The sequence below is a fragment of the Culex quinquefasciatus genome, chromosome 1, assembly GCF_015732765.1.
Source record: "Culex quinquefasciatus strain JHB chromosome 1, VPISU_Cqui_1.0_pri_paternal, whole genome shotgun sequence".
Taxonomy (NCBI): domain Eukaryota; kingdom Metazoa; phylum Arthropoda; class Insecta; order Diptera; family Culicidae; genus Culex; species Culex quinquefasciatus.
In genome coordinates this window covers 128112029-128184117 of record NC_051861.1, presented here as the reverse complement: position 1 = coordinate 128184117, position 72089 = coordinate 128112029, and the positions used below count along the sequence as shown (strand labels likewise).

General features: G+C 34.3%; 3 protein-coding genes and 1 pseudogene across 3 annotated transcripts; 3 read left to right on the top strand and 1 right to left on the bottom strand.

The window, feature by feature from the left end:
* Positions 1 to 5109: 5109 nt before the first annotated feature.
* LOC6053287 (octopamine receptor Oamb) lies at positions 5110 to 7108 on the top strand. The gene has a single exon (XM_038249643.1). The coding sequence runs from the start codon at positions 5460 to 5462 to the stop codon at positions 6426 to 6428; it is 969 nt and encodes a 322-aa protein (XP_038105571.1). The 5' UTR covers positions 5110 to 5459; the 3' UTR covers positions 6429 to 7108.
* Positions 7109 to 28947: 21839 nt separating this feature from the next.
* Positions 28948 to 45213, top strand: LOC6051865 (facilitated trehalose transporter Tret1). Its single transcript, XM_038248236.1, has 4 exons — positions 28948 to 29503; positions 36636 to 36915; positions 37019 to 37194; positions 44016 to 45213. The coding sequence occupies exons 1-4, from the start codon at positions 29362 to 29364 to the stop codon at positions 44948 to 44950; spliced, it is 1533 nt and encodes a 510-aa protein (XP_038104164.1). The 5' UTR covers positions 28948 to 29361; the 3' UTR covers positions 44951 to 45213.
* A 10639-nt stretch (positions 45214 to 55852) lies between these two features.
* On the bottom strand, positions 55853 to 56898 carry LOC119771214 (annotated as a pseudogene).
* Positions 56899 to 63746: 6848 nt separating this feature from the next.
* LOC6051864 (fibrinogen-like protein A) lies at positions 63747 to 69647 on the top strand. Its single transcript, XM_038267007.1, has 4 exons — positions 63747 to 63917; positions 63983 to 64183; positions 68799 to 69326; positions 69386 to 69647. The coding sequence occupies exons 1-4, from the start codon at positions 63793 to 63795 to the stop codon at positions 69489 to 69491; spliced, it is 960 nt and encodes a 319-aa protein (XP_038122935.1). The 5' UTR covers positions 63747 to 63792; the 3' UTR covers positions 69492 to 69647.
* Positions 69648 to 72089: the final 2442 nt, after the last annotated feature.

Genomic DNA, 72089 nt, shown 5'->3' with positions numbered 1-72089 from the left:
AAAATTATCAGAAAATGGTGCAAAACTTTACACCAATAAAAATCACTAACAGAAAATGTGTCTATTTTATATATTTCAAACTGACTGATTCTAAACAACTTGTACAAGGAATTTTGTAAAAATAAAGAATTGGACGGTCATTGCCTTACTGGACTCGATCAATATAAAAAAAATAAATTAAAGCAAAATAAACTTATCATAATAATTCTTTGTTTTATTTTTGCTATTAATATTTATTCTAAAGTATTAATTGAAGAAAACGCTATTAATTAATTATTATTATTACTAGGTCCAGTAAAAATGTATATTTAACCCAAAAATGAGAAACTCCTCGTCACAGTGTCCTGATGAAAACAATGATCGAGCTCGAGCTGTCACAGTCCCGCGAAATATGTTGGCTGACATATCGGGCGGTCAGTCAAAAAAACCAGCTAGAAGTCGCCTGACAGAAAACTTTAGCTAGAAAGAGATAGCAAATCTGAAGCAAACAAACCCGCAGCTACCATGAAAACATCGTTTGAATATGTTGGTAAATTTCTGACTAGAAAGCCTTATTATTGACTGAGTAAATTTGAAAAAAAAAAGATCTTTCAAAATATTTTGTACCTTCACATCATACGGGAGGAGGCAAAAAGTAGATTTTTTTTACAGCCAGGGAATTCCCAACCAAGTCAATCGCGTATGAGCGATAAGCTAAAGTTGTTCGTGGATTGCCCTGGACCGTTTGCTTTTCAAAGAACGTGTTCGAACTGCGGTTGCATGTTCAAGTATTTATGGTAAATTGTCAAAAACGTCAGCTAACAATGACAGCTTCTTCTTGAAACAAGTGCTGTATTTCATGAAGGACTTGGAATATCATGAGGTTGAATGTTACTGTTTTCATAGAAAATTTAATAATTTAAAATGTTGCTTTTTCCAACGAACAAAAATCCGGCTGAATTTTCCCAAAAAAGCTCAATTTTCACTTTCCTGATAATCCGATTTTCATGCAATTGTTTGACAGTTGGTAAATTTGCTGTTCTCAAATTGAATGACAGATGATACCAAGTTTGCGTAACAATGTAACAATTTTCCATCGAGATTCCCGTTCTGACATAACGGTGTCGTCACAAAGTGCAAAAAAATCAAATTGATGGTTTGAATTATTTTTTTCCAACGAATAAAAATCACTCACGTTAACTTTCAATTTCCACCTGCCCGTTCTCACGCGCTGAACGATCTCCGTTTGACATGAATAAAAGATGACATCCGGTGCTCCAAATTGATGACATTTCCCTCCCCCCAGAAACGTGGCCAATTTCTGCTTGCGAGCGATTTTTCGATAGTTTCAATATTTCTGAAGAAAAAAGAAAAAAATCGTAGCAACCCGCGCAACTGTCACAACCAGCGTGTGTTTACACCGTGCGTGACATGTACAAGAACCATGAATAAATCAACAACCTACTGCTGCGGTGTTGTTGTTGTTGTTGTTGCTGTTGCGACAAGCAGCATCCTCTGTAAACATTGTGCTGGCTTAACGGGGCAGGGCCTACTTTGGAAATATTGAACTTTTTTTTCGCTCTTCGACCATCTTGGAAAAAGAAGTACTGTGCAAAGAAAGTGGAGGAAAAAAATCAATCTCCAAATCTGTACCACGAGCGGGCTCGTCCAGCCACCCCACCGCCAAGCCTACTTATTTATTCAGGACTCGATTACAAATTTGATGACTTTGGGCCACTTGCTTCTTATCTGTTTTCTTTTTTATCAGTCACTCCTTGAATGGTCCTCGAAATCGGCAAATTTCGGTTTGTTTTATTCAAAGGGATCATCTGGTCAATGTCAAGACGCAAAACTGGCAACATTTCTGTCAAATTGACTGTTTGCCTGAAACGTCAAAATACAATTTTGTCAACATCAAAGGTACTTTACCCTAGACTTTACCTGATTTTGATGATATCTGAGTTATTTTCAATAAATTGTGTTGCCAATGGAGCACTTCCATTCGAGCAGTTTTTGCTTTTTTCTACAATGTATTTCTTGTGGAGCGAACTGTCAAAAACTGCTCGACTGCGGGTGCTTCATTTCTCAACCAAATAAATTTGTCAAAAAATGAACGATAGTCCCTTTCTGAATCAAACCTGCCAGCAATTTTGATTACACCAGCTCGATATGAATAAATCTGGGAGGAACCTCCCCAGCTTTTTTTTGCTTCTTTTTTGCTTTGTTTGTCGTTGTTGTTGCTGTTGTTGTTCTTGGCTAAAATATGAATCAATAAGTGAAAATTTGCTTACAAAACGCACGTCGCAACCATGGAGGGAGGGGGAAGCAAATTGAAAATGAATGGACCATTCGTTATCTTTTGCCCCCCCCTCGAAGATAAACAATGCTGACAGAAGCGCGGAAAAAATATCACTGCAAGTTGCGTGGTAAAAGGTGGAACAATGAATTCTTTTGTGTTGGATTGTTTTTTGGTGAGATTGCTCTTAGGTATAGTACAGTCTAGACTCCATTATTCGAAAATTCGTTCAAGCGAAGTTTTGCATAGAATTTTTGAACTGTATTTTCTTCATTTTTTTATTTTTTATTTGATTTCTGCGATACCATCTTTCAGTAAAATTTGAGTAATTGATTGCCTGTTAGAATATAACAAAAGCATTTTCTCAATATTTTATAAATGCCATTTTTGATTTCAAAATACTTACGCAAAACCAAAAATAACAATTTAACAATTTAACAATTTAACAATTTAACAATTTAACAATTTAACAATTTAACAATTTAACAATTTAACAATTTAACAATTTAACAATTTAACAATTTAACAATTTAACAATTTAACAATTTAACAATTTAACAATTTAACAGTTTAACAGTTTAACAGTTTAACAGTTTAACAGTTTAACAGTTTAACAGTTTAACAGTTTAACAGTTTAACAGTTTAACAGTTTAACAGTTTAACAGTTTAACAGTTTAACAGTTTAACAGTTTAACAGTTTAACAGTTTAACAGTTTAACAGTTTAACAGTTTAACAGTTTAACAGTTTAACAGTTTAACAGTTTAACAATTTAACAGTTTAACAGTTTAACAGTTTAACAATTTAACATTTTAACAGTTTAACAGTTTAACAGTTTAACAGTTTAACAGTTTAACAGTTTAACAGTTTAACAATTTAACAATTTAACAATTTAACAATTTAACAATTTAACAATTTAACAATTTAACAATTTAACAATTTAACAATTTAACAATTTAACAATTTAACAATTTAACAATTTAACAATTTAACAATTTAACAATTTAACAATTTAACAATTTAACAATTTAACAATTTAACAATTTAGACAATTTTCATATGAAAAGTGACAAGAATACAATGAGTTTTTTCGGTTTTTATTAGAGGTGGGCAAAAAGAGAGCAAGCCGCCCAATGAGCCGGTTCATTAAAGAGAGCGAACGAATCATGGCTCAAAAAAAAGAACCGTGGTTCTTTGTTAAACTCCGCTCTTTAAAAGAATCATTCCAAGATGGAATAATTTTTAAACTTGTTATAATTGAAATAAAGCCGTTCAAAAGAGCGGCTCTTTTTAATGAGCGAACGAAAATGAGCGGCTCCTAAAAAAGAGCGGTTTTGCCCACCTCTAGGTTTTTATTGAAAATCTCAGCATTGAAATCGAATTTTGGGGATCTGTGAAGGTCAAAAGGTGCGACTAGTTGGCACGACAGCTACGATTTGTCTGTCAGGATAAGAATTCGGTCTAGTTTTCATCCAATTGGGTACTAAAGACCTATGTAAATTTTTATGTACAGCGGTTAAAAATACGACAAAAAACCATTTCTGATTCTCTTTTTTTTTCATTTTAATGCCAAATAAAACAATTGACAAGACAACATTTTTTCGATGGATTAACTATGCTCCCCTTGGAACAAGCTGTCAAGTAGGACCTTTTCTGTCAAGACGGGCCGTGAAGTAAATTTTTCAAAATTGAATTAAAAATCCATTTTAAATCCTTTGCGGTTGTTCAAATGGTCATTGTACTCGGAAAAATAAGCTTTATCGTTGTGCGCAATGATATCACAAATTTAAGCTTGATTTTAGGTCCCAATTTGTGGATTTTCACTATTTTACACAAGTGTTTCAAGAAATCAAACTCTGGAGTTTTTTTTGAAAAGGTCCAATAAACCAAATTTCCAGTTTTTGCTTTTTGGGTGAAACCGCCTTGAGTCAGGGGTATCAAAAAACACCCAAAAAGCAAAAACTGAAAAATTGGTTTATTGGACCTTTTCAAAAAAAAAAAAAAAAACTCCAGAACTGTTCCAAGGAAATGCATAGCTGGAAAAATAATAAGGCTTTCTAGGCCCAGTGAAAACAATATAATTTAACCCAAAAATTACGAACTTCTCGTCACAGTGTCCTGATGCAAACAATAGAGTTATCTACGTGCGCATGTATTGCGTGTACGTACACGAAAAAGATTGAGGTTAAATTTTGTCCGGCCAGCAAAATCAAATGGTGCGCTAGTGTGTGTACGCGAAACGTCATAAAGCTCTCATAGAGCTGTCACAGCCCTGCGAAGTATGTTGGCTGACATATCGGGCGGTCAGTCAAAAAAAAACCAGCTATAAGTCGCCTGACAAACAAGTTTTGCTATAAAGAGATAGGAAACCTGATGCAAACAATCGTTCAGCTGTAATAAGGCTTTCTAGTCAGAAATTTACCAACACATTCAAAGTATGTTTACATTACAGCTGGACGATTGTTAGCATCAGGTTTCCTATCTCTTTCTAGCAAAAGTTTTTTTGTCAGGCGACTTCTAGCTGGTTTTTTCTACTGACCGCCCGATATGTCATCCAACATACTTCGCAGGGCTGTGACAGCTCGAGCTCGATCATTGTTTGCATCAGGACACTGTGACGAGAAGTTCATCACTTTTGAGTTAAATTATATTTTTTTCACTGGGCCTAGGAAGCCTTATGTAAACATACTTTGATTGAATGTATTGGTAAATTTCTGACTAGAAAGCCTTATTAAAGTCTATAGAGGTTTCTACGTGCGCATGTATTGCGTGTTCGTACACAAAAAAGATTGAGGTTAAATTTTGTCCGGCCAGCAAAATCAGATGGTGCGCTAGTGTGCGTACGCGAAACGTCATAAAGCTCTATTGTTTGTGTTCACATTTCTGGAGCAACATTTGAAATGGGCGAATAAGCATTTTGACAGTTGGAACTATTTTGCAATTTCTGAGACTACACAGATTACTTTAGCTGGCCTTTCCAGCTCCCTTTCAACACAGCTGTCAAAATGCTTGCGCGACCTTTTAAAATGTTGCTCCAAAATTTTGTGTTGATTCGACTGAGGGTGTGGCAGTGTTGCCAAACGCGTTTCTATTTCAGAAACCTCCATTTTAAAATCCAAATCTAACATTTTTCCCTTTTTCGTTTCCCCTCTTCCCGCTGCTCTCTCATTTCTTCCCCTCGCAGGCATGGGCACCCGCTTCGACGACAACCGGCTCACGCTGCGCATTCACCGGGGCCGCGGTTCCACTGCCAGCGCCCACGGCCCCAACCCGGTTCCGGCGTCCGTAACGGCGGCGGCCGCCGCCTCCTCCTCTCACCTGCACGAGTCCCCGCACAGCAACGGAAGCACGCACAGCACCACCACCAGCATCGGAAGTGCCTCGCCGGAGCGGCTGTCCCGGTACTCGACCCGCTGCAAGAACCACGAGAAGATCAAGATTTCCGTGTCGTACCCGTCGACGGAGAACTTGGCGACTGGGGGTGGTGGGAGTGGGGTCGGGGAGGGGAGCAAGCTGCTGTACGCGGTCCACTACTCGTCGAACGGGGGGAAGGAGCACACGGCGTCGCAGATCTTCCGGAGGTCGTCGAAGGACAAGCGAGGGGGGAAGGGGAAGCAGGGCGATCAGGGTCAGCAGAAGGAGTACTTGACGGTGGACGGGAGGGAGCGGAGTTTGCTTTCGCCGAGGTCGAGCAAACGGATGGGCAAGCGGAACATTAAGGCGCAGGTCAAGCGGTTCCGGATGGAGACGAAGGCGGCCAAAACGCTCGCCATCATCGTGGGCCTGTTCATCCTGTGTTGGTTGCCCTTCTTCACGATGTACCTGGTCCGGCCGTTCTGCGAAGACTGCATCAACGAAACGCTCTTTTCGATCCTGTTCTGGCTCGGCTATTGCAACTCGGCGATCAACCCGATGATCTACGCGCTCTTCTCCAAGGACTTCCGGTTCGCGTTCAAGCGGCTCATCTGTCGGTTCTTCTGCTCGGCAGAACCGATCGCGCGACCCGCCAGCCGTCGCGGCTCCGACATGTCCCAGATTCGCGGACATCACGGAAGTCGCGCCCCGAGCATCTCCCCCTCCGCCGCGGCCCAGTCCCTCGGCGAGGACAGCGATCCGATGATGACGCTGGCCGGCGATCTGTCCGACAGCAGATGACGCCGCTCGTACGGGCCGAGCATCAGTTCCAACTCTAGTCCCGGCGCGGGCTGCCGGAAGAATAGCAGTATTAGTACGGGTACCGGAACCACTTCCGGTGGGGGTGGAGGAGGGGGACGCGTTCCGGTGTACGACATTTGCCATCCGCTGGTGATGGAGGGGCCAGGGTTTGGGGCGTACGGGAGTACCGGGGGAAAGCAGCAGGAGGACAACAGAGGGGGTGGTGGTGGTGGCCGGAAGGACAGCTTTGCCGACGGGGGGATTGGGGGGACGGGGTTGGTGGCGCGGACGAACATGTGATCGTTCTGGAGCAGGAGATTGCTGCATTTTTGTGATCGGTCGTGATGTGGTGGAAGGTTTCGTTGAAAGGTGAGATTCGATCAATTTACGGGACTAGGGATTTGGCAACACTTTAGTTCAACAATTTTGACATATCTGTACACTCTTATTTAAAACGACCAAATTGTATAAATTTCAAGCAAAACCAAACCAATGTATGATATTTTTTAATTGAAAAAAATATTCAAATTTTCATCATTCAAACGAAGTAAAATTTGGCATGCTTTTCACTTTATTTGATTTTTTAAATATAAAAATGTTCGCAAATTACCGTATTATTCGAAAATACTCACATTTTCAAAACATGCTATATGTGTATCAAACGAAGTCACCCCGTTTTACGGTACTCAAAAATCATTTTTTGCAATTTCGTCGTGAAACTACTCACTTTTCCTGTCATTCTTGAACGACGAAATAGCCTACTTTTCTGTACCAAAAATAACATAATCGAATAGCAACACTTTTCAAAATAAATGCTGAAAAGTTCTACTTTTCAGCACTCAAATGGGTGCTGAAAAGTTGAACTTTTCAGCACTTGTTTCGAAAAGTAACACTTTTCAACATTTTTTTTTATTTAAACGATTTATTGACAAAATACATGAAAATTTGACTTAAAATTTCACTCAGTGTGTGTTTTTTGGAATTGCAAAAAATGTTGTATGGAACTCGTTGCAAAACTTGATTTCTTCAGCACTCGTCGTATTTATCCAACTCGGTGAACCTCGTTGGATAAATGTACGACTCGTGCTGAAAAAATCCTCTTTTTGCAACATGTTGCATAAAATACTATTTTAGTTTGTGAAGTATTATTTCTAGTAAATTTTCTTTTGACTTTGCCTTAAATTTTGAAAAAAAAGCAAATATTTTAATACATTTGAGCATAAAATTGCTTTGGCTTTCCTTGAAATACAGTCCAGACTCGATTATCCGAAGGCCTTGGCAAAATTTTATTTCGGATAGACGAATCACGAAAAAAAAATCCGTTATCTTAATTTTTTATTAATTTGATTTTTATGAAAGATTGAAAAAATGCATTTTTTCTATTTTAAAGACAATCAGCCATTTCAATATGACTTAAATGGGGTCGTAGAACTTGAATTTGATGTTTAACGTAAGAAATTAAAAAAACACGAAGAATCGTGATTTGATTATTCGAAGTCCCATGCAAACCTTCGGATACTCGAACTTCGAATAATCGAGTCTGGACTGTAATCGATTCATGAACAAAAAAAAGTTCTATATTTCGAGTTCTGCGATCCCTTTTTCTTCGAATTTGTATAGTTGATTGCCTAGTAAATTATTAGGTACATTTTTTTCAATTCTTCGTCAGCGCCATTTTTGCCGCCATCTTGGTTTTGAAAATGCCTTATCACTCAAAAACAGTTTGGGGGTCATGCTGAAGCTCGATCATAAAAAAATAAGACAACCACAATTTTTGTTTTGTGATTCGATTATCCGAAGAATTGATTTTCCGGATATTCGAGTCTAGACTGTACAGTCATGCCTCGGTTTAGCACCGCATATGGGGGGTGGGGGACATTGGCTAAAATCCTATGGAAAAACATTCAAACTTTATTAAATTATAGTGTTTTAGAATCGGGATGATGTTAGCTATCCATTGCAATGATAATAACATGAAAATTTTCGTAAAAATACGTATTTTCCTTGTATTTTGAAAATGCAGTTTTTTATGCAAAACAAGCCCTCAAAATTATTGTTACTGCAATAAGGGTGTCAAATGATCGGGATTTTTCATACAATTCGATTTTTTTTAATACTCTGAAATTTTTCACAAAACTACATATTTTTGGAAAAAATACTCAAAATTTCAGTTTTTTACAATCTGAGTATCAAATGATCGGGATTTTTTCATACATTTCAAAAGTAAAACCTGTATTTATAAATAAAAAGATCAAAATGTTCAGAAAACTACGTATTTTCGAAAAAAAATGCTTTAAAAATCAGTTTTTGAAGTATTAGTGAAAAATGATTGGGATTTTATCATACATCTCGTTTCTTCAAAAATACGTAGTTTTATGATTTTTTTTAGTATTTTCAAAGAAAAAAAATGATTATTTTTGAACTGTATATGAAATCCCCATAATTTGATAACCAACCATCTTTCGAAATGTATGAAAAAATTCCGATCATTTTATACTAATATTTCAAAAACTGAGTTTTTATTGTATTTCTTTTTTCGAAAATATGTAGTTTTTTAATTTTGCTTTCACGAATATAGGTTTTACTTTTGAAATGTTTGAAAACATCCCGACCAATTGATACTCTTATTGTGAAAAACTGAAATTGTGAGTATTTTTTCGAAAATACGTAGTTTTGTGAATGTTTTTAGAGTATTGAAAAAAGGTGTTATTGCTTTCGAAATGTAAAAGAAATCCCGATAATTTGATACCCATATTGTGAAAAACTGAAATTTTGAGTATTTTTCCGAAACACGTTGTTTTTTGAAAAATTTCAGAATTAAAAAAAATAGTTTCTACATTCTAAATGTATGAAAAAATCCTAACCATTTGATACCCATATTTGGGAAAACTGAAATTTTCAGTACCTTTTTTTCAAAAATTACGTAGTTTTGTGAAAATTTTGAGTTTATTTCTATTTATTTTTTTGTTATTACTGATAATTTGACCCATATTGCAACAACAATAATTTTGAGTATTTTTTCAAGAAACATTGCATTTTCAAAATACAGGAAAAAAACGTATTTTTGTGAAAATTTTCATGTAATTATAACTGAATTGGATACCTCAAAATATCCTGATTCCAAAATACTATAGAGCAATTCTCTCAGATTTCGGTCGGAAACTTTTTTGGTGCCTTCGGTATGCTCAAAGAAGCCATTTTGCATCATTAGTTTGTCCATATAATTTTCCATACAAATTTGGCAGCTGGCCATACAAAAATGATGCATGAAAATTCAAAAATCTGTATCTATTGAAGGAATTTTTTGATCGATTTGGTGTCTTCGGCAAAGTTGTAGGTATGGATAAAAATGATGCACGGTAAAAAAAAAATTTGGTGATTTTTAATTTAACTTTTTGTTACTAAAACTTGATTTGCAAAAAAAAACTATTTTTATTTTTTTTTTATTTTTGATATGTTTTAGAGGACATCAAATGCCAACTTTTCCAAACAACACACAATTTTCTAATGTCGATATCTCAGCAACTATAGGTCCGATTTTCAATGTTAAAATATGAAACATTCGTGGAATTTCCCGATCTTTTCGAAAAAAAATATTTTCAAATTTTTTAAACCAAGACTAACATTTCAAAAGGGCCAAACATTTAATATTACGCCTTTAAAAAAAATATATATAAAACATATAAATAAAATTTACCTGCAACTTTGCCGAAGACACCAAATCGATCAAAAAAGATACAGATTTTTGAATTTTCATACATCATTTTTGTATGGCCAGCTGCCAAATTTGTGTGGAAAATTATATGGACAAACTAATGATCCAAAATGGCTTCTTTGGGTATACCGAAGGCACCAAAAAAGTTTCAGTCGGATTAAAAAATACAAAAAATTAAATTTAAGAAAAAATACCGATTTCGTAGAGAATTGCTCTATAATTTAAAAAAGTTTGGAAAATTTTTCATAGGATTATAGTCAATGTCTTCCATATAGTCCAAATCTCGTAAGCTAAGTGCTTCAATTAAGCACTGTGCTGTGCTTAATCGGGGCATCTGAATGAATCAAAACCGGAGCATGACTGTAACTTTTTTTAATAATAATTTTTTTATTTAATTAAGTTTTATGAAAAATTCTCTCCTACATTGATTTAGGCAAAATAATTATCAATTCAACAAATTTAAGAATTTACTTTTATTCATCTTTATCTTCATTCTGAGTGGCATTTATTGAGCGTGCTTTCAAATGTCACTTGTCATCAACACGTTAATTCAAGCCTACTTTGATTCAAAAAAAGAAAAAAAAAAACTCATTTATTCAATTTATTTGTTTCCACTTCAGAATAAAATCGATTCTCACCCCAAAATAGCTCCACCTTCAAAACAACGCACACCCAAGAAGCAAAACGGCAAACTTTCTCCCACTCCAAACCCAAAAGGCGCCAACAAAAAAAGAGAAACAAAACCCAGTCAATAACACCCCCAAAGAGCTCCACAAAACAAATGTCACAGCTCCCTTCCCATCTTGCTCTGTATAAATAAGGTCGCAAGGAACGTATTATTTATAACGTGTAATAAGGTTGGGTGAGAAAGCGAAGAAAGGAAACAGGAAAAGAAAGGACGAAGGCAAAAATCAATACGGGTAATATTTTGTATGAAAACACACAAACACAAAGTTAGACACAACAAGAAGAGCAAATATTTCTCACACAAAAATATACTCACTAGTGGAGAATTTAAAAAGAGAAGGTTGGAAGAAGCAAAAAATACTCGTGTTTATAGCAAAATGTAAACTATTTAGGGCAAATAAAACAATATAAATATATGAAAAACAATTGACACAAGTGAAACCAACCAAGAAGAACACACATTTAGCAGCAACAACTAGATAACAAACATAAAAAAGGATATTTATTTTACACGTTAAACGGAGAAGACCGAACTTTTGAAAAGCGGGACAGCTGCAGAGAAGTGCATTCCGGAAGTGGAGCCCCGCACAAAAAGTTGGACCATTTTCCATGCCTCGAAAGGACCTTTGCACCGTCAAAGCGGCCTTTATTACTAGTTTATTTTTCTATATTTTTATTTTTTGCTACGCAAAGATTTTTCCCCTCCCTCACCGAGTCATTGTGGTGAGTGGTGTTTGGTTTCCCGTTGATAACAATTCTAGACGCGATGGGGAAGAGGAAAAAAAGCTCCCTCGCAAAAAAAAGGGGAAAGTTGTGCTCGAGACCTGATATCCTACTTAATGATGAAAATTGCGAAAGTTTTGACGGCGGAAATGATTGAGTCGTAAACTTCGTCCCCCACCACCGACAATGAAATAAACTGTTGATTTGTGGGGGAAATTTGGGGCGAAATAAGGTGTGAATTTATTGCTACTTTTTTCTGAGGAAGAAAAACTGGCAACACTGACGTGGTTTGACGTTTTACACACTCAGCTGATGTTGGTCTCATTTGATGTTTTTTTTAAATCAAAATTTGAGTAAAAAAACTTTTGAAGCTTTTTTTCAAACGGCAAAGCTGGCAACATTGCTTCCACTTGACGTTTTACACCACAAACTGGTTATTGTGGTCATTTCAAAATAAATAAATTCAATTTGAGTACGCGTTGAAATGCGTTAATCTAGGAGCATTTCTCCACGAAACCGGTCGAATAACATAAAAATTTATTTGGATAAAACTTTTTAGGGGGGCTTCCCAATAACAAAAAAAAGCCATTTAGAATCATTGATTCGTCAAGTCTCCATACAATTTGGCGGGTTGGTCATACAAAAATGACGTGTAAAGTTTTGATAATCTGTATCTTAGAAAGGAATTTTCTGATCGATTTGGTGCCTTCAACAAAGTTGTAGATGGTGTAATGGGTAGTTCAGAATAAAATTATACATTTTTTGATAAATATTCATTTTTTATTAGGTTTTTTTTTATTCTTGATTTTTTTTGGGAGAGTTGCCAACTTTTTCGCCAAAGAGAAGTATGGACAAAATTTTTTTTTTTTTTCAATAAAACCGTTCAAAAAAATAAAATCAATTTTGGTGTTCTTTTCGAGTTTGCATTATGAAATTAAAATTTAGAAATTACAAATTTAGTGTTTTCAGTTCGATCAATTTTATTTCTCGATTTTTGATGTCTTAAAATAAATCTTGAAGATAACTTTCTCAGCTTGAAAAAGCTTTCATAAATGAAACTTATTTTTAGGAACCGAAAATGTGATAATTTGCCTAAAATTAACCTTCCGATTTTTCTTGACAAATAAAAATATGAAGTAATTTTTGATTGCCAAATTGATTTTTCTTCTCAAGTTGATTTTTATTCTTTTTGATGATATATTTTTTACATTTTTGAAGAAGCATGGATTTCTAAAATCATCATATCTCTGTGAAGAATTTTTTTTTCTGTGAAAAATGTTATCAAAAAATGTTGTATTTAAGCTTTTACCGTTTTGTTAGGAATTGTTTTCATCACCTACAACTTTGCTCAAGACACCATATATATCAGAAAGTTCCATCACGTAGAATAGATTTTCAAAAAAAAAATATACATATATATATATTATGGAGATTTGTTTGGAATAACCAATCACGAAAAATGGCTTCTTTGGTCTTAGAATAGCCCCCCCCCCCCACCCACTTAAAAGAAAGAATTTGAGCTAAACAAAAAAACTATTTGAGCAATTCCAGCTCAAATCAGGAATTTTTCTGGTACTTTTGTACACTCAAAATCAGAAGTACCCTTTATCTGTCATCCCAAAGAAAAAAAACTCTTTTTGAGGGTTACTTCCATCCTTTTTCCAAGTTTACCGGTAGTAACCCTTTGCAAAAGGGTGACGACGGGTGAACTTGAAAAAAAGGGTGGAAGTAACCCTCAAAAAGGGTTTTTTTTCTTTGGGATGACAGATAAAGGGTAGATAAAACCCTTTTTGAAGGGTACTTCTGATTTTGAGTGTACCCGACCCTCTCCGATTTCAATGAATCTTTGTAGACATGTTATCCTAGGCCTATATAAGCCATTTTTGTGCATTTGGAGCAAATAGTACTCGAGAATAACATTTGAGAAGGGCGTAAAGTATTTAAATATTTTTGTATTCTGTAATTTAAAAATAACTGTATCTCGAAGCCGTTGCATCGTATCAAAAAAAGGTCAAAGACAAACTTGTAGGAAATTGGACGGGCTTTCTGAAAAAATACACTGAAACAAAAATACACGCCACATCTATGAGATTTTTTGATTTTTAAGTCTAAAACTTAAATTTGAAAGTGATGTCACGATTTTTTTTCGCTCAAAATGTTTGAGGAAATAGCCTAAAATGTTACTAAAAGACTGACGAAAAATGCAGGATGGTATGTCTCTCCTAAAAAAATACAAAAATCATTTACTAAAACTGTTTTTTTGAAAAGTGGTCTAAACGTCAAAATTTTCAAAAACCGGTAGTGGGAATCAATTTTCCAGATAATTTTACATAAAAGTCTCCGTATCGACCATTGTCCTATGTCCAATCCTTGGGAAGATACAGCGGTTTTAAAAATAAAAATGTTGAAAAACGGGATTTTTTGTGGTTTTTGGCATTTTCTATATGACAGACTTGGTTTTTCAGTCTCGTAAATATTTTTAACGGAAAGCTCGTCCAATTTCCCATAAGTTTACCTTTGACAGCATTTCAATTGGATGTAAGGGCTTACAGATATAAGCTTAATTACATTGCTTATTAATGAAAATAGAATATTTTTTTCAGTGTGGTAGAAACCAGGATAGTAAATTTGATTACGTAAATATAAAAACGATATAAATCAAAAAGCTGTCAAAGGCAAACTTATGGGAAATTGGACGAGCTTTCCGGTAAAAATATTTACGAGACTGAAAAAACCAAGTCTGTCATATAGAAAATGCCAAAAATCCCGTTTTTTCAAAAAAAATATTTTTAAAACCGCTGTATCTTCCCAAGGATTGGACATAGGACAATGGTCAATATGAAGACTTTTATGTAAAATTATCTGGGGAATCGATTCCCACTACCGGTTTTAAAAAATTTTGACGTTTAGGCCACTTTTCAAAAAAAAAAACAGTTTTAGTTAATGATTTTTGTATTTTTTTTAGGAGAGACATACCATCCTGCATTTTTCGTCAGTCTTTTGGTAACATCTTGGGGTATTTCCTCAAAAAATTTGAGCGAAAAAAAAATCGTGACATCTTGAAGGTTTAACTTTTAAACTTAAACATTGAAAAATGTCATAAAAGTGGCGTGTATTTTTATCAGAAAGCCCGTCCAATTTCCTACAAGTTTGTCTTTGACTACTTTTTGATACGATGCAACGGCTTCGAGATACAGTAATCTTTAAATTGCAAAATACTAAAATATTTAAATACCTCAAATGTTATTCTCGAGTACTATTGGCTCCATATACACAAAAATGACTTATATAGGCCTAGGATAACATGTCTACAAAGTTTCATTGAAATCGGAGAGGGTCGGGTACAAAAGTACCAGAAAAATTCGTGATTTTAGCTGAAATTGCTCATTTATAAAAAAATTTCATTAAAATTTTCTATTTTTTGGAGAACTCACCTTCAAACTTGCTTAAAGGGTTCAAAGCATAATTTCCAGTTGTCAAAAAATTGTTAGCCCCAAAGCCAGATATTGTATAAAAAATTTCCAAGAAAAAAATAAAAAAACTAATAATTTTTTGACAAATTTCCTCGCATTTGTTCGCATGCCAAACTGGCTCGAGAAGCTATTCTTAAACGAAAATATTTTTACAGAAAATTAAATTCAGCTAAATTTTTTTTTTGCCCATTGTTTGACATGCTCAACAACTCAACATAAAAAAAATCAGGTGAAATTTGCACGAAAATTGGTAAAATTGTCACTTTTCTAAAAACCTTTATGGGTCATTCAAGGTCAACTGAGTACACTTTTGGACTCGACCTTTACCGATTTTGACCAAACTTGGAGGGAACGATCATCTATCGATAGTTATCAAAAATCCCAAGTTTGGAGCTGATTGGACCATCCCTCTATTTTTGGCACCGCCCTTTTTTTTGACGATTTTCAAAAAAAAACTTTTTTTTCTTTTAATCATAACTTTGCCACTTTTTGAGCAAAAGACATACTAAAGGTTGCATTTTATACAAAATTGTCCAAGGAATCCGATAAAAATAAAACGTTAACCCTTGTTTTGACCAGTTCTTACATTTTTATTTGTTTTATTTTGTCACCATCGTGTTCCCCGGACAGTTTTACATAAAAATTAATGTAAACCTCAAACTAAAACGAACTATTGGCGGGATACAGCGATTTTACTGAAAAACGTTTGATTTTGCGCAGCACTCTCCTATCTCTCCTATGAATTCAAATCCGAAATAAGTTTCTCACTTATAAAAACCGAACTATGCGGGATTCATCCCTTTTTGTTGAAGAGTACCCCATGTGCTTCCGAGTGCTGCGCAAAATCAAACTAAAACCGCTGTATCTCGCCAATAATTCATTTTAGTTTGAGGTTTACATTGATTTTTATGTAAAATTTTCCGGGGAACACGATGGTGACAAAATGAAACAAATAAAAATGTAAGGAATTTTTCAAAAGTGAATTTTAATACTTGAAACGTATATTATTAAGGGGCATTTAAGTGTTAAAATTTTATTTTTAACAAATTCCTTTGACAATTTTCTATAAAATGCAATTTGTAGTTTGTTATGATTAAAAGAAAAAAACAGTTTTTTTTGAAAATCGTCAAAAAAGAGGGCGGTGCCAAAAATAGAGGGATGGTCCAATCAGCACCAAACTAAGAATTCCTCTTAGCAATCGATAGGTGAACGTTCCCTCCAAGTTTGGTCCAAATCGGTGAAGGTCGAGTCCAAAAGTGTACTCAGTTGACCTGGAATGACCCGTATATTAAATCGGGTTCACTATTTTTTGACAACTGAAAACTCCACCTTACCCTATCTAATTTAGGTGCCTTGCATGGAATTCGGTTTTTGACGTTTACACGTCAAAATGATTTTGGACACTACAAAAAAATATTTAGCAAATCAAATATTTAAAAATTTGAAATAAAAAGTTGAGTAATAACAGGCTTTTGTAATTTCAACAGTTTTTAAAATATAATTGGAATTCAAATTAACTATTAATGAAATGTACAACAAACTTTGATCACCTTGAAAGTTATTCAAACCAGATTTGGGCAAAAATTAACTGATCAGAAATTTTTCAAACCAAAAAGGAAAACTGAATTTGGTCAATGTTCAAAATTTGTTTGAGTAAAAAGAAAATTATTTGACTTTTCACAATAAACTTAGTTTGTCCACTTGATGATTTTTCCAAATTTAATTGGGGTAAAATGCACCACAACAAATGTTTAAATTTTGAAGTTTTCACCATACACCGAATTTGGTTACTTAGTTTTTTTAACAAATTTGACAAAAAAGACAGTAATTTGATGCTTCACACGTTAAGCTGATTTTGATTACTTAAAAAATGGGTAAAATGCAAAAAATAAAGCCTTAAAATTTATGTTTGCACAGTCCACTGATTTGAGTCACCTCAAATATTTTTGCTAAATACAATTTGAGTAATTAAAGTAAAATGCAGATCATTAAAATGTAAAACACATCGCACAAAAATAAACTTAACAGCAATGTTGGCAACACTGCATCAGTTTGACGTTTCACACGATTAAAACGGATTCATCTTTTTTTTAAGTTTTTTTTTTGTTTCAATCTTAATTGAGTAGAAAAAACAAATCGTTTCCATGCAAATTTTATTGAAAGCAATACTTTGCTGTCAATCGAACAAAAAAAAGCTTTCATAACAAAAAACCAAGTCCTTTTTTGCACTCAAAAGTGTGCGAAACCAAGTGTCCAATAATTAAAAATGCAGGCGATAATTGGCCAGCTAGAGAAATCTCACAAAAAAAGGCACTTCCACACCCAGCCTACTGCTTTCCGCTTTGTCGGAGCTGACGTATTTTTTTTTGCTTGCGCCCAGCACGTATGCAACATGTGGTGAAACCATTCGAGCTCGAAAAAAAAAACGAGCAACGTTTGCTTTGATGGCTTTTGATTAGGGTCCTTTCGGGAAGCGCATGGAAATTCAAACTATTCTCTCAATGTTTACTCCCTTTTCCTCTCTTTCTCGATTTTCGCTCTAGTTGTCACTCTCTCTCTCTCAAAACTAGCTTATTATGTTGTTCTTCCAGCGAAAAAAAAGACGTTTTTGCCCAAATTTGCGGCAAAAGGATAAGCAAAACCAAAATGTGATGTTAATTCCTATCGAGAACCAGTTAAAAATATTTGTAAAACTATTGATTAAGTTCCAACGCGTTTCGCACTTCTCGGTGTACAAATCTTTAGAACTAAACGAAAGTATAAGCAAACAGAGCAGTCACTCATGTACTAAAATAAAAGGCTAGAATCTATTAAAGTTAGGGTAAGCCGAGCTGTCAGTTATTTATTGTTGACACTTTTAGATGATTTCATATTTATTAAACGCCAGTGAGATGTATATTATCGTAAAAGGATGCCATAATCATGAAAAACGTTAATTTAGAGAAAATAAAAGCTTTATTATTGCAAAATTGGATCAAACTCAACCGCGCGCTTCAGGCAAAACCATCATTTCTCAAAATGAAACGAATAGTGAGTGTTGTATAGCAAAAACATAAGTAAACAATACCAAAAAAGTAAGTAAATAATCACAAAATCAAACCAGATTATAACGTTATATATTTTAAAAAACATGTACAATGCAGAGAATAATACAGCAAAATGAAATAAGATTAAAAAATCCCCCCTCTTGTCTTTTCATTGCTTCCCACTTCGAAAAACTCCAATCACGTGGAATCATTCTCGAAAAATCACGTTTTTTGACAGGAACGGTTTCGTAAACAAAGTTCGACCAATCCGGGCAGGCCGCGCCGGATCGTACGATCGTTTCTTATCGGCGCAAGCCCCCGCTCCCGAAACAAAAAAACTTCGTTTTTACGCACCGCTTACTACGATTGCTGATGCTTACTTTGTTTGACAGCTGCGTTTGAGTTATTTAGCGTGCGCTTCAGGTGGAAAAGAAAGGTTATCTGGCGGAAGATGGGGCGCTTGGAAACAAAGGTAAGTGAGAATTTTGACAGCTGTCAATGTACACCTGGAAAGAACCTTCACTCAGATTAGCAAAACGTTCTTCTAGAAATTACAACTCATTAATGCCACGCACTATCTGCGGCAAAACAGCCTGAGTCACGGCTAATAATAAACCCCTTTTGTTGGTTGAGTGCAGTTCAATCCAGATTACGGACCAACGGCTGTCAAGCAAACCTGCCCGTTGTTTACTTTGAAGGCAGTAAACAGTAAACAGAACGGCGAAGGGTTAGCAAGCCATGATCACCGCTCCAGCCATTCAAGGCCTACGCCGATTGATATTCATTGAAAAATCGAACCCTCTGCTTATCATGAATCAAACATTACCCAACCCATCGTTCGATCCTAGCTTGCTTGCAAGTACATAATCATAAAAATTTACATGCAATGTTTATATTTGCCTCTCATCGGAATGACAGACCCACCCTAACCGCAAAAAGTTGACGTGATAACCAGTGTTGCCACATGCTCGTCTGTATCAGAGGGTCCAAAATTCTGTCTTATCTGCACCAGGCATAGAGTTATCTACGTGCGCATGTATTGCGTGTACGTACACGAAAAAGATTGAGGTTAAATTTTGTACCCGCCAGCAAAACAAATGGGGTGCTAGTGTGCGTGAGCTCGGGCTTAGATAACTCTATGGCGAATATCTGTACCATTATCTGTACGGTATAATTTTTTCCAAAAAACTTGTTTTTAAAATGCATTTCGAACAATCTTATGACAACACGATATGCTGATATGCAACTCGGAAGGAACACAAAACTCCATATAAAAAAACGCCCAAGAAACGGTCAAGGAAAGGGTCATGAAAAGATTTTCCTTACGTGTTACGCAACTGAAAAGTAACAGAAACTGAAAGTGGTGTATGATGTTTCTTCGCGCGATGTTTGTTTGTAAAATGTTTTGATTAAAAAAATTAAATATTCAGAATTTGTTTATTTTACTGCAACTGAAAGTTATAAATGTATCAATAATTTTATAATTAATATAATAATATTGAAAATTGCGAATTGCCTTATGATTCCGAATCTCAAAACGCAGAATCTTGAAATTATAAGGACGGATTTTGTATTTTGCTTGAAAAGAAGTAAACCAAACAGAAAAACCATGAACACACAGATTCAAAAATACAAATATTAAAATTACCATTTCTGGATTTTTTTAAAGGTCCAATGAATCAAGTTTTCAGTTTTTGCTTTTTGGGTGTTTTTAATACCCCTGGAAAACTGATAATTTGGTTTAATGGACCTTTTCAAATAAAACTCCAGATTTTAAAATTGAGAAATAAAAAAATCTTAGATTTAAAAAATATAAAAAGTAAATGGCATACAAAACAAAAAAACAAATTAAAAGCTTTAAAATTTTAATAATTCAAAATTATTCAAATTAAAAAAAAATAATTTAATAATTCAAAAATTCAAAATCCTTCAAATTCAAAATTATAATCCAAAAATATGAAATTCTGAAATAAAAATCTAAAATTTAAAAGATTACCCAGATTTGAAATTAAAAAAAAAATCAAAGAATTTAGAAATTTAAGAATTTAAGAATTGAAGAACTGAAGGATTGAAGAATTTAAAATTTAAGAATTTAAATTTAAGAATTTAAGAATTTAAGAATTTAAGAATTTAAGAATTTAAGAATTTAAGAATTTAAGAATTTAAAATTTAAGAATTTAAGAATTTAAATTTAAGAATTTAAGAATTTAAAATTTAAGAATTTAAGAATTTAAATTTAAGAATTTAAATTTAAGAATTTAAGAATTTAAGAATTTAAGAATTTAAGAATTTAAATTTAAGAATTTAAAATTTAAAATTTAAGAATTTAAGATTTAAGAATTTAAAATTTAAATTTAGAATTTAAGAATTTAAGAATTTAAGAATTTAAGAATTTAAGAATTTAAGAATTTAAGAATTTAAGAATTTAAATTTAAGAATTTAAGAATTTAAAATTTAAGAATTTAAATTTAAAATTTAAGAATTTAAGATTTAAGAATTTAAGAATTTAAATTTAAGATTTAAGAATTTAAAATTTAAAATTTAAAATTTAAAATTTAAATTTAAGATTTAAGAATTTAAATTTAAATTTAAGAATTTAAATTTAAATTTAAGAATTTAAATTTAAGAATTTAAGAATTTAAATTTAAGAATTTAAGAATTTAAGAATTTAAGAATTTAAGAATTTAAAATTTAAGAATTTAAGAATTTAAATTTAGAATTTAAGAATTTAAGAATTTAATAATTTAATAATTTAAGAATTTAAGAATTTAAGAATTTAAGAATTTAAGAATTTAAGAATTTAAGAATTTAAGAATTTAAGAATTTAAGAATTTAAGAATTTAAGAATTTAAGAATTTAAGAATTTAAGAATTTAATTAGGACAGATGTGTAAGTCCTGTTACTGCACAATATTTAGAAATAAGTTTCGAATAGAACAGGCACAAAACAACAAAACATTGTTTTCCAAATTTTAAGCTTTCAAATTAGACTGCAATCCATATTCATACCATTCAGACTGTAGTCCCGATCGACCCAGTTGACGGTACAAACATAATTTATCGAAAACTTCCAATTCCTTCCTTGCCCTGATACAAAGTGTAAGCTAACAGGATATCGTTACCAAATAAATTACAATTACAATTAATAAAATTTACTTTGGCCAGATTCTATTCATTAATGTGAAATAATGACTTTACCTTTCAAGAAACAAATAATAATGTTTTGAAAAAAGAGGCTTGCATTTGTCAATATTTAGGCAACCACAAGGCGGTTGTAAATATTTTTTAAATTTAGTGCATGTGGTGGGTCTCGTGGCGCAGGGGTAGCGGCTTCGGCTGCCGATCCCGATGATGCTATGAGACGCGGGTTCGATTCCCGCCTTATCCACTGAGCTTCTATCGGATGGTGAAGTAAAACGTCGGTCCCGGTTTCTCCTGTCTCGTCAGAGGCGCTGGAGCAGAAATCCCACGTTAGAGGAAGGCCATGCCCCGGGGGGCGTAGTGCCAATAGTTTCGTTTCGTTTTTGCATGTGCAGTATTGAATGCTAGCAAAATAATATTTATTATCAAAATTTTTTTTTATTTTTTTTTGACAAATCTTGCCTTAAATGCAATAATCAAGATTTCAGATTAAAAAAAAACATGTTTTTTCATATGTTTTAAAAATATTTTCAAATTAATAAAAAGAAATATAATAAACTTTATGCCTCATTATTTTCAGTTGGATTCAATACAACTTTTATAAATTTTTTGAAGTGTTTTGGATTTTATTTTACCTGTGTTCTTCTTCATTTTAAAATATTTTTTGAGAAGAATGGGAAATGCTGGAAATTATGTTATAACTTTATTAGAACGAAATGCTATGCTATGAATTATTTTTATTAGGTCCTTGTCGGTACTGAAACCTGGTTAGCAATGAGTCTGCTTTTGTAAATACAGTTCTCTTAAACCTAAGAGCAACTACAGAGGATCTTGTGTGTAAATGTTAGTGAGAGGGAGCCAATTACCCGCGGCGTACTGGGGGTTAGTATTGAGAAAGATTGCTAGTTCAAAATATTCCAGCAAAACTGGATCTAAGATCGTTAAAAAATATAAGCATGATCCATTTCTAAATGTTTCAAAAGTTAAACCAGATTTAATCAATGAAAAGTTCTTAAATGTTGAGATAATTGCAATAACTTAAATATTCAATAATTTCATTTTGAATAGGAATTTGTTTTATCTGAAAATCTGTACAAATCTGTACGGTGACCGAAATATCTGTCATCTGTACGTACAGATTCTGTACTCAGATCTGAGCTGAAAATCTGTACCATGACAGATAAATCTGTACATGTGGCAACGCTGGTGATAACGCAACCCATCAAGTAGGTCTAGAACGGAACGCAAATTAACCCCGATTTGACACTTGCCCAAGGAGGCGACGACATGTGCGACGGATTTGCGAACATCTTCGCGACGGATGCCGGTGCCTACTTGGATTATGCCGTTAAATTTTATGGTCGCGAACGTCACGCCGAAATCTCCGGAATGGCTGTTTGGTTTGCAAAAATTGACGTACGAACTTTTATAATGGGATCTTTTGCATGAGAGGAAATTTTGGGATGAGTAAGAAGAGGAATTCGACCGTTTGGTGACGTTTGATAACGGGGAAAGCGACCTTGGCGTAATGTTTTGCGAAATTGCGAATTGCGCACAAATGGTTGATTAAAAAGAATGTTTGTGAAATTTGCTGATGATGATTTTAATGTAAGGTGTTATATCACATTCACCATTTAATACCAACAAAGATCAGCTTGGTTTCAGCGAGCAACAAATATTTACAATGGTTCAAATCAAGAAAAAAAATATAAAATTTTATGAAAACTTGACTTATTCCTTTTTTAAGTTTATATTAAAATAAACACAAATTTTGAAAACATTCGCTAAATCCCTAAAACCTTTTCTTTTGTCAAAATCGATGTTGAATATAGGCGTTAAAATCAAACTTTCTTAAAAATTGTTAAGAACATTGTGAGTTCATTTCATTTAAAGAGCAATTCCAGCTCAAATCAGGAATTTTTCTGGTACTTTTGTACCCGACCCCCTCCGATTTCAATGAAACTTTGTAGACATGTTATCCTAGGCCTATATGAAAATGACCATTAAGAAGGGCGTAGGTAATTTAAATATGTTTGTATTTTGTAATTTAAAAATTACTGTATCTCGAAGCCTTTGAATCGTATCAAAAAGTGGTACCAGAAAAATTTCTGATTCGAGATGGAATTGCTCTAAAAAAGCAAAAGAAATCTCCTAAATCTCATTTCAGAGTACCGTCATGTGGGGTGAATTCGAACAGCAGTTTTTAGCAATGTTGCAGCCAAAATTATTTTAATATTTTGGACGTTTTTAATAGATTCAATGCAACAAAATGTGTACAAAAAGAAGTCAAATTTATCCCAGAATCGTCGTATTTTATCCCAGAAACGGCACGAACAATTTGTCTTTCCAAAAAAAATAAATCTCTTCAAAAATTGAGCAGTTCTCTAGGATTACGGTCATTCGATTTATTTTGTATTTTTTAATCCGACTGAAACTTTTTCGGTGCCTTCGGTATGCCCAAAAAAGCCATTTTGCATCATTAGTTTGTCCATATAATTTTCCATACAAATTTGGCAGCTGGTCATACAAAAATGATGTATGAAAATTAAAAAATCTGTATCTTTAGAAGGAATTTTCTGATCGATTTCAAATCAAGAATAACATTTCAAAAAGGCCAAACATTCAGTATTAAGCCCTTTTAAAAAGTAAGTCTTGATTTGAAAATTTTGAAAATAACGTTTTCGAAAAGATCGGAAAATTTCACAAATGTTTCATTTTTTAACATTGAAAATCGGACCATTAGTTGCTGAGATATCGACATTGAAAAATGGTGGGCTGTTTGTGTGAGACTTGGAAAACATCAATTTTCCTGTTTTTAAACCTTTGCATTGCAATATCTCAGCAACTAAAGGTCGTATCAACAAAGTTCGAAGAAGCAGAATATAGAGAATTTTCTCGGCTTTCCAAAAATTTGTTTTTCAAAAGTGGGCAAACATGTGCACTATTTAAAAAAAAATGAAAAACTGAACACTTTATCAAAATTTCACTTAAGTACTTTTTGATTGCAAATTTAATTTTACATCGAAAAATGAAGTTGAAAAATTTTTACGACCAAAATTTCGATTTTTTGAAAAAATCAGTATTGATTTAAAAATCATAACTAGGTCAATGATTTTTTGCACAACCTGGAAATTTCTGAAAAGTTGGCATTTTATGTAAATAATTAGAAATAGTGTTTTTTTTGCAAATCATGTTTTAGTGATAAAAAGCTAAATAAAAAAAAAATCACCAAATTTTTTTTACCTTGTATCATTTTTTTTCCAGTGTAGTCCGTATTCATACCTACAACTTTGCCGAAGACACCAAATCGATCAAAAAATTCCTTCAAAAATACAGATTTTTGTATTTTCACATACCATTTGTGTATGGACAGCTACCAAATTTGTATGGAAAATTATATGGACAAACTAATGATGCAAAATGGCTTCTTTGGGCATACCGAAGGCACCAAAACCAAAAAAAAAATAAAAAAAAATTGCAAAATGTTAATGAACTTATTAATGAACAATTATTAAGTTAAAGACGTAATTTTCCAATCTGTGGTTCCAAAATGCAAAATTTGAAAATGGCCTGAAAGTGCAATATTTGATTGAAAATACAAATGAATGTGAATTTAGCTTTTTTATATTTTACAATTGGGTTTTTTTTAAATGATAATTGAACAAAAGAATTGATTTGAAATAGGGTAGAGTAGTCATCAATGAGACACGGAAAACAATGATAAAATGGCTCTCACAAGTCGTAGTTTCAACCAATCAGGCTCATATTTGGGGGAAAGGTGTGTCTACTGGATACACGTCTGCCATATTAGTGGCTTTGGTTATGGATGCTCCTTTAAAAAGCTATTCATAAATGTTTGATTCTGGGGTGTAAAAGTAAATTATGAACAAAAAATACTTTTTCGCTCGTGATTTTTGGCATATTTATAGAGTTTAAACTTCATTTAACCAAAAATACAAAGTTATTTGGTATTAATATATGGATTTTACAAAATTTAAATACTTTTTAGTGAAACTTTTGTTAATAAAAGTTTCATGTTGACAAAATTGCCCTGAAATGTTCAAGGCAAGTCACCTGCAATGGAACAATACAAAAACATGATGTTTTACTAGAAAAATGTTGATTTTCGTAGAGTGTCTCATTGTTCCCCAGCTGTCTCATTGTTCCTGCCAAGTGCGTCTACAATGAGACAGTTGAATAACTCTGGCTGTAGATGTCGGATCGATCTCATATTTTGGTCAATATTAGAACACATTAAAAGAAAGAAAATGCAACAAAAAGCGCATTAAAACATGCTGATAAAAAATTAGAAAAATCGTTGAAAGTTGAAAACCAAAAGTGTCTCATTGATGACTACCCTACCCTAAATTAAAATCAAATTAATTTCTTAATTTTTGTAAAATTATAGTTTTTGCTAAATTTAAAAAAAAGTAATCATGAAAATATTTTGAAATCGTTTATTTGAACACTATCAGAAATTTACCAACACATTCAAAGTATGTTTATATGGCATCTGGGGGTTTGTTTGCATCAGATCTGCTATCTCTTTCTAGCAAAAGTTTTTTGTCAGGCGTCTTCTAGCTGTTTGTTATTGAATAAGCGCCCGATATATCAGCCAACATATTTCGCAGGGCTGACACTGTGCAAAGGAGTTCGTCATTTTTGGGTTATTTTTTTTCGCTGGGGCTAGAAAGCCTTGTTGTGATCATTAGTTGAAAAATTGAAATTGCCTCAATTATTGAAAATTACTTTAAAGAAATCACTTGGTTGAACATAAAATATTTTTGTTTTCTGTTATTTTTTTTTTTTTTCAATAAATAGATCATAGATGTTGTAGAAATGTAGTTAGTAATGTGATTTATTTGTATTAAAGATATTTTTGGAATGATTTCAATCTTAGCACCATTTTTGTATGGAAATTTCCCCTTTCGTGCTTGGGAGTTAAGGTGTTAATAATGTATTAACCACAAACAAACAGGCGTGAACCTTGAAGAACTTAATTTGATAAAAAATCGATTTTTTTAATGTTGACATAGTCTGTTATAATAATCCGACATAATCTGTTTTTCAGTAGGGACCTATAAACAACGGTAATAACAGCTTAAAACCCATTTCTGATCCTTGTTTTTTATTCAAATGCAAACTTTCAAAACTGACAGGACGACATTTTACCACGGACGAACGGACATGACACGGGGTTTCAAAAAAGTGAAACAGGTTTTCTTTTACTTCTTCTTGGCGAAAACCTGCGCAAGCGAGATCGCTTATGTCAAAATCTTCGCGCGCCACGTGGTTTAAAACGTAAACAAAGCCAGCTGATGATGCAAACTCATGGGCATTTTTAGAAATGGTCGTATGAATGTACATTAAAAATACCATTTCTATCATTTTTTTTCGGCCATTTTAGGGTCCATGATAAATAACATAGAATCATAAAGGCAAACTTAATGTCAAAAAAAAACTGTTTCTAGCACCATGCTAATGCTAAATGTTTTAATTAATTGTTGCATAAGATATTTTGAGAAATCACGCTTAATCGCGCGATGCTACTTCGACAACTTGAATGTAGTAGTCACCTTGGAACGAGCTGTCAAAAAGAGCATTTTTACCAAGAAGGTCTTTTGCAGTATTTTTTTTTCAAAATTCATTTAAAAAATCGGGCTTAAAACTATTTTAAACTTCATTTTAGGACCGATTTGGCTTTTTCACTGAACGATTTCAACTTGTTTTTATAACCCTCAGCAAACCTTAAGAGGCAGTATTTGTAGATTCTGCTCGGTTTGTTCTAGAGGTCGTATCGAGGTGCTCCGATTTGGATGAAACTTTCAGGGATTGTTTGTCTATACATGAGATGAACTCATGCCAAATATGAGCCCTCTACGACAAAGGGAAGTGGGGTAAAACGGGCATTGAAGTTTGAGGTCCAAAAAACATGAAAAATGTTAAAATTGCTCGCATTTCCGTAAAACTTCATCAATTCCAACTCTCTTAAATGCATTTGAAAGGTATTTTAAAGCCCTTCAAAATGTGCTATAGACATCCAGGATTGGTTTGACTTTTTCTCATAGCTTTTGCAAATTACTGTTAAAAATGGATTTTTTTAAAACCTTAATAACTTTTGGCAACAGCCTCCAACACCCATACTCCCATGGGTCAAAAGTTAGGGAATTTCATGGACTATAAGCCTACGGTATTAACTTTTTGGCCAATCGCAGTTTTTCTCAAAGTTTTACGATTTTTCTAGAACAAACATTTTACAACGTTAGTTTTTGCCCTGTAGGCCAAGAAGACGGCACTTTTTGGTCTCAATTTTGTCATATTCGGAATCCTCGGACAATTTCACGTAAGTTAGAAGTATTGGAGCTGTAATTTTGATTTAAAAAATAATTAAATAAAACATTTTTGAAAAAAGAAATAGATCTTATTTACCCTATGATCAATACGTCAAATGCTGTATCAAGTAGGCGAAAACTTGTTTTACCCATAATTAGACAAAATGCTAAATAATATTTTAATTAATTCTAAATGGCATTTTTTCCAATCAAATTCAAAATTCCAACACCTCAATTTCATGTAAAATTTTCTGAGGATTCCAAATATGTCAAAATTGAGACCAAAAAGTGCCGCTATGGAGGCCTACAGGACAAAAACCAACGTTGTAAAATGTTTGTTCTAGAAAAATCGTAAAACTATGAGAAAAACTGCGATTGGCCAAAAAGTTAATACCGTAGGCTTATAGTCCATGAAATTCCCTAACTTTTGACTTATGGGAGTATGGGTGTTGGAGGCTGTTGCAAAAAGTTATTAAGGTTTTAAAAAAATCAATTTTCAACAGTAATTTGCAAAAGCTATGAGAAAAAGTCAAACCAATCCTGGATGTCTATAGCACATTTTGAAGGGCTTTAAAATACCTTTCGAATGCATTTAAGAGAGTTGGAATTGATGAAGTTTTACGGAAATGCGAGCAATTTTAACATTTTTCATGTTTTTTGGACCTCAAACTTCAATGCCCGTTTTACCCCACTTCCCTTTGTCGTAGAGGGCTCATATTTGGCATGAGTTCATCTCATGTATAGACAAACAAACCCTGAAAGTTTCATCCAAATCGTAGCACCTCGATACGACCTGTTTCACATCGGTGAAAAACTCGCTCTTAAATTTGGCCCGAGAAATTAGGGGAAAAAACAATTATTGTGTTTTCAAAAAACTTCAAAATTTCAATGGAATTTTAAGTGCAGATTAAATCAATTCAAAATTGATTGAGATTTTAAAATTCTGACTTGTAATTTATATTTTGATATTTATTTTATATTTCTTACAGGACAAACCTTTTAAATTTCGTAATTTGAAGAAAAAATATTTAACTCAGGTTTAAACCAATTGAAAGTTGTTTTTATTATTATAATCTCAAGTGCCACACAATAAACTTGTCATCCATTCATCACAGCCCAATCACTGGCCAGAGTCTGCCACGAATCCAGCCTTAACTCGTGCCCCCCGAAAGTGACCGCTCACTATCAGCTTTGGCTACACTTTTATTGAAATTTGAGCGAAAAACAAACAAAATCAAAAATTCCAAACAACAAACACCAAAACCTTCTCGGTTGAGCACATGGTCGCCGCCACGCCGAGGACATCAACCAGCCCGGCGCGTCCGTTACGGCGATGATACGTCGTAATCATCACTGATAAGACTGCGCCATGTTCTCCCCGGGTAAGCTTGGCTTAAGTTGCACTTTCTCGGCAGGCTATTAGCTGAGCCAGTCAATAATTTCCAGCCAGTCTCGATCGGAACGCGCCGCGGAACGGGGCCCGGTAAAGTTTCCTTTTTCATTGAGTGAAAGTGAATAGTAGTCTTATGTACTCTGGGTGATTTGCTGTGTTGAAAGGTGGTTCTACGAGCCTCAAGGAAATCGAAGGAGGCCGGCAAGTGTGCAACGACTGTTTTTTTATTTGGGGGTGGAAAAGCTTCTTCAGTGAACAAGTTGTAGTTGGCCATGTGATTTGAATTATTCTAAAAGGAAAAAAAAAATACACGTTAAAGCAAAAAACAGTAAAATTAGTGCAATTTTTACCCACCAAGTACATCGATTTAAAGTGGGAGGAAGAGTTCCAAAAGGAATAAGGAAGTTCAAGTGCAGCAAAAAAAAAAAAAACAAAAAAAAAAGGATGGGAACCGTGGGAAAGCTGGAGCACCAGGCTTCGACGCGGAAAATGCTGAGCCAGCAAAGCAGCAGCGATTCGGTGGAGCGCCAGAAACGGTGCGGGGCCTGGGCGGAAAAATGGATCGCCGTGATATACACCGTCGTTGGTGAGTTTTCGGGGTTTCGTTTTCATTAGATTTTCTATGAATTTCGAAACTAAAAATATTCATATTTGAGGCAAATGGTCAAAATTCATTTCTGGATTTTTTTTAAGGTTCAGCAAATTTTTTTTTCTTCCAAGATCCAAAAATTATAATATTGTTATTTAACCCTTTTAAATATACTTAAATTTTGGATGTCAAGCCAAAAATTGCATTGAATTGTGTTATATATATATATTTTTTTTGACAAATTGCACACACTTAAATCAGTAGTTGAGAATTCTGGATGGTTTAGTTCAGTAAACTATCTATCAAAATTAACAAATTTTCACCAAAAATCCCGCATAGGATGAATTTAATTAGTTTTTTTTAATTCAGTAGTTTTCAGTTTACCAAACTGTTCAAGAGTTGAAGATTCGCCAAGCTTAAGTATAAGCCTTTCTACACCCTTACCAAAAATCATGATTTTCTGAGTTCAATATCTCACTTTTCATACGATTTTTTGAGTTTAGATACTACAACCATAAAAATGAAAAAAAGTGGGATATTGAACTCAAAAAATCATGATTTTTGATTAGGGTGTAAACCCAGTAAAAAATATAATTTAACACAAAAATTACGAACTACCCGTCACAGTGTCCTGATGTAAACAATGATCGAGATCGAGCTGTCAATAAAAAAATCGTCATTCTCGGAAGAATTGGTTACTGAAGCCCGGTGTCAATTTTTGTGTACAACGGTAAAAAACACGATTAAAAACCATTTCTGATCACTTTTTTTTCATTTTAATTGGGTCCTAAAATGAAGTTTCGATTGCTGATATTATTGTTTACAACGATAAAGCTTATTTTTCTGAGTACAATGACCCTTTGTACGACCACAAAGAGTTTAAAATGGATTTTTAAATCAATTTTGAAAAATTAACCTTGCGTTCCTTCTTGACAGAAAAGGTCCTACTTGACAGCTTGTTCCAAGGGGACCATAGTTGATCCATCGAAAAAATGTTGTCTTGTCAATAACTTTTTTTGCATAAAAATGAAAAAAAGTGATCAGAAATGGTTTTTAGTCGTGTTTTTTACCGTTGTACATAAAAATTTACATAGGGCTTTAGTACCCAATTCAAAAAAATAAATTGACAAGACAACATTTTTTCGATGGATCAACTATGGTCCCCTTGGAACGAGCTGTCAAGCTTTTTTGTCGAGAAGGACCGCGAGGTTAATTTTTCAAAATTGATTTAAAAATCCATTTTAAACTCTTTGTGGTCGTTCAAAGGTTATTGTGCACAGAAAAATAAGCTTTATCGCTGTAAACAATAATATCAGCAAACTAAGCTTCATTTTAGGACCCAATTGGGTCCTAAAATTAGGCTTAAATTTGTGATATTATTGTTCACAACGATTAAGCTTATTATTTTTTTGAGTAAAATGACTCGTTGTACGACCGCAAAGGATTTAAAATGGATTTTTAATTCAATTTAAAAAAAAACATCGTTCCCCTCTTTGACAGCTCGTTCCAAGGGGATCATAGTTGATCCATCGAAAAAATGTTGTCTGGTCAATTTATTTTATTGCATTAAAATGAAACAAAAGTAATCGGAAATGGTTTTAATCGTATTTTTTCGCTTTTTCGCTGAAGATTATTTGGTGTAATTTTACCAGTTTACCAGTTTTACCATAGTGACCTTGGAGTGACTTGCATAGTCGGCTTATATAAAAGTGATTTCACATTAAGGTGACAAGAAAAATTGAAAATTTTGTAAAATCTTGAGAGATACCTCCTGGCTCATTTTTTTTACGTAAAAATAAGTAACTGTGCCAATTTTGAGCCAAATCGGTTAAGGCTAAAGGGTCTGAAAGACACCATTCCCAATCGGCCATTTGGCGGCCATGTTTGTTTAAGAAAAACATACAAATCTTCGTTCAGAATGTGTCTCTCAAAAAATGGTTTTCTTTGTGCTGTTTGTAGAAGCATTTTACGTATCGTGATTATTTTTTTATTTCAATTTACTATTTCTGAACCCACAGCTCACAACCATCATTGACAGTCATTGCCTCAAAAGTGAAAGACACCATCTACGACCTTAGTGGCCGCTTTTGATTCGTTGAGGCAAAAAAAATCCCACCAAAAGGTGACGTTTGATGTGTCGGATCATTGTCAAGTGTGGGATTCTTTTGTAAAATGTTATGATAAACAACTTTGTCGAAGACCGCAAAGCAATCCGAATTAACGATTTAAAGAAGACATTTTTGTATTAATAGGACTCTTAAACCTTAATCGATTTGGCTCAAAATTAGCACAGTTACGTCGCCCTATTCCACATCAAACCAGCGGGCTTTAAATCAAATGTTCTCCATTTGGCCCACATTTGTCCTGGAGGTTCCTTGGCTAACATGATAAGACTAATATTTGAATTTGTTTGGCGATTAGTGTGGCTGTAACCGAGTTAGAGTGGATTGAAAATTGCTTTTTGTGGCAATTTTAGCAAAAGCCACATTTTTCATGCAGAAAATCAGAAAAAAATATTTTTTCAGCAGTAGGGTCCTAAAGCCCTTTATAAATTTTAATTTACAGCGGCAAAAGACATTAATTAAAACCATTTCTTATCACATTTTTTTAATTTTAATTAAAAAAAAAATTGTCAGGACAACATTTTTTCGATGGATCAACTACGGTCGCCTTGGAACGAGCTGTCTAGTACGACCTTTTCTGTCAAGAAGAGCCGCGAAGTAAATTTTCACAATTGATTTAAAAATCCATTTTAAATAGATTGCGGTCGTACCAAATGTAATTGTGCTCAGAAAAACAAGGTTTGACGTGAAATTGCTGTCAAAAAACTATTTCTGAACAATTTTCGCTCAGATTTCTTTAAAGTCGTTTTGCGCAAATGGGGCATCTGTCAAATTTGAGTGAATTGCAATAAATTTTCGTTAAATTCTGAGTGAAATTCATTCAGATTTGACAGATGTCACATTTACTGGAATCTGAGTGATATTACATGAGCGTGTACTTAGGAGCAGAAAGTATTGAACAGAAACCCCACCAAATTTATTCCTGAGTTTGAGTATTTGCGGTTTTGACGAAACCTGTGAGGAAATAACTCAAAAATAAACTGTTTGGAATGAACGTGCAGATAAAAAACTGAGAGGATAGAAAAACTAATTTTGAATATGCGTGTAAGGTAAACCAACAATGAAGTGACTTGCACCTTAAATTCCGCGCAGTCGGATCTGAGTGAATTTTAATCGAAAATGAGGTTAAAACCACTGAAATCTGACAGATGTCTTTTTTATTCATTTCTGAGTAGGTTCGGTATTGACAAAAACGGAGTGTTTTTAATTTTTTTTTTTGCTGAGATTCAGTAAAGTTTTACTGAATTTGCATCTACTGAAATTTCAGTAAACGATTCAATAATTTAGATTTTACTGAATTCTCAGTAAACTGGTATCTGTCACTTTGACAGATGATTTACTGAAATTTCAACAAAAGAAATGTCAAAATATTTTACTTGTGGCTGTTTGACAGATCATTTGCGGAAGATTCAGCAATTATTGCTGGTATTTCAGTTATCAAAATTTGGTTTTGCTTGTCATTAAAAATACTATTATAAATTCATTTATTTCATCAATCGTTCAAACCTAAAAACAGGTCGTAAGCATCGAGGCATTTGTTATTGACATTTTCCTTACCTTTGTTTCTAAAGATCACAAAACAAAAAACAACACATTTGAAAGAGGATTTTCTCTCGGCAGCATCCAAACAAATAAGTCTGTAGTGACATTTCAGTTTGACAGCTATGCAGTTACTGATTTTTCAGTAATGTTTTTGTTCATTACCGAATATCAGCAAACGTGATGATTACTGAATCGCATTCAGTTATTTATTTTATTGAAATGGCAACCCAAAATTTTCTGTGTAGGGATTTTTGGAAAAACTTTCGATTTTGGTGTTAATGGAAGAATTTCACTTAGTAAAAACACGATTAAAAACCATTTCTGATCACTTTTTTCATTTTCATTCAAAAAAATAAATTGACAAGACAACATTTTTTCGATGGATCAACTATGGTCCCCTTGGAACGAGCTGTCAAGTAGGACGTTTTCTGTCAAAAGGGGTCGCGAAGTTAAATTTAAAAAAATGGATTAAAATTTAATGTTAACCCTCTACTGCCCAATTTTTTTTTTGCTTTTTTTATTGTTCCTGTGACCTCCTAACATTTTGAGCAACTTTTGCTCTACGAAAAACTTTACTTCTCTTGTTTTATGTTTTTCTTGTTTTATTTTTTGTATTTTTATTTGCATTTTTCTTGTTTAGTTTATGTTTGCTTTCGGTAGTATTTAGCCTATTGTACCACCTTTTATCATTACATTGTTTGTACTTTGCTTGTTTTTCACATTTACTGCTATTAAATGACACCATTACCACTAAAATTGTAAAAAAATGCGTAGAGGCATAGTCTGGGACATTAGAAAAATTACTGCACACTTCTTTTTATTTCAAATATTGTGGATTTAGCTCGTAGCTGGATTTTCTGGCATCTTCTCACGGTCATTGGAAACGGTCGTGGATAAACCTAGGGGTTCCCAGTTGGAGTGAAAAAATTCAATTTGAAGAAAAATTATGGATTAAAAATTTGCTTTTTTATCACTTCTCCGACATCAGGAATAATTGTTTGAACATGCTCGCAATTTTTTTATTCGGTCGGAAAAATATTATTTTTCTTGAAAAAACTTTCATGTTAATCACATGATCACCCCTAATTCTGGCTCGATGCCGCCATCATGCGACCGCGTGCTCCGTTTGTTTGTCAACAAAGATGCAGTTGGATGGTGAGACGAAGTGAGGGGGGAAGAGATTTTGACATTTTTATGCCCGCATCTGGCCCGCCGCCTATTTCGTCGGTCGTTGAGTCGCCGGTTGTTTCCAGCGACCGAGTCCAGCTAGGAACTGATCGTACAATATAGGAAATGTTAGTAAAAAAACACACCGCCAAAGTTGACCCCTAAAAAAATGATATCTTTCAAAAAATGGCAAAGTTACATAAAACAAGTAAAACTTGCAACTCATAAATTTTCTAAAATTTTAAGAGTTCGTCTTTCCAATGCTTTTTAAAGATCCCGTCTAATAGCGGGGTTGGGTTGTAGAGGGTTAAATTCTTTGCGGTTGTACTCAGAAAAATAAGCTCTGTTGTTGTGTACAATAACAACACAAATTTAAGCTTAATTTTAGGACCCAATTGTGTGAACAACAAACCACCTTTAAACTTTGATTGGTTTTCTCAAATTTTCAAAATTATTTCGGTAAAACAGAAAAAAAATAAGCAGAAATTTCACCAATACATTGCCACAAAAATTGTTGAAACTGAAAAATGTGTAATGCCGATTCTCAGTGTACGGGCGCACTGTTTGATCGACCAAAAGGGAAAAAAACAAAAAAAAGGTAAACAGAAAAATATTTTTTTTCGATGTGAAATTTCAGCCAACATTGGGATGGAATCTTCATTGATATGATAGAATTTGCCATCAGCAAAACAAATCACGTGTTTTTTTTTTTTAATTTATCGTTTAAATTACAAAAAAATGAAAATCAAAAATCCAAACATTGATTTGTTATGGTCTACCATTTGACAGATAGTGCTTCTGTTGTGGGCACTCTTGACAACCGTGCGAATGTCAACTGTTGTCAGTTTGCTTTGGTCGGAATCGGGTTGCCATCCCCCCCGCTTAAATCATAGTTTTATTCGCGATTAAAAGCTCAAAAATTCCGACAGATGGCGCAAAGCATCGAAGAATGACAATTCAAATTTTCGCTGTTCGGTTACATAGGAATGCAAACTTAAAATTGAATTTACAGCTCTTAGAACAACTTTTGAGAAAAAAATTCAAGTAGTGCGAGTGTAAACTTTTTGCCCTCTATAAATTAACGCTTTAAAAAAAAAAATTGGAAAAAAAATAATTTTGAAAAAATAATATTGTTTAAAATGATAGAGCATCAAAAGTTAACAAAGTATCAGCTCGAATTTTTGCTCAAAAGTTGTTTTGAACGCTGGAATTTAACAAAACAGAATTCGCATACATAACCTCAAAGGGCAACAATTTCAATCGACATTCTTCGCTCTGTTCTGCTACTCAACACTAGGTGTCGCATGTCGTTTAGCTTATGAATGCCAATACTGGGCTTAGAAAGCCATAATGCCACAAAAGAGGTCACTTACAAAAGTGACAACCCTTTATTTACATAATGAAGAGCATACACTGTAACGAGAAAACTACTCAATTTGAGTAATTTCAGGTTAGGTTACATTCCGATGAACAGAATGTTTGACTCCAGTAAAAAAAAGTTCCACATGCACCTGGGATGCTTCCAGTTAACCTTTCGCTCGTCCTCCCACAACACTTTAAGCCGGCCGATTTCCTGCAATCAAGAAGCATTAAATTCCCCGTAAACATGACACAAAGCAGGTGCATCCACACACACACACACACACACACACGCAACTTTTCACCCACTCCACCAGTGTTGCCAACATTTCTGAAAACTCGACTCGTCCTACGCACACATCAGCACGATCGGTTTACATTTTCCAGTTCTGGGAAGCGCCTCCGCAACTTTCATCAGAGTAGCCAGCAAAGCAAAGAACTGCAAATCGACCCACGCGGCGCCGCCTGCTTTGGTTTGCAAATTTGGTGCTCCGGCGAGGTTGGCGATTCTCGGACCGTTTCCATTCATAAAGGGGCATTGAATGGGTCGAAGCTTAACCCGGCTGGATTCGGCGAAAGTGGTTCTCGCTTTGGGGGGGTCCTTTTTTCTGGTTGTGTATCAATTTCGGTTGAAAGGGTAGAACTTGGCAAATGTCAAAAGTGGGTTACTGAGCTGAATTTGGTTCAAAGAGAATTGGATATTGTTTTCAGCATGAAGGTTTTGGGCTAAAATAATCTTCTTTTTGTTTTTGTTGAGCTCTGACAACACTGTTGCTGATAGTTCTTGTTGTTGACGTTCCAAATCACTCAGTTTTTGTCAAAACCGAACCTACTCAAAAATGAGTAAATACGTCATCTGTCATATTTGTCAAAATTTAACGAAAAGTGAGTGAAATTCAAAATAGCCAAAAAGTTCACATTATCCCCCTTTTTGACAGCTTCCCTGGGTTACGTCTCGGTCGGCACGATGGTCGCGTGGAGCTGCAACGCCTTCTCGAAGCTGCACGATTCCGACGCGCAACGGTTCGGCCAGCTGGAGCTCACAGACGTGGAGGAGCTGACGCAGAACCAGAAAACGTCGCTGGCCGCCACGCCGGCCCTGGCCGCGGCCGTCACGTCCGTCGTGACGTACAAGCTGTTCTACCGCGTCGGCACGAAGCTGTTTATGCTGAGCGCGGCCACGCTCATGATTGGGGCGAACTTTCTGCTCACATTTGGGTAACAGTTTGACACGGTTGACACCTGTACCATTGCTTGCCTTGATCATTTTGACGCTTCAACATTTTGACAGATAAACTAACTTTTTTCTTTCTGCACGCAGCTCCTCCTTCTGGTTCTTCAGCGTGGGGCGCATCCTGGCAGGGATCGGTGCCGGTATCACGGTCACCCTGGTGCCCCCGTACGTGGACGAGTTCGGCTCGAAGCAGTACAAACCGCTGCTGGACAGCATCCTGTACGTGCAGTTCGCGCTCGGTATCCTGGTGCAGCTGATGTCAGGTAAGGACGTTTGCCAACCTTGAGTCCAACACCAATGAGAACGAGTTAATTTCAGTTTAAGCGTGCAAAGTGACAGTTCTCGATCAGAAGCGATGCCAACAATGCTCAACATATAGCAATTTATCAAATTTGAACTCAATAAAGGTCGAGTTGTTCTTAGTTTAAGCGTACACAACACACACAACACGACAATTCTCGACTTAAAAAAATATGCACGGACGAAAAGACTCTCTTTTTCATAAATTTAAAATGGTATAAAAAAACAGTCAGGTCACCCTGTTTTGATTTCAAACTCATTGACAGTTCTCGATAAAATACGTTTAAATGTTTACACGTTTTAAAATTGAAAAGAAAAAAAAACATGGCAGTCTAAAAACGTAGATTGAGTTCAGCGTGCACAGTGACAGCTCTCAATAAAACAAATATACAGGGAGCAAAAAAAAATCGTCATATTTTTTGTATTTGAAAACTTAAAAAAAAAACATTCTGGTCGAAAAATGCTAAAGTGACAGTTTTTGGTAAAACGTGTTGAGATTTAAAAAAAAACTAGTTAAAAAACGGATTGTAATTTATGAGTTCAGTTCAACTTAGATAGAGATATTTGAGTTGAGTCTGTAAAGTGGCAGTTATCGAAAAAGAGCCTAGAAAAACGCCACAGCTTATTTTCAATTGTGGAAGAAATTTACCAAAAAATTTGTCCAAAAAGCTCAAAAGATAACATTTTTTCTAATTCAAACTCAATTATGATCGAGTTATTTATTTTGAGCTCAGCGTGCACCAACGTTGCCAGATTTTTTTTCTGGGAGATCTGTATTTTCTTGAAAATAAATTTGTATTTTATCTGTATCATGTCGAATTCGAGACATTTAAAACAACAGATTTAACCTTTTTAATCATATTAAAGCATAATTGGGTACTAAAGCCCTATGTCAATTTTTATGTACAACGGTAAAAAACACGATTAAAAACCATTTCTAATCACTTTTTTTCATTTTAACGCAAAAATTTTTTTTGACAAGACAACATTTTTTCGATGGATCTACTATGGTCCCCTTGGAACGAGCTGTTAAGTAGGAGCTTTTCTGTCAAGAAGGACCGCGCGGTTAATTTTTCAAAATTGATTTAAAAATCCATTTTAAACTCTTTGTGATCGTACAAAGGGTCATTGTACTCAGAAAAGTAAGCTTTATCGCTACACCTGTCTAGTTGTTTTGCCATCATTAGTTTCCAAAATTTTTAAGTATTGACAAACATTTTTTTTGCGAATTTTTTGCGGTGCTGTACATTGGAATTGCATTAAAATGTAAAACATTTTTAACAAGCCCAAATATGTTAAATATGATTATCTATGCAGAAAAATGCATTTAAGATTGTTTTCAGTTAATTAGGCTCCTATTTTCATGGAAATTTTGAAGTTTTTTAGAAAAATATTTTTTTGCCCCCTGACAAAAATTTTGAAAAGTATTTGCAACGGCCTAATGTTAAATAATGATATGATCATTTTTTAGTTCTCGAAAAAATGCGTTTTTACGAAAAAAAACCTCCATTTTATAATTTTGGAATAAGGCTTTCTAGTCTGAAATTTACCAATACATTCAAAGTATGTTTACAATACAACTAGACGATTGTTTGCATCAGGTTTCCTATCTCTTTCTAGCAAAAGTTTTTTGTCAGGCGACTTCTAGCTGGTTTTTTACTGACCGCCCGATATGTCAGCCAACATACTTCGCAGGGCTGTGGCAGCTCGAGCTCGATCATTGTTTGCATCAGGACACTGTGACGAGAAGTTCATCATTTTTGAGTTAAATTATATTTTTTTCATTGGGCCTAGAAAGCCTTATTTAAAAAAAATAATAGTCCAAAAATGATCAATAGACAACACTGTTTTGAGATTAGCGTGCAAAGTGGCAGATTTCTCTAAAATGCGCTCACAGGAGAGAGAAAAAAATCATTCTCCTTATTTTAATTTTGAAGTTTAAAAAAACTTGCTGGTCCAAAAATGCATAGTAAACTGAAACCAACTTTTTGAGTTAGAACTTAATTTAGATCTAGTTATGATGAGTTAAGCGTGTAAAAAAACAGTTCTCGATACAAAACCGAACCTACTCATAAATGAGTAAAGTAGCCATCTGTCAGATTTGAGTGAATTTCACTCAGAATTCATCGAAAACTGAGCGAGTGAAATTCACTCAAATCTGACAGATGACCCCTTTACTTATTTCTGAGTAGGTTCGGTTTTGGCAAAAACTGGGTAAATTTGAACGTGCATGTAGAAAACGTTACACGGCTAAAATATCTTCCTTGTATTTTAAATTTCAAAAACATTAAAAAAATGCAAGTCCAAAAATGCTTACTGCAAGAACACCACGCCGATAAGGTGAAAGATGGCGACGACGTCGCTTGATAACACACTCCCGGCGACGCTGCTTATCATGCAAAGTCTTGCCCGGCAGGAGAAAGTTTCCATCCACTCACTATTATTTTCGCGCAAGTTGGCGACATTCGATGAATATTGTGAAAGCAGACAAAAATCGAAACACGAGCGCAACCTGTCAAAGCCTGTTGCGCCACAGGCTGGTGTACACGCTTACGGTAAACCGCTCCATTTTTGTATGGCGCAACAGATTGTTTTGCGCAACAGAAGAGATGCGCACTTCGGTTTGGTGGAAGCTGCATAATAAGCAAGCCGCGTTCAATGAATATTTGAGTAGTTCGCACGGAGCGAGCCCAAAATTGGGTTCGCACTCAATCAACCTTTTGTTGCTTGAAAAGCAAATAAATTCAAACTTGTCATTTCAATCACAGCTGACAGCTTAAAACAAGGACGATGAAAAGCGACTTCCGCGCCCATAAAGGAAACAAAGCATGCCGTGGGATTTGCGAGAGAAAAAAACAGTGAAAAAGTGTACCTTTTTCTCTTAAATAAAGTTGTTTCCGGCACGGGCTGCTGCGATGACAAACTCGACAAGAACAAGCTGTAACCAACTGGCTTACTGCTCACTGATTTCGTCTCGTTTCGGTGGAATTGAAAAAGGAAACCCCCCGGATCGGATTACGGGTCCAACATTTCTTTCTTGGAAATGAGTTATGGATTTCGCATTTCTTGGCGTAAAGGCTGGGACTAGATTAAATTTCTCCGGAAACCGCGCGTCCCCGTTGCCGGGGTTAATTCGATGGTAATTGATGGCTTCGTGCGAGCTGCGCTGAGTTGGAACGCGTTATCAGCACGTGGCTTCTTCCTGGAGTCGTTCGTTTTTATTCGCCGGGCGCCTACTGCGTTTATCGCGGTGCTCCCGGTGTTATCGGTGAATCCGGTGTGCCACTTTCTTCGAAAGCACCGCTTTAAAGAAAGTGAATTTGGAGCGAATGTTGAAGTTTTCACCCAAAATTGAGTATGCTTACGTTTGCGTGTGCCACGTTAAATGTCAACCGCCCAGACGCATCCGTCAATCGGATTAAAACGCTATCGCGTGGCCTGCTCGGTTCCGTAAATCCAGCGGGAAATGTCACCCAGATAAAGGCTCCATCTCCGGCGCCATCAATTCGACACTTAAATGTCGGGAAATTCCTCTCCAAGAGCCGGCAAAAGCCGAACTGTAATTAACACCCAGCTGCCCATTCACGTGGTCGCCCTCCTCCTCCAAGTAACGCCTAATCGCCTTACGAGACCGTAAAGTTCTCCTCCATTCTCGCCGTTGACCTCCTCCTCCTCAACGCAAATGACCCCCAGGAGGGTGACCCGCACCGCAGTCAACGACTTGGTGATAATCGTTACGCAATTCCCCCTCCAAGTAGGCTCTGCCGTCCTCCTTCTCACAAATCGAGACGAAAAAATCTCATTTCAGCTCCTTTTCCGCCTACTTGGTTAAGGCCTCCTGCTTCTTTTTTTTTTTTGAGAGGCGAAATCACGCGTTCGATTCCGGATTCCGGAAGGGGCGTTTGACGTTTACGCACACGTGGTCCATTGGATGTTCGTTGGCGTTGACAATCTGTGTCCGAGTTGATGATTTGGCCGTTTTTCTTTCTTCGCGCCATCTCTTGACAATCTCGTAATTATTATCTCAGGGAAGAAAAGAGGGGATGCGAACGAGGTTCGTAAAGAAAGTTGCGGCAAAGTTGCGTGGTGTTTGTTCCGTGGGATTTACGACGGGAACGTGCGGAAGCTGAGATTTGATGGGTTGATAAACTGGTAGTTTGCGAACTGGGTAAAAGTTTCGTAAGTGAGCAGAAGTAGGAAGAATCACGTTGAAACTTAAAGAGATACTCCGAAGTACTCAAATGTTTGACTTTGATTGATGGTTTGTATTTTAATGAACTATACAATATAATTTAAGGCTATCACTTTTTTCAGTGCGACAATTTTGACAATGTTGACAATTTTAACAATTTTGACAATTTTAGCAATTTTGACAATTTTAGCAATTTTGACAACTTTGACAATTTTGACAATTTTGAAAACTTAAAAACTTAAAAAATGGGAATTTCAAAGAATTTAAAAATTTTGACAATTTTGACAATTTTGACATTTTAACAAATTTTAACAAATTTTGACAATTTTGACAATTTTGTCAATTTTGACAATTTTGACAATTTTGACAATTTTGACAATTTTGACCATTTTGACAATTTTGACAATTTTGACAATTTGACAATTTTGACAATTTTGACAATTTTGACAATTTTGACAGTTTTGACAATTTTGATAATTTTGACCGTTTTTACAATTTTGTCAATTCTTAAATTTTCAAAAGGGTCTATCTGCATAAGAAACCCATGAGGAATAGGTTGCTTTGAAAATTTTATCTAGAATTTTGTCAATTTTGACCATGTGACCATTATGACAAGTTTGGCAATTTAAAATTTTGATAATTTTGACAATTTTGGCAATTTTGACAATTTTGACAATTTTGACAATTTTGACAATTTTGACAATTTTGACAATTTTGACAATTTTGACAATTTTGACAATTTTGACAATTTTGACAATTGTGACAATTTTGACAATTTTGACAATTTTGACCATTTTGACAATTTTGACAATTTTGACCATTTTTACAATTTTGACAGTTTTGACAATTTTGTAAATTTTTTAAATTTTGTAAGTTTTGTAAATTTTGTAAATTTTGTAAATTTTGTAAATTTTGTAAATTTGTAAATTTTGTAAATTTTGTAAATTTTGTAAATTTTGTAAATTTTGTAAATTTTGTAAATTTCGTAAATTTTGTAATTTTTTTAAATTTTGTAAATTTTGTAAATTTTTTAAATTTTGTAAATTTTGTAAATTTTGTAAATTTTGTAAATTTTGTAAATTTTGTAAATTTTGTAAATTTTGTAAATTTTGTAAATTTTGTAAATTTTGTAAATTTTGTAAATTTTGTAAATTTTGTAAATTTTGTAAATTTTGTAAATTTTGTGAATTTTGTAAATTTTATTAATTTTGTAAATTTTTGACAATTTTATCAATTTTGAAAATTTTGTCAATTTTGACAATTTTGACAATTTTGACAATTTTGAAAATTTTGACAATTTTGACAATTTTGACAATTTTGACAATTTTGACAATTTTGACAATTTTGACAATTTTGACAATTTTGACAATTTTGACAATTTTGACAATTTTGACAATTTTGACAATTTTGACAATTTTGACAACTTTGACAATTTTGACAATTTTGACAATTTTGACAATTTTGACCATTTTCACAATTTGGACAATTTCGACAATTTTGACAATTTTGACAATTTTGACAATTTTGGCAGTTTTGACAATTTTAACAATTATGACAATTATGACAATTTTGACAACTTTGGCAAAAAAAAACAGGCCACGGTTTCAACACTTGAATTAAAAAAGTGTCCCCCATTCAGTTGTTTTGCAATCATAGGTTTGCAAAATTTCTAAGTACCATCAAAAAAATATTTTCGTGAAAAAAAAAAGTTTTTGCGGTGCTGAACATTGTAATTTCATTAAAGTTCTAAATATTTTTTAGCGAGCTCAAACAAGCTAAATATGATTACCAATGCAGAAAAATGGCATTGAAGCTTGTTTTTAGTTGATTAGACTTCTATTTCAATTGATATTCAAACATATTTTTGTTTAGAATGTTACAATTGAACAATTTTACCATTTTCTAGTATTGTATATTTTAAAATTTCTTGAAATTTAAAATTTCAAGAATTTTTAGTTCTAGTTTGTAAGATTTTTTTAATAAAAAAAATAATTGAGGAATTAAACAAATAAGAGTCTTGCGGAATTGTGATATTTTATAATAAATAGATCTTTAGAGTTTTAGATTTTTGAATTTTAGACTTTTTGAATTCTAGAATCCAGAATTTGAGATTTTTAAAATCAAGCAATTTGGAAATAGTAGAATTTTAATTTAACGAAATTTATAATTAAAATTTTAAGGAAGGTTCATTTTTTTTAAATCTGTGTGGAATTTTTTTTACGAGAGGGTGGGATGAGGATTGGGTCTTGAAATCCATATTTTTGCGTTACGTAATAAAAGAACGCTCCCCTAGCAGCTGGCTAAATTCCTCCCGAAGAACAGCAACACAAATAATCGACTTGATTGAAAGATAAATCTTGTTTGACATGTCGTCAACTTTGAACTTTTGTCAAGTTTTGCATCAAATTCTAGGAACTCCTAAAATTTAGGCTCAACCATTCAGTCAGAACTACAAAAAAGCCTAAAAAATTAGTATTTAACGACTAATCCCAGTTTTCCGTGTCGAGTAAAATGAAAAACTGTCAAATCGCACGCAGAATTAAAAATATCTATTTTTATGTTAATTTAACTCAAATTTCGGTTTCTTTTCAGACCTCCTCCCGTTCACGGAGCTGGCCAGCGTCGTCGGGACGACCTTCCCGATCTTCCTGTTCATCGGCTTTCTCTTCCTGCCGGAATCGGCCCGCTACCTGTGCGGAACGCAGCAGGTGAACCGCGCCCGCAGCGTCCTCAAGCGGACGCACGTGGCGAACGACGCGCTGGCCGCGCAGATCATGGAGAACAGCCTGGCCCAGTGGCAGCAGCCGGCGGTGGTCGGCTGTAAGTTGGTCAGCGGACTGCGGAAGGCACAGAACCCGCGGCTAGTGGCGCCGGTGCTGATGCTGGTCGTGTTCCAGCAGTTTGTCGGGGGTCTGCCGATGATGTTTTATTTGAGTCGGATTTTCACGCTGACCGATGGGCAGTACACGCCGGAGTGGACCGCGATCTACGTGGCGGCCATCTTTGTCGCGGCGATTCCGGCTTGGAGGTTGGTGAACTTGAAGATTGGAGACTACAAGCTGCTGGTTTGGAGTGGGCTGGTCATGGCGGGGTCCATGGCGGTTCTTGGATGGCACTGTCACCGGCAGGCCATTGAAGGTCACTCGGATGAGTATGGGCACGTGCCGCTGGTCTGCTACGGGTTGTACATCTTCCTGTACGCTATTGGGTTCCAGCGACTTCCGTGGAAGTGGTTGGACGATGGAGTCGAGGATGAACGTGCCTTCCCCGTCCGCACCGTGGCCACCTGTATCAGTTGGACCTCACTCTACCTCTGCGTCCGGATTCTGCCCTTCCTGATTGGCCTAATTGGCGTCGGGTGGGTCTTCTGGAACATTACAATCGTGCTTGTTTTTGCCGTCCTGTTTGTCCTGCTGACCGTGCCCAACCTAGATCAAAGCGACATCCAGAGCAAAACCCTGGCCAACTGTAGCAGCTCCAGCTCCTCCGTGTCCAACATGCAAATCGTCATGGAGGACGTGGTGTAGGATGCTTCCGGCAAACTAAAACGAGCCACAAGACTGACCTTCGCCATCATCCGTCAGCGCTTTCCAACTCGGAGCGGCTAACGATGCTGATTGGATTATATATTTTTAAGACCATTTGCTTTCTACTTAAATTATACTTCACCGAAGGGAGGGACGAACGTAGGATTAAATCGCGACATCTACTGGTACTTTTTAGCATACTTTAAGTTAGGTTAAAAACATAACAATTCGTGCATTTCAAAATACCAAATAAACCAAAACAAATCAAACTCTTGCGTCAAAATTCCTCAACCGAAACCGCCCCAAGTCTGACGTGTCCAAACAAAGCCGACTGGTAAACAACAACAAACGGCGTGACGGCTGCCGCCGTCGGCGGCCCCTCTTTAACTGCGCCGGATGACGCCCCAAAACAAAAACAAATGCAATCACGTGAACGGCCCACCGCTTCCTGCTCACTGATAACACCCGAGCTAGAACAAAACTCCAAACAAATCGAAGCTCCTTACATGATGAAATCAAAGCAAACTTTGACTGTTCTAGCCTAACCGTGCACGTGTCCCGAACGAGTTGTCAAACGCTCTGACAGCCTTCAAAATTGCACGCTAATGCACGGCGAACGAATCTAAATTTAGCGTTAAACTCCCCAACAGTGGAATCCCAACGCTTTCTCTGATTGACTGACTAAATAACCAACTGAAGTCGTCGAGCTGCTGAGTGGTGGTATCTTGTCCAAGGCCACCCGGAAACAATTACACGGCGCTACTGAAAAGGGAGGGGGATAAAAGGATAAAACCAGGGTGGCCGGAAATGCTTTCCCCCTTCTTTTTTCCCTCTCTGTAACTGTATCCCGTAAATCTCTCGCCTTCATCTGTCGGTCTTGCTTCCTTTTTCCCCTTCTCGGAATTTCATAGAACTGTCTTCGTTTACGGTACAGCATCGTTGCATGCAGTTGGAGTTGGTTTTGCGAATGTTTAGAGGGGAACTGGTAAGGAACGGTGGGTTATTTTTACCTTAAAAAAAAACAATAAAAGTTGGGAAGATCTCTTAAATAGCCTTTGACGATTTCAATTACTTGAGTTTAACAAACGAAATTGCCAATAAGGCTTTCTTGGCCCAGTGAAAAACATATAATTTAACCCAAAAATGACAAACTTCTCGTCACAGTGTTCTGATGCAAACAATGATCGAGCTCGAGCTGTCACAGCCCTGCGAAATAGGTTGGCTGACATATCGTTCGGTTAGTAAAAAAATAGCTAGAAGTCGCATGACAAAAAAAAATTGCAAGAAAAAGATAGCAAATCTGATACAAACCAACCCGCAGCTGTCATGTAAACGTACTTTGAATGTGTGGGTAAATTTCTGACTAGAAAGCCTTTACAGAAAAAATTGTAATATTCATCATGATCAGGAAATGATGACAAATTTTTTTTATCAAAAAAAGATTAATTTGAATTTTCATCAGTTTTTATTGAATATTAATCAGGTTCATATTTTAACATTTTTATAAAGTAAAATTAAACAAAAAGAGGCATTATTCAGCCAACCAATTTTTCAACCTTCCAAAATTTAACTTTTTTCTAATATTTCAAGTTGTATTGAACTCAATGTAGGGTAATCTTAATTTCTACATAACTGCACACACATTAAGCACAACAAAAAGTGAGATCACGCTTATCCAGAATAACTTAGAATTGACTAATTTTCAATATGAAGTCACAAAACCGTCGTCAAACCCGAACCTGACTCAGAAATGAGTAAATGGGGCTTCTGTCAGATTTGAGTGAATCTCACTCAAAATTCAAGGAAAACTGAGTAATATTCACCAAAATTTGAGTGAATTTCACCCTAATCTGACAGTTGCCCCATCTACTCATTTCTGAGTAGGTTCGGTTTTGACGAAAACTGAGAGATTTTGAACGTAGGGTTACTTATAAAAGCTTTTTGAGTGACATTAGGTTCAGAGAAAAAATAAGTTGAGCACAGAAAAAATAAGTTACACATTTTTTTTTGACACAAAATCTGTCACCATTTCCAAATGAATATTACCATCATTTTTTTCTCTGTTTGGGGGTAGGAAAGGACCATTCATATTTTGACAAATTTTGACAAAGTCGTGCTTATGTTGATAAAAAAAATTATTTAAGTTTTAAGTAAAAACTCACCTATTTATTCAAATCACTTTTTCAACCAAAATTTTTTTCTGTTCAAAATAAAAGTTTTTTCATTAAAACCATTCTAGATTTGTCTTAGAATCTTAGAATTAAGATGACCCAAAATTTAACTTGAAAATATTTAGAAGTTACACTCCAGAAATGAAATCGATCGTTTTATTTTCAAATATTTTTTTTTAATTTCTAAGGCTGGTACAAACATTTTTAAAAGCTTTTGTCACCCCCCCCCCCCCCACCCCCTTCAAAATTGGCCCGAAAAATCAGGGAGCAAAAAAAATATTTTTACAATAAACTTTAAAATTTCATTGAAAATTTAAGTGCAACCAGCTGAAATCAAATTAAAATACATTCTTCTGCGTTTAAAATCATTTTTAGCATGTTTGGGTTTATTAAAAAATCTTAAGATTTTTTGAAAATTTTCGATGCAAAATCTTTTTTTTTCGATACAATTTTTGTTTTTGTCAGATCTTAGATTTTTTGAAAACTAATGATTGCAAAACAACTGAACTAGTGTAAAATGCATTTTAAAACACTTTTTTCATTTAAATGTGAAGACTATGGCTTGTTATTTAAATTTTTATATTTTTTTATTTTTTTGCCCCCTTGACCTCGGCCAGGGCCGAGGGACAAAAACTTTTTTAAATATTTGCATCGGCCTAAGAGAGAAAAGATTTTTCAAATTTAGTTCAATTCCCATATCTTCTCTTTCTAGTTTTTATTGTGAACATATGGATTTTTCTGATAACTGTAAATATTACTTCAATAAATATTTACAGTTGACCATAAAAATTACAAAAAAAAACAGTTTGATTTGTTGATTTGAGTTGTTATTTATCATATTGCAAAATTCCCGATACTGGGAAATTATAGTAGCTATATAAGTTTTTTTTACAAAAATCTTATAACAATTTTGTGCATTTTTTGAAAAATCACTCAGTGCGAATTAAGATTCGTAAATATTTTAAACTACAATGTTGAGACTTGAAAAGCTCAAGAAACGATTTTGTATTTGCAGATTCGGAAATAAATCAAAAGGTTTTATATAGTTTCTCAAAATAATGAAGCTACTTAAATTAACGTTTCATAGATTTAGTATGAATTGATTGTAACTGAATTCATTTAAAATGGAACAAATTTATTACTGTCCATTTTAAATTTTCGTACTATTGGCATAGTAAAAAAAACTCCCGGGACCCGGCAATTCCCGGAAAATGCCAAATTCAACTTTCGATTCCCGGGAAATAGAAAATCTCGAGAATCGTCACCCTCTAATAGGACCGTTTAGATACACTCCAGATATAAATATAGTCCAGACTTGATTATCCGAATTTTTAATTACATAGTTCTATATCTGGCTTGAAAAGAATTAGGAAATTCTGCATTTCAGGAATTTAGGAATTCTGCATTTCAAAAATGTGACTTTTCAATATTTGGAAGATATATTTAACCCTGTCAAGCCTGATGGATCATATATGACCCAAATATGAAAAATTCCTAAACTAGCCTTTAATTTTCGGACGGTCAAAAGAATCATTGTCCCATCATTAACTAAAAAAATATTTTTTTGAAAATTCAGGCCTGAAAGGGTTGATTAAGATTCAACGCGAAATATCGAAGTGTCAAAAATCAACTGGCCCTAAAACGCTTTTTTTTAAACATCAAAATAAAAAAAAATGTGTGGCTTCTACTTGAAAACAGAGCACGATATCAAATTTTATGTCACTTTTTGATTTGTTTTACATCTGAAAATAAAATTAAACAAATTTCACGTTTTTGAAAAAAAACATATTTTTTTTGAGAAATTGGCAACACTGCCAAAGGCATTTTTACCAAAATAGGGTCCTAAAGCCCTAAGTCAATTTTTGCAACCATTTCTGATCCTTTTTTTTATTTTAGTGCAACAAAAATTACAATACAACACTTTACAATGGACCAACTGTGGTCACTTTGGAACGAGTTGTCTAGTAAGGGAGCGTTCTTTTATTACGTAACACAGTTGTGGGGAAGGAGGAGGTCGAAGGCTGTGTTATGCACCATATTTCTTTTATTTGTATGAAAATTTTGCTGCGAGTGAGAGGAGGAGGTTAATAATCCTATTTTTTGCGTTACGTTATAAAATAATGCTCCCATTGAGATACTATCTGTCAAGTAAGCTTAAGACTTAGGCCGCGAAGGTTTCATAGATTTAGTATGAATTGATTGTAACTGAATTCATTTAAAATGGAACAAATTTATTACTGTCCATTTTAAATTTTGGAACTATTGGCATAGTAAAAAAAAACTCCCGGGTCCCGGCAATTCCCGGAAAATGTCAAATTCAACTTTCGATTCCCGGGAAATAGAAAATCTCGAGAATCGTCACCCTCTAATAGGACCGTTTAGATACACTCCAGATATAAATACAGTCCAGACTTGATTATCCGAATTTTTAATTACATAGTTCTATATCTGGCTTGAAAAGAATTGAACGATCAATTTAGTGTCTTCGGCAAAGTTTTAGGTTATAATGGGGACAATTTAGAAAAAGGAACACGGAAAAAACTTTTTATTACTAAAATTTGAATTAAAAAATTTGAAAATGGTACCGGAGTTAAGATTTTTGAAAAAAAGATTTTTTTTTGAAAATAAAGAATTTTAAAATTCATTAACCTGAATTTTAAAATTCTTTATTTTCAAAAAAAATATTTTTTTCAAAAATCTTAACTCCGGTACCATTTTCAAATTTTTTAAAAATATTTTTTTTTGAAAATAAAGAATTTTAAAATTCAGGTTAATCTAGCGATATCACATTTGGAATAAGAAATTGTTCTGCTAAGTCATTTCCGGAATTGAAAAATATTTCATGGAGGAAAATCTTCCCAGAGATTTTTTTTTAGAAATGCTGTGATTTTTCTGTTTAGATTTAGTTTATCGGACTGCCGGTTGCAAATGGTTCAAAGTAAGTATTTCTCATTGTCATTCGCCAATATTTTCCAACTCGCGATATCTTGGAGACTATTTGTGCAATTTAAATGTAAATTAATGAAGCTGTGAAAATGATCTTTTTTAACATGCAGCGTGGGTAAAAAACCACTAGTTGAAACCACTAAATTTTAAAATTTAGGAGTGATTTTAAAATTATTTTCATTCTCGAGTTTCAATTTTATTATTAGGTGGGCTCTCTTTTGATAAAATTTTAAGTGAAAACAACCCATAAGTTTGGTTATTTTTGTTGAGCGTGTGAAGATTTAAACATGCGTGAGGGCATTTTTGACAGAAAACTACACGCTTACTGCGAGTTAGTGAAAATTAAGTTAAAGTTACAAAAGCAATGTTTTCAATGTAAATTGGGTCCTAAAAATATGTTTAAATAGCTGTTTTTTTGGTTCACAATGATAGACTACTAAATGATTTTTTTTTTCAATTTTGACAGCTCGTTTCAATGGGACGATAGTCAAAAAGACAATAAAAATACTTCAAATCAATTTTGATTTTCACCTTAACTTGATGTGATAAATGAACTTGATTGATAAATTAACAATAATTCATAGAAAAACAAGTTAAATTGTGCAACATCGTTCATCTCTCCCCTATCACTCCCAGAAAAAGAGGGAAAACTATATAGGGGAACAGCATCTAATTTCAGCGTGCCTCTAATGTTGGCAGGTCAGAACTTCGACATTCAATTAAAGCTCATTAAAAGCGATTTCAACTGAAATCGAGTGATAAATAGCTCAATAAGAAGTGAGCAAGCAAGTTTCTATCAAAAATTTTGCAAAACTAGTTGTTTAAATAGTGAAAATCAGCAAATTGGATGGAGTTAGGAGCGAGTGCTTAACCTGCCAAAGATACGAGAATTTCCCCTAATAGTTTCAGAGCATTCGAGCAGTCGTAGCAGCAGCAGCAATTTGTTGATGAATTCCATCAGTGGATAGAAATGCACCACCGCCCACCCACTATAAGGGGGGGGGGGACCAGCTGGGAGGGAAGCAATTGCAAAAAGTACTGTAGTAGTATTCCCAGTACCAGCAGAGAATGATGGAAGAGATTGTCAATTGAATGGTAAAACGTTTTTTCCGTGATGTCCTCTCCTGTTCGAGCTCCGTTTCAAGGGAGGGGAAGGGATTTGGCGCGCGCATTCTCCGGGGGCCATTATTTTCATCGTGCTGCTCGTCATCATCATCGTCGTCGTAAATGTTGGTTTTAGAGAGCTTGGGGGAGATGATAAAGTTGCTGGAAACAAACGGTGTGGTTGAATTTTATCGCTGTTTAATAGTTTTTGGAGGGGTTGAGGAATTGAATTGTTAAACCACTAAAAACTCGTCAAAATGACTTGTTTCCCGTCAGCGTGCATGATTTTCACGAGAAAAAAACAAAGAGCTGTCACTTTTAACAACACTCCGGTTATGATAATTTGCTCGATGTCATGCCATTTTTGATTTATGCCAGCCCGACAAATTTCTTATCGAAAGTAGCTAAGGTTGATCTGTCAACTGTCAATTAGTTGAAGAATCTGCCCCATTTGGCACAGCTGTCCTTCAAGGCTCATCATCAACGTTGAATCCCTCCCATTAATATGTAATTATTCTCCCCAGAAGAACATAATAGAAACGTACGGCACCTTTCCCACGTGTCCATACCCTTGAGGCCCTGCCAGCAAGTCACCACCAAGCCTACTTTGTTTAAAGTCCACCCACCCGCAACCCTCTTTTCAGCCGTTGTTGACACAATCTCACCAAGAGCACCAAGAGATTCAACGCAAACATAACCTTCTCCATCACAGCAAGCCTTGCCAGGGTGGGAAATGCAATATGGCCGCCGGCAAGCCTCCTTGGATGACAGCGTTGGCCGCACCTGCAGGGCCTACTTGACGAGACAGTGTGCTGCCACCTTGTTGCCGCTATGATCCGCACGAGCTATATGCATCGCTAAAGAAGCATCATGCTCCGGAATTCCGACCTGGATTCTGGCGCGACCAGAGTGGTAGAATTACACTTTTCCTTTTCATAAACGGCCAACATAGAAGCTTCACCATCGGGGCATTAAAGCTATTTTGAATCACGACGAAATAGCCCGGTGGGTATGCAACCCACGTGGCATGCCAAAGTTGTCGGAGTTGGCACTGAAACGAATCGACGCGTTAAAATCATTCAAATTCAGTCAAGATTTGCACTTTATTCAAAATTAAACCGATACCCAGTAATTTTAATCCACTCACCGAAGACGACGGGAGGAGATGCCCGCAACTTCTCGGCGAAGACTCGAGGAAACCCGTTCGTTCCTGTTCAAAACCACAAAACCGTCAGCCGCACAAATCTCTTCCATTCCTTTTGGCTTTGCCAGGAGTTGAGGGTGGGAGGCGTTTTCCATTTTAAAGATTTGGTTGGCGACCCAAGAACTGTAAATTTATGGGGAAAAAATCAAAAAAGGAACGAAAAAAATACTCCACAAATTTGTCAATATGATTTTTTTATTGACTTAATCATTCTGAATCAAGATTTTGATGCTTTTCTCAAACAAATATAGCCGAATAATGGCCGATGGTTTAAGACACCTTTTACAGCCTCAAACCTCTAGTCGGTTTAAATCTCACAATATCTCAGAAAACTCGTGTTTAAAGCATTGAAAAACGTTTTAAGGACTCTGCACTTCAAAAATGTTACTTTTCAATATTTTAAAAATATTTTAATTTAAGATCTAATTGTCTATTTGTCTAATTTAACAAACATTCCGTAAATAAACAGTGATTTTTATAATCTCATAAATTTGGCTTTATTGCAATTTTTGGAAGCAAAAAATTCAATTGGGTCCTAAAGAACTAGGTTTTATTTCAGTAGGTAAAGTGATAAAAAGCATGCCAGGAACCAAATTTTGGTCGCTTTAAATGATTTTTATCAAAAGAAGGGAAGGGAGAGGGGATTTTGAAAAATTTGCTGTTAAATGCATTTTGCACATTTTTAATTTTTTTAAAATACGTTTCGAATAATATTTTTTCTCTTTAAAAAAAAAGAAGTGCCGGAAAATTGATGCTTGTCCAAGAAATTTCCAAAAAATATCCCTTAAAAAAATGTTTCCTGTTGATTTGTTGTCCAGTTCGACGCTGGGTGCTGAAAAGAGCGAATGCGTAACGTGATTTTCGAATGATCCCCAGTATTTACAGCTGCATTTCAAATGTACACATAAACAAAGCAGGAGGCTTTGTTCAAGCTCAAACGTGACATAGTTTTTTTTACGCTGGTGAGATCTGTTTTGCAATTTGTTTGTTTTTTAACTTCTTAAGATTTGTTGACCTCGGCTTAGGGTCTGCAAAACTTCCGCCGTCATCGAATTCTCATTCTTGGCAAAATAAAAACAACAATTATTTCTAGTGAACAATTGCAATACTTGATACCGTTGTGCGAACAGTAAATCGGTTCCACTTTGACAATTCAAATTGAGACCACTTGGCAGGCCACTATTCGGCACCCAGGACGGAACTTCTCATTCGGCCATATTTTAAGAATTACTTTGTTCTGAAAGAAGTCAATGAGATTTATTCTTTAGTTAAAAAGGTAAGAGATGTAATACCATTGTACTGCCCTGCATGGTGGATACCGGTCTTCGAAAAAAAAATCTGCTTGTGCCACTGTAAATAAGACACAAGAATGGCAGTTATGAGCAGAGATCTTTCATTTGTTTATCAAGCTTGCTTTGCAGATTTTCTAAACAGTTTTTGGAGTGTTGAACTCCATTGATTATTATGAACTTCTTGTAATGTTTACTTTGCTTTTAAAAGCAGTCAATCAACTTATTCAAAAGCTAAAAAGGTCAGAGATGTGGTACCCTTCGTGGTGAATACCAGTCTTCGATGACATGTTAGCATGTGCCGCTGTAAACAAGACTCAAGAATGTCAATTTGTGAAAGAAGGCTTTGAAACCGTGAATTCAACCACTTTTTATGATTTTAAAGTATTAATTTGTTAGAGGTTTGTGGAGAGTTTGAAAATTTAAAGGTTTTTCCTGTTTTATACAATGAGGTCAAAATCTTTTGGACGCACAAACTTTGTAAGTGTCGTAACCACCCTGCCGCACTTTGTAAGAGCATAAAATCATCATGAGAGTTTAATAACAGTTTATGTTATCATAACAAAATTTGTTATTGGTCTGATATTGGTTGAAAGCCAAAACAACTTTGGAATAACATTTTTTGTTATGAAGGAATAACTCCAACTGTTATTGGGATGATCTGATTAGTTGTTAAAACAACAAAAAACAATAACAAAGATTTGTTCGAAGAATAAGTAAAAATGTTATTAGTCTGTTATTACAATAACAATCCAAAAACAAAAAAATCATAACGGCGAATAACAAATCGTGTTATGAATAATATAAAATGTTATTGGCCTACTATTTTCAAATATCAAAATATGTTATTCCCAAGTTATTTCCGTCTGCTCGGGATACTTGCTTCCTAACTGTTTTTAAGTATACTAATATTTGTTAATAAAACATAAATCTGGTACAAATTTTATTTAAAGTTTTTGTCTCCCCCCCCCCCCCCTTCAAATTTGGCCCAAAAATCAGGGGGCAAAAAAATATATTTTTTTTTTCAAAAAACTTCAAAATTTCAATGGAAATTTAAGTACAATCAGCTGAAATCATTTAAAAATACATTAATTTGATGCAGCACAAAGATTGGAGAACAAGAAAAAAAAACCTGTGAAAAATAAATACAAATAATAATCAAGATTTCTGATTTGCTCATACAAACACTTAAAATAAAAGAATATTTAAAAATAGAATTAAAGTTTTTGGAAAAACTAAATGTGTTGAAAATAACAAAAAAAACATCGAAACAGAACCCGGGCAGACGGTAATAACAAAATTCATGTCATTTCAATAACAGATTTTGTTAAAATAACAGAAACTGTTATTGAATATTCTTGCAAATAATTTTTGGAAGAAAAAATAATAACAGTTTCTGTTATTTTAACAAAAAATGTTATTGGGATGGTATTCAATTGGAAATGTGGAATAAGATAATAATAACATAATGAGTTATGTTTTCCATCAAATTCCATAATAACAGGAATTGTTATTGGTTTGATATTCCACTGGAAATCTGAAATAAGATGATAATAACAGTTTAAGTTATGTTTTTCCATTTCATTGCATAATAACAGGAACTGTTATTGGTATGATATTCCATTGAAAATGAGGAATAAGACGATAATAACAGTTTAAGTTATGTTTTTCATATTGTGACACAATAACATGAACTGTAATGAGTTTGATATTTTTCGGTTCAGCAACTGTTGAACAAGAGAAAATCTCTACTAATGTCCATAACAAGTCAAGCTAAAACCATCAGCTTCCCGAGCAGGAGGTCGAAACAAAACCATAACAGAAAAATAATATTATTTATTTTGTGTATCAAAATTGGAACTGAATCTTTTAATTTGCCAAAATTTAAATTTAAAGGTATCAAAATATTTGTTTAAAAGCACATATCAAAATATGTGAATCAAAAATATATTTTATAATATTTTTGTTACTGTGGATTTTTTAATATTTAGATTCCCCAGTGCTCTCTTAAGCTAACTAGACGGAAAACCCTCGGAAAAACCAGCAAGCTAAGTACAAGAGAGCACAGAGGCATCGATTTTCCAACTTTTTAGTACATATTTGTGCCTTATTTATATCCACTAAAAGTATCGCTGTCAAATATCACTCAAAGACCGCTCATGGTAATTTTAAAAACATTTGCTGAAAATGCTGCTTAATAATCGTGGTTTATTGGTAAAAGGAAACGTAAATATGGTAAAATGAAGACTTATTTTATTAGGTCCTAAAAACAAATGTAAACTTTGAGTTTATCTCGCTCACACCCTATGTCAATGTTCATTGGAGTTCTTCTCCTACTTCTTCTCCTTTTCCTCCTTCTCGCCGTCCCTACCATCTTTCTCCTTCTCCTTTCCATTCATCTTCACGTACTGCGCATCGGTAAAATCCTCCTGGGCAAGGTCCGGCAGCAGGTTCAGGATGTCCTGCAGCTGGTACACGATCTGGTGGTTCACCGGCAGCTGACCGTTGTCGACCGTTCAGCAGGTAGTTCTTGATTTTGCGCAACTGTGAGCTTCAGTTCGCTGGCTGGTGATCTTATGCGTCAAATTTCCGACGGTCGTGTCCTTCATGTCCCGCAGCAGGAGTTCCACGCCCACCTCTTCCACTTCCTCCGCCCAGTTTCACTCGGTACGTGCTCAAAGGTCTTCGACGTGGGACTGCCGTCGTCATGCCGTCGAGCACCGAGTATTAGCTGATCCGACGCTCATTGATGGAGATTTCGTTCTGGCACAGCTTCGGGCCCGTGTGGTTCCAGCCGACCAACCGTTCGCGGACGTTCACCTTTTTGAAAATACCGTACGAGTTCTCCAAGTAGTCGTGGTCCAGGAACCACACCGATTTGTCCTTGTCGTCCTCGTCGGAGGGGACCGCAAAGCTGTCTGACACGTCCAGCACGCTCTTGGCCCTCCAGCAGCCGAGCAGCTTCCGTTTAAAGTGGTCCACCACGCCCAGCAGCACCAGCAGGTGCACAATCACCTTCGTGACGCTCGTTTCCGACAGCATCTTGGTTGCGGGTTAGCTTCCTCGGTCAGGCGGAACAGGTTCTCAAAGATTCCAGCGGGGTTTTGACTCAAATTCATGCGGACAATGTTTATTTTGCCACCGGTAAATCTGAGTTTCAAAATTCGGATGATGATTGAGATTTTTCAATTTAGTTTGTTTTACTGTCAAACGTCTGTCACCTTGTCCCTTCAAATCAGGGTAGGATTGAGGGGATATCTGAAAATTCTTACAGATATTTTAATACACTTTTACAGATTTTACAGATACAGTTAACAAAACAGATTCTTTTACCCATTTTGGAGTATACTCCAAAATGGGTTCGAGAAGTTATCACAAAGATGGCTTTCAAGTGAGTCTATGATGATAAAAAAATGATGAATAATTGGTCGCAGTGGTTTCAAGGCTCTACAAAAAAAAATGATGATAAAATCTATATTATATTAATATTTTTGTTTATTTTTGGTATGTTTTGTTTGTCAGGGGGGTTTCACGAACTTGATACATGCAATGTTAACATTGCCACATTGAACTATATAAAAAGTAAGGAAATTAACATCTATTTCAGAAACAATATTAACAATCCAAAAATAAACCTTCGAAAAAAAAACTTCATATACTTACACACTTTTACGCTCATACGATTATTCTTAAACAGTATAAATGAATGCCACATTTAAAAAAAAAACTTTTATGTGAGTATTAACGTACAACATTACTTAATTCCACCGAACAGTGTACGTATGTTTACATTCAGTCTGCGCGCGCCGCATAAACAGCAGCAGCGGCAGCAGCTGAGAGAGTTGTCGCAGTAGGCTGTGTTTGTTTGTCCCGTCGTGCCATTGTGTGTGTGTTTTGTTTACATTCACCCAGAGGTGATTGAATCGTCGGCGGAGGAAAGTGGAAAAACCTCTAGCAGTTCCTACCCACCGTTTCATTGGACAGCAGAATCAGTCCACCGCCTCAACCGAAGCAACAGAAGCTGAGTTTCTCGATCCGATCGTGAGTTTTGATTGAAAGGTAAGCTATTGTTTTTGTCTCTTGAGTGATTGTTATTATTAGTTTTCGAACTTATTGGATAACGCTCAAAAACAAAACAATGTAAATGGGCCAATGTCGAATGGTACCGTCTATCCTGCTCATGTCAGTTGATGTTTACATTAGGAACGAGCAGGATAGACACTGTGTAAACTTCGATATTGGCCCAATTACAATGTTCTGCAAGTTATTTTGCTAGAAATGATCTATTTTTTATTATACTTTTGATTTTAGAACGAATCTGAGGAAATCATATCGCTGGGCATTCCCATACTGAAATTTATTAGCAAGGACTCGACCGGAATTGGATTATTGCATGGAACTGTACTCGCTGCCGTCGTCCCAGTTTGAGTAGTTTAACTTTGAGTTTAGCGATCACAACTACCGGTAGGTTCAAATATTATTTGAAAAGTTACAGTGAGTTCAATAGTTTAATTTCAGGTACCACGATGACGGTTCGTTAAGTCCGTTGCCATCGGCGGCGAGCCACTCAATCCCACAGGATGCTTCCGTCATGTTCTCGGATTCTCCGCCAACGACGCAGGTCTTTATCGGGTTCCTGCAGACAGGCGCAAACACGTTCAAAAGGACTTTTATAACCTCAAACTGACCGGTAAGTAACATCTTGATCACCCTTGACATAAGCTTAACTTTTTTTAAACTCGCTCCGCAGATCGTGAGTATCGCGTGCTGTACGAAGCGGCCAAGTGCATTCAGAAGTCGTACAAGGGGCGCAAGAGTCGCATTACGGAGCAGGACAAGGTGCGATCGGCGGCCGTCGTCGTCCAGAACTACTACCGGCGGTATAAACAGCGCGCGTACTAACGCCAGATGTCCAAGGCGGCCGTCAAAAAAGTCCCAAACCGGTGGAGGTCACTAGGCTGTCACGTATGGCGTGAGCGGCGCAGTGGACAGTTTTTCGGAGGGGCGTCCAGGTCGACGGAGCGTTACTGCAAGAAGCAGCATTCGCCTCAGCAGCAGCATCACATGAACAATCAGGATGGTTCCTCGAAGGAACCGAGCCCGTCGAAACCGTTTTGGTGAGTGGTGCAGGACTTCATGTAGGTTGTATGAGACTTAGGGGATCTTTTTTTGCTAACGAACTTATTTGCAGCGAACTCAGAATCAAGCCGCAAGGAAAATTTAATAATTTATTATGAGACAATCGATTAATATATCATTAATAATATCATTTTGAAACGCTCTTTTGTTATTTTTTATGGCAGCAGTCTTAGTCAGTTGAACGAATTAAAATATGTTGGACCTCTGGTTTGTCTAGTGAGTTAGAGTTATATCATGCACACATGCGGAATAGTTTCACAATTCACCGAACTACTACGCGTCCAGGACATTCCAACAGAAAGTTCAGCAAACAGGACAATCAAACGACTTAAGACAGCGCTAGTTCCGTGCAAGAAGAGAGTAGGTTGTTTTCAAATGATTAATAATTATTTCCCAACTTTTTTCAGAAAAGCGGTTTTCAAAAGAGTTACAAACGCCGCCTTAAGAATATTATCAGATTTTATCTGTGGAGATGAATATCACCAACACGAGCATCTTTAGATAAGTGCATTAATTGTTTTCTTTTGAAAGAATATGACACTTTGTGATCATTTTTATTAATTTTTAGGTTGAACAGCAACTAGGACCAACAAATCCACTCAAAAAAAGTAAAATTTAACGGTAAGTCAGCACAGTTTTAAGTCTTTAACCAACACACTAAAAAGTTAAAACCAATGAAAAAAATTGCGAGTTGTGTATCAAAGATACCTTTTTCAAAACTTATTTGATATCAGCATGAAAAGCATTATTTTTTCTGTTACAATTTTGATATTTTTTTTATCAGATTCAGATTTCTATTTGATAAAATAATAACAATTTTTGTTATGCAATCAATCCATATAAATAACAGTTTTTGTTATTTTGGTGCTCCCCATCCACCGGTCAGAATAACAAACCTTGTTATTCTATTGTTCTGGATTCTATGTTATTAGTATGTTATTGAAATAACAGAGCAATAACAATTTGAGTTATTTTTCGAACAAATCTTTGTTATGGAAATTTGTTATTTTAACAACTAATCCGATCATCCCAATAACGGATTTTGATCTTCTCACAATATCAAAAACTGACCTTCTCAAGTTATTTCCGTCTGCTCGGGAATTGCCAACAAGTTTAAGAACAAATCAAGTGAAAGTGGACAAAAAACTGAAATATAAAAATAAGCTTGATTTTTTAAATTTTGAACAAGATCGTTATATAAGAAAATTGCAATATATCAATGAATTCATGTAAATTTTTTTACCTAAATTCCAACGGTTTGTATCGCTCTGTATTCTCAAAATTCTAAATTTGAAAATAAATTTAAAATGATGTTATTCTTTCTTTTTTATCGTAGGATTGTGAATAATTTTCATTAGGTTGTACTTTTTGTTTGAAGGAAAAAAATAAAGTTTTTGGCGATATTTTTAGTTTGTCCCCTCATTTTTTTGAGAAATTGTTGAAGAAGAGAGCAAAAACTTGAAATGAAATTTGCAATGCAATTTGTTTTTTTTCCTTCATATTTTTCAAATAATATTGATTATCTTTATCAAAAAATTGCTTATAATTATTTATTTTTTGCTTTTTAGTAAAATAATTTTAATTTAAAAAAGTCAATCAGTATTAATTATTAGCTCAAAAAGTAAGAGATATAGTACCATAGTACAGCCCCAGGTGGTGAATACCAGTCTACCCCAGCTTCCCGGGCAGACGGTTATAACTAAAATAAATAATATTTCAATAACAAACCCTGTTAAAATAACAAAAAGTGTTATTATTTTATCCTGAATTTCAACTTCAAGAAGAAAAAATAATAACAGTTTCTGATAAAATAACAAAATTTGGTATTGAAGTGATATTATATTGAAAATGTTTAATAACACGCTAATAAGAGGTAATGTTATAAATACATTTCAAAAACTCTCCCAATAACAAAATTTGTTATTCGTTCGGAAATAATCAGAAATAAAATTACCATAAATCGCACAAATGGAAAAGTTTTTAAGTGCCCATAACACAATCTGTTATTATTTTTTCTTTTGTTAAATATGTTTAGATCTTTGGGATAATTTTGTCTACTTTCGTCGGGATCATTATTTTGGCCATGAGATGGGGTCCTTAAGCTAAAATTATTCTGAAAAGTTGAAATTTTGAATGTTGAATTTTTTTTATTATTTGATATACCCCTAAAAGACTTTGTTTAAAATGGTTAGAACTATGGGATACTTTTTGACCAATTTCGTCAGGGTCATTATTTTGGTCATGAAATGGGGTCCTTAAGCTAAAATTATTTAAAAAGTTGAAATTTTGAAAGTTGATTTTTTTAATTATTTCATATACCTTCTAAAGGACTTTGTTTAAAATGGTTAGAACTATGGGATAATTTTGACCAATTTCGTCAGGGTCATTATTTTGGCCATGGGGTTCTTAAGCTAAAATTATTCTAAAAAGTTGAAATTTTGAAAGTTGATTTTTTTAATTATTTCATATACCTTCTAAGGGACTTTGTTTAAAATGGTTAGAACTATGGGATAATTTTGACCAATTTCGTCAAGGTATTCTAAAAAGTTGAAATTTTGAAAGATGATTTTTTTAATTGTTTGATTTGGGATTTTACTAAAATTAGCTAGAACTATGAAATAATTTTGACCAATTTCATCGGGTTCATTTTTTTCACCATGAAATGGGGTTTCAAGCTGAAATTAATCCGATAAAATTAACTTTTGAGAGTTTTTTTTTAATTTTGTTATATTCCCTAACGGAATTGATTTATTTATTGAGAATTTTTGAAGTGTGAATAACAAAAACTGTTATTATTTTCACAGAGCCAGCAAGTCGGAGCTGACGTTGAAGTTCGAGCTGGAGTGAGACCTCGGAGACTGCATCGGATTCATCTAATTTTCAGCAACTTTTACTTGGAGTCGGAATCTGTGAAGTCGGGTATTTTTGGAGAGCTGAAGTCGTCGTTGACGTCATATCCTGCATCCAGAGTCGGAGTTGTCTTCAAAGTATGGATTCAAAGTCGCTTGGAGGTACCCGACTCTGCAGCCCTAACTAGTACAGAGGAGTTATGGCAACTGCAGGTTTATTTGCAAATGGCAAATAAACCAAAACAATAACTTTTTTTTTGTTATGGAGACATACCAGTTCAATAACATTTTTTGTTATTATGCTGCTCCACCTCTCCGCACAAAATAACAAATCTTGTTATTCCTTCATGATTCCTTCTGTGTTATTGGTTTGTTATTGCATTAACAACATAATAACAGTTTAAGTTATTCTTCGAACAAATCTTTGTTATTGATTTTTGTTATTTTAACAACTAATCCGATCATCCCAATAACATATTTCGATCTTCTCACAATATCAAAAACTGACCTTCCCAAGTTATTGTGGATTTAGCTCGTAGCTGGATTTTCTGGCATTTTCTCACGGTCATTGAAAACGGTCGTTGATAGAACTAGGGGTTCCCAGTTGGAGTGAAAAAATTCAATTTATAGAAAAGTTAAGGATTAAAATTTTGCTTTTTTATCACTTCTCCGACATCAGGAATAATTGTTTGAACATGCTCGCAATTTTTTTATTCGGTCGGAAAAATATTATCTTTCTTGAAAAAACTTTCATTCTTAATCACATGATCACCCCCAATTCTGGCTCGATGCCGCCATCATGCGACCGCGTGCTCCGTTTGTTTGTCAACAAAGCTGCAGCTGGATGGTGAGACGAAGTGAGGGGGGAAAAGATTTTGACATTTTTATGCCCGCATCTGACCCGCCGCCTATTTCGTCGGTCACTGAGTCGCCGGTCGTTTCCAGTGAACGAGTCCAGCTAGGAACTGATCGTACAATATTTCCGTCTGCTCGGGTTGTGCCGCTGTGGACAAGATTCAAGAATGTCGGTTCGGGACAGAGAGCTTCCATTTTTTAATGTTTTATTTTCTATTGCATTGGAGATTTCTTTTAGAAAGTTTTAAGGGTCGTCACCGCCCTGCCACACTTTGTAAGAGCATAAAATCATCGATTTCCCCCTCCCCCCCCCCCCACTTTCTTCTCGGGGGGCAAGATATTCCGGTGCAGCAAGACAGTTCCGATTCTGGCACTGGCACAACGACCATCACCATCTCACTTCGAAATGTCTGGAGACGACTGCTGGGACGCCGTACCAGAGTGCAAATAATTTGCGTTTTGTGCATCGATTAAGCAGGGGTGTGCTTCTCAGCCGAGCCGAGTTTCAGTGGAGTGATGCGGGCGGTGCCAAGAACAACCGAATGATTCAGGAAGAAGAACTTTCACACTGTGTGTGAAGTATGAACTGCACATATTGAGTTTGCATAAAAGACTTTATCAGTTGGGGTAATTTGACGTTTGATCAACCTTAGAAAAAAAATGTTTTTTTTTTTTAAATCATAACAGATTATTTAAGTTAATTTAAAATCACCAAAATGTTCCAAAATTACCCAAAAACTCATGCCATAATGTCAATTCGACGTTCGACTTACGAGGAGCAGTGTGGTGCCGATCTTTCCACTGCACTTGCACTGCTCGACGAAACTTTCGAAAGGGTTCGAGTTGATTGGGAACTCAACCACAGCGCCGAAACTTGCGGGGGGTGAGAAATGGAAGCTTTGATAAAGTGGTGTTAAGTGGGATTTACTCTCCTCTTGGAGTGTTGGAATGTGCCGGCTGGATTATGCTCGATTTATACGGGATTTGTTTGATTAGCCATCGATGTATGCGACAGGGAGGATGAACTTGATTTTGGATTTTGGAATTAAATTAAATGATTATTTGAGTACTTTGTCTTCCAATATTCATAAAATTCTGCGATGATTTAATCAATTGTAAACAAACTGAAATTATGACGAAATAATTTTTCCTGTTTAAGCTACTTTAAAATGTTAGAACACGATTAAACGAGTTCAACCGATCGAGAAAAAATGTGATAAAATCAGTCTTGCACGATCGTAGGTCAGAGAGCAATCTATATTCGTTTCTACTTGCAGCAATCAAAATGATTCTCCTGCAAACGTTTTTTGCGTTACTATTTTTACAACTTACAATTGCTTCTGACAGTACAGGACAATGCCCGTTTGGCTATGAATTGATTGAGTTTCGGTTGGAATATTTGGAAAACAAGTGAGTTTTATAAAATTGTATTCATACCACGAAAAATCTCTAAAATTTAAAAAAAAAATCAACAGAGTGTCACAACTATTTGAGAAGCTCGAGACTATCGTGGGAGAAAATCAGCTTGCAACGGATGAGCGGATGGAAAATTTATCAGCAAACGTTACACGGATATTGGAACTTCTAGAAGGGGTGGAACGAACTGGGGCACTAGTGGACCATCAGAATCGGCTGGATAACATTGATGACGCTGGTGCAGTCGTGAACAATGCCAGGTGAGTTTCTAAAGTTATTTGCTTGCTATTTCATACAGAATGATATTTTTGGTTTGAACCCAATTTTTTCACATTTTAGCATTTTAAAAGATACACTCTTATGAAGAAAAATTAGTTTTCAGGTACTAGAAAGCGCCACTTATCAAAGCAACATCAAACATTTCTTTCAAATTTCAATTTAAAATTTCACAGAATTCTTATTATTTCAAATTTAATTTCTTTATTTTCTTCAATATCTCTTCAAAACTTCTACGATTTCTTCAAAAACCTTCAAAATTCCAAATTTTCAAATTCCCTTAAAAAAAACTCAAAAGTCCTTTAATATTTCATAACCTTTTTAATAAATTTTTAAAATAACCCGGTGGTTGGTCACTTTTTCGTTTGACTTTTGACGTTTCTACCCAGTTGGTTGGTCAAAGTCAAACTGAAAAGTGACGAACTGTCATTTTTACACAAAACAAACGTTTGGTAGGGGGTGTGAACTCCGTGTAAAAGGGGTGACAAACTAAAAAGTGACCCCGTTCGTTTGACAACAATTTGCGACAAACTACGGGGTTTGAGCGTACTTAAATTTTTTGACTCTTCTTTAAAAAATGGTCCAAAAAATCAAAAAAAAAAATATCAAAAGATCTATAAAACTTCAAATTTGATCAATTTTTTTTTCAATTTTCAAAATGATTTTAATTTTTTTTGTACTTTTTTTACTTTTCTTTAAAAAATGTTGTTAAAATTTCATTGTAATTTTTTAAAAGAATCTTGATATTATAATTTTTTTTACACTTTCTTTTAATTTTTAAAGTAAGTTTTATTTAATATTTAATTTATTTTCTTTAATTTATTTTCCTTAATTTATTTGATTTAAATAATTTTCTTTAATTTTTTAAAATGCTCTGTAATTTTTTTTAATGATTCTTAAAAATGATATGATCTTTATTTTTTTAAATAATCTCAAATATTTCAAGATTAATTTATTCCAGGGTCCTTTAAAATTTATTTAGATTTTCTATGTTTTTTTTAATTTTTTTTTCTTATGCAAAATTAAGTTAAATTTAATTTAAATTATTTTTTTTTCTTCATAAAATTTTTTTTTCAATTTCTTTAAAATTTAATTCAAATTCCTTAAAATTTCTTTGAAATTTCTTTTTTTTTTTTATTTTTTTAAAATTTGTTTAACATTACTTCAAAATTTCTTTGACCCACCGGCAGTCGCATATGTGTACTTTGTACACATTTTATAAAAGTAATAGTAAGGTAGTAAGAAAGGCAAAACCACGCGACTTCCCGAAGGAATTTGCCGAAACGTAAGAAAAAACGCTTAAAAATTGTGTTATTTTTCGCCAAAAAATATCAATCTAAACAAAGAAAGTAAAAATGCTCGGCGAGCAAAAATAGAAAAATTAAAATTTCTTTAAAATTTTCTTTAAAATTTCTTAAAAATTTCTTTAAAATTTCTTTAAAATTTCTTTAAAATTTCTTTAAAATTTCTTTAAATTTCTTTAAAATTCTTTAATTTTTTTTAAATTTCTTTAAAATTTCTTCAAAATTTCTTTGAAATTTCATTAAAATTTAATTAAAAATTTCTCTAAAATTGCTTAAATTTTTTTTTAAATTTCTTTAAAATATCTTTGAAATTTCTTTAAAAATTTCTTTAAAAATTTCTTTAAAATTTCTCAAAAATTTCTTTAAAATTTCTTTGAAATTTCTTTAAAATTTCTTTAAAATTTCTTTAAAATTTCTTTAAAATTTCTTTAAAATTTCTTTAAAATTTCTTTGAAATTTCATTGAAATTTCATTAAAATTTAATAAAAAATTTCTTTAAAATTGCTTTAATTTTTTTAAATTTCTTTAAAATATCTTCGAAATTTCTTTAAAAATTTCTTTAAAAATTGATTTAAAATTTCTTTAAATTTCTTTTTTTTAATTTAAAATTTCTATAAAATTTCTTTAAAATTTCTTTAAAATTTCTTTAAAATTTCTTTAAAATTTCTTTAAAATTTCTTTAAAATTTCTTTAAAATTTCTTTAAAATTTCTTTAAAATTTCTTTAAAATTTCTTTGAAATTTCTTTAAAATTTCTTTAAAATTTCTTTAAAATTTCTTTAAAATTTCTTTAGAATTTCTTTAAAATTTCTTTAAAATTTCTTTAAAATTTCTTTAAAATTTCTTTAAAATTTCTTTAAAATTTCTTTAAAATTTCTTTAAAATTTCTTTAAAATTTCTTTAAAATTTCTTTAAAATTTCTTTAAAATTTCTTTAAAATTTCTTTAAAATTTCTTTAAAATTTCTTTAAAATTTCTTTAAAATTTCTTTAAAATTTCTTTAAAATTTCTTTAAAATTTCTTTAAAATTTCTTTAAAATTTCTTTAAAATTTCTTTAAAATTTCTTTAAAATTTCTTTAAAATTTCTTTAAAATTTCTTTAAAATTTCTTTATAATTTCTTTAAAATTTCTTTAAAATTTCTTTAAAATTTCTTTAAAATTTCTTTAAAATTTCTTTAAAATTTCTTTAAAATTTCTTTAAAATTTCTTCAAAATTTCTTTAAAATTTCTTCAAAATTTCTTTTCAATTCCTTCAAAAATTCTTTCAAATTTCTGTAAAATTTCTTAAAATTTTCTTTTAATTTTTTTTATTTCTTTAGGCCGATGCAAATATTTAAAAAAGTTTTTGTCCTTCGGCCCTGGCCGAGGTCAAGGGGGGTAAAAATATTTATTTTGCCCCCTGATTTTTGGGCCAATTTTGAAGGGGGGAGGGGGGGGGGAGACAAATACTTTTAAAAATATTTGTACTAGCCTTATAATTTCTTTAAAATTTCTTTTAAAAATAACAATAAAATTTCATTGATTTGTTTAAGTTATTTTTTTTAATTTCTTTAAAATTTCTTAAAATTTAAACTTTAACTTTCTTAAATCCTTTAAAAAATTCTTTGAAATTTCATTAAAATTTCTTTAAAATTTCTTTAATATTATTTTTGAAAATGTCTACAAATTTAGAATTTCTTTAATTTTTTTTTAAATTTCATTAAATTTCGTTAAAATTTCTTTACAATTGAATTTGAATTTTTTTAAACTTCTTCAAAATTTCTCTACGTTTCTTTCAAATCTCGATATTTTTTTATTTTTATTTAATTTTCTTTTAAATTTCTTTACTTGTTTATTGTTTAAAAAATTTCATTAAAGTTTATCAAAAATCATTTTAAAGTTTCTTTTAAATTTATTTAAAATTTCTTTTAAAATTTTTTAAGTTTCTTTAAAATTTCTTCAAAGTTTTATTAAAATTTCTTTCAAATTACAAATTTTTAATTTCTTTTAAATTACAAATTTAGAATTTCTTTAAAATTTCTTCAAAATTTCTTAACATTTCTTTAAAATTTCGAAAAATTTCATTGAAAATTTCTTAAATTTTTTTTAATTTCTTTAAAATTTGAAATTATATTTCATTAAATTGTTTTGAAATTTGTTTTGAGTTTAACTTTGAAATTTTAAAACGTTCACTGTTTTTAAATTTCTTGAAAACTTTTTTAAAATTTCTTTAAATTTCTTTAAAAAAAAGCTTCAATGTTGTTAAATTTATTCAAAAGGTCTTTAAAATAACTTTTAAATTTCTCTATTTCTTAAAATTAAAAAAAAGTTTTTCGAAACATTTTTTTTTATTTTCATTGAAATTTATTTACGTTTCTTTCTTTTTTTTCTCAACCTTAAAATTTTCATTGAATTCGTAATTTTTTTTTTAATTTCTGTTATTTTTTTAAGTTTAAAATTTTTATTTAATTTTAAAAAAGTGTTTAGCTATTTGAACAATTCTTGATAGTTTCTTCATAATTTCTGTACAATTTCTACTGAATTTCTTAATTTTTTTACAGTTTTTTGAAAGGTGCTTCGATATTTTGATTAAATCTTTCAAAATTCTCTACAAATTTGTTGATATATCTTTGAAAAACTAAATTTCCTTAAATTTCTTTAACATATTTTTTTTTTCAAAATGGTCTTGAATTTTGAAATTGGTTAAGGTTTTTGTTTTTTTTTGTCAAAGAAATCAGAACATTTTATGAATGAGTCATTTTTTGACATGCATAATTGGACCATTAGCTCCAGAGATATCGGCATTTTTAATGTTAGTGTCAAGGTTTGTGTAGTTTTGGTAACACTTTGAAAACTTCAACAAAAAATTAACAGATAATAAAAAAATCAAAACAATTCTTTTTATTAGAAGAAATATTTTCAGATATGGACATTCATGGGCACTATTAAAAATATGAAAAATGATGATGTCGTCTTCGAACTGAACTCAAAAAGGCCATACTTCTAAAGCGAAGCGCTTTTCAAAGAAAGCACTTTTCAATAGCCACGTTTTTTTGCATTAAATTTTAAAATGGCATTTTATTTCCCTTAAAAAAACAACACAAACACAAAGAAAATCTAAAAATACGGATTTCGGGAATTGTCAAAATTTTATGGAGCTCAGCTTTTTGTTGACAACAATAAACGTTGACGAGAGTTTACCCACAATATATATTTTAAAGAAAGTCTGTAGCACGAAATTTCGCTTGTTTTGAAAAATTCTTGATTTAGGTAATTTAATTTTGTCTTGATGATGAAATGTATTCCCCTCAATCCAGCACCATCACCACCTGCCGAGACACCCCCTCGACCGGAATTTTCCAGCTGAAGCTCCCCACCCTGTCACCAACGGCGCCCGCCCCGATCCCCGTTCTGTGCGGTGTCACCCTGTCCCACGGCACCTGGCTCGTGATCCAGCAGCGCTTTGACGGCTCGGTCGACTTTAACCGTAACTGGACCGAGTACCGGAACGGATTTGGCGCGATGGCGAGCTTTGGCGAGTTTTGGCTCGGGCTGGAGCCGATTAGTCAAATTACGCGCAGCGGCGGTGAGTTTGAGCTGATGGTGGAGCTGAAAAACGAGGCCGGGGAGTACGGGTGGGCGAGGTACGATCGGTTTGAGGTCGATGGGGAGGGCGGGAAGTACCAGCTGGCGGAGCTGGGCGATTATGGTGGAACCATGGGCGATTGTATGGGTAACAGTGGGGGTATGAAGTTTACCACGGTGGACAGCGATAATGACAACTGGAGCAGGAACTGTGCCCAGCACTATTTCGGAGGGTGGTGGTACAACTCGTGCGTTTTCAAGTGGGTATTTGTTGGGGTGTTTGTTTGTAAACGATTGAATTCCTGGTGTTTACTTTCAGTAACCTCAACGGATTGTTCCAACCGAAACCTGGCGGATACGGAATCCACTGGAATGGCTGGACCAAAGCTGCAACGTACAGCAGAATGATGATTCGTCGAAAATAATTTAATTCTCATGAATTTGACGGTAAAATTTTCCTCAGTGTATATCTTTGTTGACAGTTCTCAAAATACACGCTCACAGGAAGTAACCAACAATCGCTTTAAAGTTTAATCAACTCCAAATTGATACATTCATATGTCAATAAATCAATTTCCGTACGCTTCCCGAGTCAACTCAACGCGGATGACATTTCCTTCATTAGTCGGCGTACGGCTTCTCCAACAAATCAAGTCGAGCGCCCAATCAATCATTTGATTTTATTAGGTCAATTTCCGGTCAGTAGCTAGATGGCCAGCAGAGCAGGAGAGCAGCATAAAAGGATCACCGTTTGAATGGCCATTGTGGGTCAGCAGTGGTGGTGCTCGATTCCGTTCAAGCTCGTGCCACCGTCGATGGAGACATAACCTATAATAATGATAATAACACACAACATCAGCACACATGTGTGCTGTGCTGCGTTGAAGTGCGCACACATCCAAGTAGGCGAGGTGGGAAAACGAAACGGTGACGTGGTGGGGTGAGGAATTTTCCTTAAGGGGAAGCGCGCGCATAACTCGCAGCCTCCTTTGACCATAGATTGACAGTTCAGAGCTTTATTGTGGCAAAATTTGACATTTTAAACACTTGTCAAATGACGTTTACACGGTAATGAGCACCTGCTTAAAATAGATTTTTTCAAACTAACGCAAAAATTGCGAATATAAATCTATGCAGCTGAAACCAGAAGCGACGGTGTCTGTTTGTGTTGAATATGAACCAATAGATGCTCTACAAATGCACTCACACACACACACGCGGGTACTATTTATAGATTGCCCCTCGGGAAAACGGCTGATGAAATTGACCACTCGCTCTGACCAGGCGGTGTGTGAGGTTATGCACTGTAAAAAAATGCCACCTCAATTTCCGAATGTCAGTTTAAATTTTCGCTGAATTTGCACAAAACACTCGCATTTATTCCGCGAATATCAGATTTTATTAATTACCCTTTCCCGCACACTAACACTAATTGAGTAACCCAGTTTAACGGTGGCCGACTCTGACTCTGTTTACAGCAGCTTAATGTTGGACCAATCGCTCGACAGCGAGTCAGTTTCAATTTAATACTGGTGAACAGTTTTTCCCACAATTTTGAAGCAACGCTTCGGCTCAGCTGATTTTCTTTATTGGCTTTTGAATTAATCGCTTTGAAGAATGGAATTGAATTTGCTAATAAATGTTTCTGAGGGTTACCAATCTAGTTGACAACTTGAAGGTTAGAAGTACTGTCAAATGGATGAAATGACCTAAAGGCAACAAGAAAATCTTGTGGGTCAAGGCAAATAGATTTGATAAGGTAAGCGGGTGTTTCAGCTGTCAAAAAATAATCAGCACCAAAACTGGATTTTATTTGAAGATTTTTTCAGAAAAAAATAAATTTTGTCCATTGTCCAGGAAATTTCTCTGATTTCCAAACTGAATCAAAAACGCCTTTAATAATTTTTTTGTTAAAAAAATTGTTTTAAAAGCGTTTTTCGATTCAATTTGGCATGCTAAACAACCGTACAGAAAAAATGTCGAGATAATCGAGTAACAATTTTTTGATCAACATCCCACATAGGTATACTTGAAGGTGGGTCTAAGTCTAATTCGGTTAAATTTGATTGTTTGTTAAGGGGTTACATACATGTAGAAAATCACAAAAAAAAATATTACAGAATATTTGTTAAATCTATTCAAAAGATGATTATTAATCACTCCTGAAAGTTTCATGAAGATATTTCATGATTAAAATGAGTAAGAGACGATTTAAGAGGCGATTTAAGCTAAAAATTTTGCCATGCGCAAAGCGGGATGTTACACTTTGTTGGCGTTTTTCTCTAAACCCCGAGTTGATTTACGGGTGCCATGATATCTCGAGATGGGATGGACTAAATTGGCTGAAGACTCTCAAGACGAAAAATGTGCAAAAACTGAATTTAAAAAATGTTGAAGTGTGCGCTCATACTAACCTCTGACTTTTTTGACGATGTACATGTATGTAACCCCTTAAAGATTTTACTTTTCTGAAAATCTCTGTATGAAATTCGGGGTTTGTTCTAACTAGTTTTAGACAGTTGGGAAACACGACTTGGCTTATTTAATCTACGTACCTTGCTTCTGAGTTAACGGGGTTAACTTATCCGGATGTGCGTCATTAAGTCGAATGGACAAAAGGTCAAATGGACAAAAAGTCGAATGTGAAAAAATATAAATAAATAACAAATAATTAAAATTATAAACCTATAAAAATATCTTTAAAAACATTTTCATAAAAACAAATTTGATTTTTTTATGTAAGTTTATCCAAGGGTTATCCACCCTTTTAGTAATGATAATTTTTTTAATAAACAGAAAAACTTCCAACCCATTTTTGAGAAGATTTCCAATCTTCAAACATTAGCAGTTCTTCCAAAATAAGTTCGACATCTAAACCGTTTTTTCAAGTTTTTATTTTATTTTTAAAAGCAAATTATTCTTGTTTGTCGTAATTTTTTCTGAGTTTTTCAATTCTTCATGAGATAGATAGATAGATTTTCAAAATATTTTTTTGGTTATTTCATTCATTCAAACATGGGCAG

Excerpts from the sequence above, each read along its gene's own strand:
- LOC6053287 (XM_038249643.1), top strand. The coding sequence starts at position 5,460 with ATGGGCACCCGCTTCGACGACAACCGGCTCACGCTGCGCATTCACCGG.
- LOC6051865 (XM_038248236.1), top strand. The coding sequence starts at position 29,362 with ATGGGAACCGTGGGAAAGCTGGAGCACCAGGCTTCGACGCGGAAAATG. Across the intron at positions 29,504-36,635 it reads CGTGATATACACCGTCGTTG|CTTCCCTGGGTTACGTCTCG; the intron begins GTGAGTTTTCGG and ends CCTTTTTGACAG. Across the intron at positions 37,195-44,015 it reads CCTGGTGCAGCTGATGTCAG|ACCTCCTCCCGTTCACGGAG; the intron begins GTAAGGACGTTT and ends GTTTCTTTTCAG.
- LOC6051864 (XM_038267007.1), top strand. The coding sequence starts at position 63,793 with ATGATTCTCCTGCAAACGTTTTTTGCGTTACTATTTTTACAACTTACA. Across the intron at positions 63,918-63,982 it reads TTGGAATATTTGGAAAACAA|AGTGTCACAACTATTTGAGA; the intron begins GTGAGTTTTATA and ends AAAAATCAACAG. Across the intron at positions 64,184-68,798 it reads GCAGTCGTGAACAATGCCAG|CACCATCACCACCTGCCGAG; the intron begins GTGAGTTTCTAA and ends CCCTCAATCCAG.